General features: G+C 30.0%; 3 protein-coding genes across 3 annotated transcripts; 2 read left to right on the top strand and 1 right to left on the bottom strand.

Annotated features, from left to right (window-relative positions):
• Positions 1 to 8,439: 8,439 nt before the first annotated feature.
• On the top strand, positions 8,440 to 16,422 carry LOC119613795 (hormone receptor 4). The gene is given in 5 exon segments (XM_037969851.1): positions 8,440 to 11,174; positions 11,235 to 11,383; positions 11,550 to 12,962; positions 13,038 to 13,159; positions 14,360 to 16,422. Coding segments are annotated over 5 exon segments (6,258 nt in total). The 5' UTR covers positions 8,440 to 8,448; the 3' UTR covers positions 16,208 to 16,422.
• Positions 16,423 to 44,586: 28,164 nt separating this feature from the next.
• On the top strand, positions 44,587 to 51,186 carry LOC119613797. Its single transcript, XM_037969854.1, has 3 exons — positions 44,587 to 44,825; positions 50,702 to 50,825; positions 50,899 to 51,186. The coding sequence occupies exons 1-3, from the start codon at positions 44,738 to 44,740 to the stop codon at positions 51,008 to 51,010; spliced, it is 324 nt and encodes a 107-aa protein (XP_037825782.1). The 5' UTR covers positions 44,587 to 44,737; the 3' UTR covers positions 51,011 to 51,186.
• Positions 51,187 to 51,403: 217 nt separating this feature from the next.
• Positions 51,404 to 54,482, bottom strand: LOC119613796 (putative GPI-anchor transamidase). The gene is given in 7 exon segments (XM_037969853.1): positions 51,404 to 51,670; positions 51,735 to 51,895; positions 51,960 to 52,070; positions 53,562 to 53,642; positions 53,644 to 53,680; positions 53,739 to 54,250; positions 54,318 to 54,482. Coding segments are annotated over 7 exon segments (1,068 nt in total). The 5' UTR covers positions 54,381 to 54,482; the 3' UTR covers positions 51,404 to 51,567.
• Positions 54,483 to 59,793: the final 5,311 nt, after the last annotated feature.

The following is a 59,793-nucleotide window of genomic DNA, read 5'->3' as shown; positions in this document are numbered from 1 at the left end:
GATGGCCTAGGTGAGGAGCACGTAATGAGTACATGATTGATATGCTCATTTTAGTTAATTAGTTAGATATTTAGTTAGTTAGTTCGTTAGTTAGTTAGTTAGTTAGATAGTTAGTTAGTTAGTTAGTTAGTTAGTTAGTTAGTTAGTTAGTTAGTTAGTTAGTTAGTTAGTTAGTTAGTTAGTTAGTTAGTTAGTTAGTTAGTTAGTTAGTTAGTTAGTTAGTTAGTTAGTTAGTTAGTTAGTTAGTTAGTTAGTTAGTTAGTTAGTTAGTTAGTTAGTTAGTTAGTTAGTAGTTAGTTAGTTAGTTAGTTAGTTAGTTAGTTAGTTAGTTAGTTAGTTAGTTAGTTAGTTAGTTAGTTAGTTAGTTAGTTAGTTAGTTAGTTAGTTAGTTAGTTAGTTAGTTAGTTAGTTAGTTAGTTAGTTAGTTAGTTAGTTAGTAGTTAGTTAGTTAGTTAGTTAGTTAGTTAGTTAGTTAGTTAGTTAGTTAGTTAGTTAGTTAGTTAGTTAGTTAGTTAGTTAGTTAGTTAGTTAGTTAGTTAGTTAGTTAGTAGTTAGTTAGTTAGTTAGTTAGTTAGTTAGTTAGTTAGTTAGTTAGTTAGTTAGTTAGTTAGTTAGTTAGTTAGTTAGTTAGTTAGTTAGTTAGTTAGTTAGTTAGTTAGTTAGTTAGTTAGTTAGTTCTCTACAATCTGGCATCCTCTTATTTAGGCATTTTGCAATACTTATTTGTTTTTGTAAACATTGCCATTTCGTATTACTCTTCTCGTCTCGTTCTCGCCTATAGTGTGTCTGCTGCGCAAAAAAGTACAAATAATATTTGCAAAATAAATATAGAAACAACAAGCGAGCGACCTACACCAAGCCATTGCAAATTGCGTATGAATTTCAATGATTAATATAGAGAATGAAGTGCAATTTGTTGAAAAATTAATTGATAAAAAATATAAAAGAACAAAACCAAAAAGTTAATAAAAAAGAGAATTTTTGAAACAATTTTTTAATGTTTTTTCACTTATGGTTTTCATGTTGCAACAACATGTTGCTGTGAATATAATAAATTTTTTTTTGAAAATTTGTTTAAATTTTTATTACTTAATAAAAAAACATTTTTGGAAATTTTCTGAAAATTTGTTTCTTTTTGCTTTAGCAACATGTTGCTAAGACAATATATACAATAATTTCTTAAATATAGTTATGTTTGATTTAAAATTTTTGTTATAAATTAAACACACCTCCGAAAAAGTTCATTTCATCTTTTGTTTTTATTTTATTTTTTATTATTATTTTTTAAACAATATCAAATATATATATTTTACGGAAGTATTATTAAGCAATTTTTTTTTAATGGTATGGCACCAGTATTTCATTATTTGCTGTTAAACGAATACGAACCTGTTTAAGTTTTTGCCATAACTTCTTGGCAAAAATAATTAACAAATAATGCAAATTAATTATGACTAATAACCGTTAGTATTTGAAAGACAATATTGTTTAGGGTTTTTCTTGACGAAATATTTGTTTAATGAATAATAGGTAATATTTTTAAAAATTTTATTAAAATTAAATAAATTTTAATTGAGATTGAAAAGAATATTCAGCTGGATATTAATATCAATTCAATTTCAGCAGTTGGTTTTAAATATTCATATTGATGAATTAAACAGCCTAAAAGTAGGCTTTACGCAGAGTTAAAAAGACAACTAAGCATTTTAGTATAAAGTATAGTTTTATTTCTTTGGAAATTTGAAATTTTAAACAATTTTTATAAATCCCCAAATATCAATGAATCTTTGCTGTTATGTGCACTTTGTCATGTTTTATTTTTTTCTCCAAATATTAGTTTATTTTGCATAAATTAAATATCAACTATAACTTTTTCCTATTATGTTATATTGTTACTATATTTGTTGTATTTTCTTATTTAAATAATATTTTTTGTCTACTTTAATGTTTAGTTTTATCTAAAACTTAATTTATTATGCTAAAACTTAACAAAATAAATATATTTTTCTCATTGTCAAGGTTTTTGCAAACATCATTTTTAGCGTGATTTTTTTTATATTTTGTTAATATGTATTTTTTTTTGTTTTGTTTTTAAAACAAATTATTATTGTCTTTAAATGATTGACTTTTGTGGACATTAAAAATTGTTAAATGATTTATTTGTTAAGGTATTTGAAACATTTACTAAAAGTAAAGTCATAAATTTGTAAAGAAAAAAATATTTTTGAAATATAAATTTGCATAAAAAATATGCCAGGTGTGTTTTGTAATGGGTGAATAATAGCAAATGTTAGCTGAGTGTGGGTAGAATTATAACGGTATCAAGCTGTTTAGACAGATCTTGTATCTCTACAAATTTGTTTAAGAATCGTTTCTTCAAATAAATGTAAAAAGAAAGTTAAAACTAACTGAAACTAATTCTTCATAAGAAAGTGATTAGTATACAACTTCAATTACTGATTTCAGAGTCAGAAATTTTATCTTGGAAACGCTCTCAAGATTTTGAGTTTTACTAAGAATCTAAGTTTTTGACCAAAATTAACGCGCTAAAGCGACTATAGTTTATTTATTTTCACTTTAATCGTTCAATTTTCAAAGATTTTGATAAGCCTAGTTTACAAGCTTTCCAATGATGTATAGTTTTTCAGATTATCACTAATTACTAGAAGTACATTTGCAGTACAACAAAAAGACCTTTCATGAAAGGGTGCATATGCTAAAGCGTTCATATTTCATTTATATTGACATCGACTAATAATTTTTAAACGATTTTGACCAATAAGCTGAGCTGAGCTTTCTAATGATATATAATTCATTGCCTTAATGAAAGCGCCTAATTCATTATAAATGAAACTGTGTTGAAAAGGTTTTTAGACTTAAGCGCCTGTAGTTCAATTTTATCATTCAATTTTAAACGAATTTGAAAAGCAAAGGTTTAAAAGCTTTAAGATGATATATAGTTCTTGAGATCTTCACTAATAACTCGAAGTACATTTGTAATACAACTGGAAAATCTTTCTATGAAAGGGAGCATATGCAAAAGTGGCAATAGTTCATTTATTTTGGATTTGATTTTAACTTTTAAATATATGATATATAATTCATTGCACCTATTTCATTATAATGAAACCGTGTTGAAGAGATTTTTAGACTAAAGCGTCTGTAGTTTACTTTTATCATTAAATTTTAAACGATTTTGAAAAGCAAAGCTTTCCACTGATATATAGTTCTTCAGATCTTCAGTAATTAGTAGAAGTATATTTGCAACACAACTGAAAAAAATATTAAGTTCGACTATTAATTTATAAACAATTTAGGGAAAATAGAAAGTCTGAGTTTTTCTAATGATATATAATGCATTGCTATGGAGGAAGCTCCTTTTTCATTCTAAATGAAAATCTGTTTTTGAGCTTAAGCGGCTATGGTTAGTTAGTTAGTCAGTTAGTTAGTTAGTTACTTAGTTAGTTAGTTAGTTAGGTAGTTAGTTAGTTAGTTAGTTAGTTAGTTAGTTAGTTAGTTAGTTAGTTAGTTAGTTAGTAGTTAGTTAGTTAGTTAGTTAGTTAGTTAGTTAGTTAGTTAGTTAGTTAGTTAGTTAGTTAGTTAGTTAGTTAGTTAGTTAGTTAGTTAGTTAGTTAGTTAGTTAGTTAGTTAGTTAGTAGTTAGTTAGTTAGTTAGTTAGTTAGTTAGTTAGTTAGTTAGTTAGTTAGTTAGTTAGTTAGTTAGTTAGGTAGTTAGTTAGTTAGTTAGTTAGTTAGTTAGTTAGTTAGTTAGTTAGTTAGTTAGTAGTTAGTAGTTAGTTAGTTAGTAGTTAGTTAGTTAGTTAGTAGTTAGTTAGTTAGTTAGTAGTAGTAGTTAGTTAGTTAGTTAGTTAGTTAGTAGTAGTTAGTTAGTTAGTTAGTTAGTTAGTTAGTTAGTTAGTAGTTAGTTAGTTAGTTAGTTAGTTAGTTAGTTAGTTAGTTAGTTAGTAGTAGTTAGTTAGTTAGTTAGTTAGTAGTTAGTTAGTTAGTTAGTTAGTTAGTTAGTTAGTTAGTTAGTTAGTTAGTTAGTTAGTTAGTTAGTAGTTAGTTAGTTAGTTAGTTAGTTAGTTAGTTAGTTAGTTAGTTAGTAGTTAGTTAGTTAGTTAGTTAGTTAGTTAGTTAGTTAGTTAGTTAGTAGTTAGTTAGTTAGTTAGTTAGTTAGTTAGTTAGTTAGTTAGTTAGTTAGTTAGTTAGTAGTTAGTTAGTTAGTTAGTTAGTTAGTTAGTTAGTTAGTTAGTTAGTTAGTTAGTTAGTTAGTTAGTTAGTTAGTTAGTTAGTTAGTTAGTTAGTTAGTTAGTTAGTTAGTTAGTTAGTTAGTTAGTTAGTTAGTTAGTTAGTTAGTTAGTTAGTTAGTTAGTTAGTTGGTTAGTTAGTTAGTTAGTTAGTTAGTTAGTTAGTTAGTTAGTAGTTAGTTAGTTAGTTAGTTAGTTAGTTAGTTAGTTAGTTAGTTAGTTAGTAGTTAGTTAGTTAGTTAGTTAGTTAGTTAGTTAGTAGTTAGTTAGTTAGTTAGTTAGTTAGTTAGTTAGTTAGTTAGTTAGTTAGTTAGTTAGTTAGTTAGTTAGTTAGTTTGAAAGGAGAATGTAAATCCGAAAAAATACAGCTACCCACATATATGGGGTCTGTTGTGCGTTTCTTAAACAGTCAGGTGGGAATCGAAACCATCACCTCCGATCTACCAGACTACCAGTTACTTTATCCCAACAAATGTCCTGCATGTAATTAGGGTGCCCAAGACACCCACCACATATTCAACTGGCCAGCCAACCCTACTTCGCTCCTCCAATGGATTTATGGACGCATCCAGTTGAAGTAGCCCAATTTTTAGGCCTGGTAATTGATGTTAAACCCCCAACTAGATTATTGTATAGTTTTAGCTGTTACAACAACAACAACTGAAGGCCACAAGCGGCTACAGTTCCTTTATTTTATCTACGACTATTCATATTAAACTATTTTGGGGAAGGATATATTCATTTGAAAATTTTGTTATGTCATCTGTAAGTCTATTAAGACGACTTTAAAATAGAGTTTTAATCTCTTGTATATGTTCTTCCTTTTTTGTTTCACGAGATATTGTGTGTTAAAGTTTCAAAAAATCTGCAATTTTTGTTCATATTTGAGACGTTTTAGCTGCCTAAGGAAAACTTAATTTGTAAATTTTACTATGTCATCTGAAAGATCATTCAGTTGACTTTAAAATAAAGTAATAACATCCATTATAAGTTCTTCCTTATATGAGATATGTTAAACTAAAGCTTTAAGTTTCGACTTTTTTCAATTTTTTTTTTTTTAGAAACGATTTAAGTTTTATTTAGTATTAGAATTAACTTTTTTAGCAAGTTTTTTTTCAAGTTCATAATATTATTTTTTTTTTAATAAACTAAGACAAGTTTTTTATGCTAAAAGCGTGTCTTCAATTTATGCCTAATTTTAACCTTATTTTTTGCAAATTTTCTTAAATAATCAAAATAAACGACCTTTAAACAAACCGCCTTATACTAAAATTTACTTCTGACACCTGTTCTTGTTCTCTTAAAAATATCATTTTGAAAAATTCCAAATCAAATACTCAAATTTTGCTGAAGAAAAAAAAAATTCAATATTTAATTAAATATTTCCGCAAAAAATTCTCTAAGAATCTGTGTATTAGAAAATAGTCTGTTTTTATAGAAACAAACTACATTAGATTTGAAACAAAAAAAAAATATATATATAAAAATAATAATAAAAATTTGCATTTAATATTGTTTTCCTGTTGACCTCTAAACAAAAACTATATACTAAACACAATTAGCGAGACTAGCAGACAGACAGTTAGACAGATAGTCTAACAGACACATTTTAAAAGGTAACGTAAAAAATACTACAAATTTAAATAGTTTTAAGAGAACTAAAAACTATAAAACAAAACAAATTAAAACAAAATCAAGTAATAACTATTTCAACACCAGATAGTCAACAGATTTATGTAAAAATTATTTGGAAAAAATTTCTAGATTTTTTAACAATCCATCATACTTTCACTTCTTGATTTGAACCCAACATTTCAAAACATTTCTTTCTGTTAGATATTTCGCTTTATATTCCCATATAAATTATTCTTATAAAACAAATCTTCTATTTCCCCCTAGTTTGGCTACTCTTAGGGTTAAAACTTTCTTAGCTGTTAATTTCGAATTAATGTTATAATATTTTGGTAAAACAAAACATTTAGAAAAAGAAAAAAAAAAACACAAATAGAAAGAAAGACAAGTTCAATAAACTTTAAAAGACCCAAATTTTTAAACATTTTTTCTTCTTCAAATTATTATTAATTTTGTTTGAGTGTAGGTTTCAAGTATAAGAGTTCAAGAGAAAGCCCGTTAAAAGAGTTTGTTATAAAAAAGAGTAAAATTGTAAGAAAAAGAGAAAATACTTCGATCAGTTATAATAATTGTAATATGATCTTGTAAGTTGAGCTGATCAACACGAACTTATTTTGTTACGTTAACAGTTGTTAACGGCGCCAAGTTTTGCATAATTTATAAAAATTAAAAACTTTTTATGTAAAAAATTTTTACACTTACTATCTTGTTACTTTGCTAATTTCTTAGCCATTTAATTATGAAAGTTTTTCTTTATTAACGTTTACAGAAAATAAAACCCTAAAAGGGAAATATGCTGTTGAACATAATTGAAAATTTACATATTAAAAAACTATTATACTTAAGAAAAATCTTAAAAAATTACTTTATTTGTTATCAGCAAAACATTTCTGTTAAATTTTTAATAAAAATATTTCACCTATAACAGTTTTTATAGTTAGAATATAACAAAACTTATATAAATAAAACATTTTATTGTAGTTTTACACAAATTTTTTAATCTAAAATATGAAAAATATTTGATTTTCTGTTAGTATAACAGTTTTATAACTGTTATACTGAAACTTTTATACATATGTATAATGCTACTACTTAAATACTTTTACATTCATATATTACCTTAAAACAGTTAATTATTTGTAAATAATCGGAAAAATAAGTTTTTTCTTAGTATAACAGTTAGCAAAAACTGTTATACACTCGTTTTCTTCACCTCAAACATTTATATTTAACTTATAAACAATGTATTAATCAGAAATGTTAAATAATTTACGATTTTCTTTTAGTATAACAGTTTTATAACGGTGTCAATAACTGTTATACATACTTTTTTATTCCTCAGATATTTATATAGAACTTTATTTTTGTAAAAATAAGCTTTTTTCTCAGTATACCAGTTTTATAACAGTTAGCAAAAACTGTTATACTCGTGTTTTTGTAATTTTAAACATTTATACAGAACTTTAAAGCTATTTATTATTCAAAAATATATGGTTTTCTTTTACAGTTTTATAACAGTGAAAATAACTGTTATACATAGAATTATTTTTCTCAAACACTTCTATAAAACCTTAGAACAGTTTATAATACTAAAACATCGATAAAAATAAGTTTTGTTCTCAGTATAACAGTGCTATAACAATTAGCAATAACTGTTATACGCATACTTTTGTAATTTTTAACATATATCTAGAGTCTAGAAATTATGTATCAATCAAAAATATAGGGTTTTCTTTAAGTATAACAGTTTTATAACAGTTAAATTAACTGTTATACATGGAATCATTTTTCTCAAAAATGTATATAGAACTTTAGAACTGTTTATAAGACTAAAATTTTGAAAAATAAGTTTTTTTCTTAGTATAACAGTTTTATAGCAGTTAGCAAAAACTGTTATACACACATTTTGTTAATTTTAAACATTTATATAGTTTTATAACAGCGAAATTAACTGTTATACATAGAATTATTTTGTTCAAAAATTTTTATAAAACTTTAGAACAGTTTATAATACAAAAATATCGAAAAAATAAGTTTTGTTCTTAGTATAACAGTTTTATAACAGTTAGCAAAAGCTGTTATACAAAAATATTATCCTCCCAACATTTAAATAGTTCCATAAAACAATTTATTATTCTAAAGTATCGAAAATGTATAATTTTCTTTTACTATAACGGTTTTATAACACTTTTATAAAACTGTTATACAAAAAATTTAATTCTGCCCAATAATTAAATAGATATTAAGAACAATTTATTATTCTAAAATATCGAAAAATAGTTTTTTTCTTAGTATAACAGTGAATAAAAACTGTTATACACACAATATTCTTATTCCAGACTTTAAATCGATTTTTTAAAACAATTTATCATTCTTAAATATCAATAATATACAAAATTTATTTAGTATAACAGTTTTATAACACTTAAATACAACTGTCATACTACAAAAGTTCTATCTTAAGTAAGTCTATTCTAAAATTCCCCTCCTCTTTACACCTAAAATAAAAAATCTTAAACCCTTAACTAAAAGATCACCCTTTTTCTTTTTTTCTCTTTCCAGGAATTATGACACTGAGCCGTGGCCCTTACAGCGAGCTCGATAAAATGAGCCTTTTTCAGGATCTAAAACTGAAACGACGTAAAATCGATTCAAGATGCAGCAGTGATGGTGAATCAGTAGCCGATACCTCAACCTCTTCGCCAGACCTCTTAGCGCCCATGTCGCCAAAAATGTGTGATACCGGGGGAGGAGGCGGAGTAGGAGGTGGCGGTGGTGGCTCTAATGTGGCCAGTTCCCTACCCTTGGTAACACTAACCGCTACCACTTCTCTAACCACCACCACAACACCTGCCACCTGTTCAACTACTCAAGTGGCGGCTGAAGTTGTTGTGGCTACCGCTAAAGCAGTGGCAGCCGCAGTAGCGGTTAAAAATGAACAGTTGCAACAACAATTGCAGCAGCAGCAGCAACAACAACAACAAGAACAGACTGAAATTCATTCATCATCATCTTGTGGTGTGGTGGCTTCGACGGCTGCCACAACAATGATGACACCGCCTGCCCCCGTGCGAACTACACCGCCCATGAATACAGAAATGGCAGCGGCGGATAGTAATGAACGACGGACCCCCTTAAGTAATCGCGCCACACCTACACCGCCCCATAATAATGGTAATGCCAGTAGTAGTACGAGTAATGGTGGTGGCAGTAGTCGAGCATCACCCGATTCCATGGATGATAAACCCTCGACTACCACTTCCTCACCCATATTGTCAGCCAATGGTATGCTGGGAGCAAGTTTAGCGGGCGGTAGTGCGGGATCAGCAACAGGGTCCGTACAGGGTGGTAGTAATAATAACAATAATTCTGCCAGCAATATGAGTGTTATACGCTCGGTAAAGGAGGAAAGAATATTAGCTTCACCCACACGCATGATGGCCTATCACCATCATCAGCAGCAGCAACAACAACAGCAGCAGCAACATCAACAACTCATGCAGCAGCAACAGCAACAACAGGGTGGTAAAACACCCACCCAGTCTCAACAACATGTTACTGTCTTGGTAACACCATCTCGTATTAAGTCTGAACCACAACTACCGCCCCAACCCTCACACTCGCCATATTCCACAGCTGTTAGTGCTTCAACAACTACATCTACGCCATCTCCTCTACACAGCACCTCAACTACCAGCCATTATACCAGCTCTGCGCAACAACAGCAACTTCATCACCAACAACAACAACAACAGCAGCAACAACATCAACAACAGCAGCAGCAACAACAACATTCTAATCCTACGCCCGTACCACCAATAGTCACAACACATCACTTACATCAACAGCTTACCCAACCTCAGTTGCGCAAAAATAGTCCTCCTCATGATCTGCAATTGCCACCACAACATCACCACTTACTCACACAGTCAATGCAACATTTAACGCAGCAACAACAGCTGCAACTTCTACAGCAAGCGGCCGCCATGTCTAGACAAAATAATCCTGCAACGCGAGAAATGTCACCGAGCGCTTCAATGTCGCCCAGCTCCAGACATTCATCCTCGAAATCGCCACAACAACACATGATGCAACCGCAACAGAATATGGGCGGACAACATGTGCGCATTAAGAAGGAACCTCCTACAATGCAGAATCACAATCCCAATTTTGGCAACGGCGGCAATGGTCCCCAGAGGCATCATTCACCGCATCATTTTATGCAACAACAGCCGCCAAATCAACAGCAGTCTCCACAGGGACCTCAGCCGCCACAATTGCCACCGCAGGCTTTGGGTAACATGGCTCAAGCCTTAATGCATCCTGCATCGCTGCAGAATTTAAGGCATCCGAATCGGGATGCAGCCTTATTATTTCGTGTTAAAAACGAAGTACAGCAACAGGTGGCGGCGGCAGCAGCAGCGGCTGCTGGTCTGCCTCAACTAATGCAACCGGGTGCTGCTGCAGTAGCAGCTGCGGCTCAGCGCATGGTTTGGGTATCGAATGCCCGCATTAATGGTGTAAAACCTGAGGTAATAGGTGGTCCCATGGGCAGCATACGACCGGGTGGTCCCGGTCAATCACCCTCGCCTCACCACTCTTCATCATCAGCCTCCTCAACATCACAACTATCGCCGCAAACACCCTCACAAACACCACCCAGAGGTACTCCCACCGTCATCATGGGAGAAAGTTGTGGAGTGCGTACCATGGTTTGGGGCTATGAACCGGCGGCACCACCCACTTCAGCCGGCTCGGCCAGTCAGTCTCCAAATTCACATCACCACCAGCAGCAACAACATCATTTATCACATCAACAAATGGGCGGTGGAGCGCCGCCCTCGTCATTACAATCCCAGCCACATCACTCGTCACAGTCATCGTTGAATACATCCTCATCGTCACCTTCAGCTGGATCTCTAACGCCCACACATACCCCAGGACCTTCGCCACAAAATAACGAAGAAGCCGCTCAACTACTGCTGTCACTGGGTCAAACGAGAATACAAGACAACCGACCAAGACCGCCACATGCCTTTCGTACGCCCGGTGCTCTTAATATGGAAAGACTATGGGCCGGAGACTACTCACAATTGCCGCCTGGTCAACTTCACGCTCTTAATCTAAGTGCAGCGCAACAGCCCTGGGGAGGTGGTAGCTCAAATACCACCGGTCTAGGCCGAGGTCTCGATAATCCCCATGAACCAACCGATGAAGATGAACAGCCATTGGTGTGCATGATCTGCGAGGATAAGGCCACGGGTTTACATTATGGTATTATTACATGTGAAGGGTAAGTTTGAGAGAAATTTGGGAGCAATTTCCTAGATTATTCATTTGTCTTTTCTTGCAGATGTAAAGGTTTCTTTAAGCGTACCGTACAAAATCGACGGGTGTACACTTGCGTGGCAGATGGCACCTGTGAAATAACCAAAGCTCAACGGAATCGTTGTCAGTATTGTCGTTTCAAAAAATGTATTGAACAGGGCATGGTCTTGCAAGGTAATTGAGAAACAAGAAAACAGATTTCGGCATTCGAAATCGTTTGAAATTTTCATAAAATTTAAAGGAATATTAATTAGGATTTCGAACGCTTCCGAATGCCTTGGACCTTAATTATAAAATATAGATTATTTTATGATCCTTTTTTATATCTTATACTCTCTAGCTGTTCGTGAAGATCGCATGCCAGGCGGCCGTAATAGCGGCGCTGTTTACAATCTCTACAAGGTCAAGTACAAGAAACATAAGAAGAGCAAACAGCAGCAACAACAACAACAGCAGCAGCAACAACAACAGCAATCGCCTCAACAACATTCACCGCTGCATCAGCAGCATCATCATCAGACACAACTGTCACCGCATCATCATCAGGCACATCTCTTTATGCCACAGCAACAACAGCAGCAATTGCAACAGCAACAATTTGCCGCCGCTGTGGCAGCAGCCGCCCATCAGCAACAAACCAAATTATTAGGTGAAATGAAGCCCATGTTCATGAGTAAAGAGCAGCAACAATCGATGCATTCACCACATCACCAGCAAGCAACGCAATCGCAACCACCACTGGGGCCGCCACAACAACCTCCGCCGCATTTAGCCTCTCCCCATCATCCGTTGCATGCGTCAGCGGGTGGTCCGGGAGGTCCACTGCATAGTCCCGTTGCCAGCGGTCCGCAACAGCAAACATCACATCATCATGCCGCCTCAGTGGCGCCACCGCAACATGTGGCCCACCAGCCGTCAGCAGCTTCACAAAGACCTACGACGCCCCAAGAGACTGCTATGAAAATACCCTCGCATTTGGTAAATGGTACCATACTTAAGACTGCTCTCACGAATCCTAGCGAGATAGTGCACCTACGACACCGACTCGATTCGGCGGTTAGTTCGTCTAAAGATCGTCAGATCTCCTACGAGCATTCGCTATCCATGATACAAACTCTGATAGACTGTGATGCCATGGAGGACATAGCCACCTTGCCGCATTTCTCCGAATTTCTCGAAGATAAATCGGAAATCAGTGAAAAACTGTGCAACATTGGCGATTCGATTGTTCACAAACTGGTGTCGTGGACTAAGAAACTGCCCTTCTATTTGGAAATTCCCGTGGAAATCCATACCAAACTTCTTACGGATAAATGGCATGAAATTCTCATTCTAACCACAGCCGCCTATCAGGCACTGCATGGTAAACGGCATTCTTCATCCACCCATTCGGCCACTTCGACCAGCAGTTCAACTTCTTCGAATTCTTCGGCCTCCTCGTCATCCTCTTCGCCAACGCAGCACAACCACAGCAACAATCATGCTTCGTCAACATCACCCCCTCACATAACAACACATCCTGCCTTAGTACATAAAGAAGATCCCGAATTTGTGGCCGAAGTTAATGCTCATCTAACGACTCTGCAAACGTGTTTGACTACACTCATGGGCCAGCCGATTGCTATGGAACAATTGAAATTGGATGTGGGTCATATGGTGGATAAAATGACACAAATAACCATCATGTTTCGGCGTATTAAATTAAAAATGGAAGAATATGTTTGTCTAAAAGTCTACATACTCTTGAATAAAGGTAAGTTAATTGGAAGGGGACTAAAGTGTGGAATTATTAAAATTTTGCGAAATTTTTTCATTGTTTGTTTTTCAGCAGAAGTGGAACTGGAAAGTATACAGGAACGTTATATACAAGTGTTGCGTACATTCTTGCAACATTCATCGCCACAAAATCCACAAGCCCGCCTTAATGAACTACTCTCCCACATACCAGAGGTGAGTTGTTAACTATTTGAGATATATTTTAGGAACAAGAAGTGAAAGATTTCCATGAAAATGGTTTCAATGTTTTGAATTATAGAAATTATGTAAGTACTGAACTAGAACTAACTAAACTGAACTAGAACTGAAATAGAAACTGACTAGAACTGAACTGAACTAGAATGAACTAGAACTGAACAGAACTGAACTAGAACTTACTAGAACTGAACTAGAACTGAACTGAACTGAAAACTAGAACTGAACTAGAACTGAACTAGATCTGAACTGAACTGAACAAATGAACTAGAACTGACTAGAACTGAACTACTGAACTAAACTGAACTATGAACTAGAACTGAACAGAACTGAAAACGAATAGAACTGAGACTGAAACTAGAACTACTAGAACTGAACTAGAACTGAACTAGAACTGAACTAGAACTGAACTAGAACTGAACTAGAACTGAACTAGAACTGAACTAGAACTGAACTAGAACTGAACTAGAACTGAACTAGAACTAGAACTGAACTAGAACTGAACTAGAACTGAACTAGAACTGAACTAGAACTGAACTAGAACTGAACTAGAACTGAACTAGAACTGAACTAGAACTGAACTAGAACTGAACTAGAACTGAACTAGAACTGAACTAGAACTGAACTAGAACTGAACTAGAACTGAACTAGAACTGAACTAGAACTGAACTAGAACTGAACTAGAACTGAACTAGAACTGAACTAGAACTGAACTAGAACTGAACTAGAACTGAACTAGAACTGAACTAGAACTGAACTAGAACTGAACTAGAACTGAACTAGAACTGAACTAGAACTGAACTAGAACTGAACTAGAACTGAACTAGAACTGAACTAGAACTGAACTAGAACTGAACTAGAACTGAACTAGAACTGAACTAGAACTGAACTAGAACTGAACTAGAACTGAACTAGAACTGAAGTAGAACTGAACTAGAACTGAACTAGAACTGAACTAGAACTGAACTAGGACTGAACAAGAGCTGAACTAGAACTGAACTAGAACTGAACTAGAACTGAACTAGAACTGAACTAGAACTGAACTAGGACTGAACTAGAACTGAACAAGAACTGAAATAGAGCTGAACTAGAACTAAACTAGAACTGAAACCGATCTTGATTGAACTAAAAGGATTTGATCAATAATATTTTTCTCTTTTTTCACTCCTCCTCTTCCAGATCCAAGCTGCTGCTAGTCTTTTATTGGAAAGTAAAATGTTCTACGTTCCCTTCGTTCTCAACTCCGCCAGTATAAGGTAGCAAATGCTTCAACGTGGTCTATTAACAATTGCCGAACAACAACATCAGCAGCAACAACAACAACTACAACCGCCTTATGAGACATCAGCAAGAGCAACAGCAACACATGAAATTAATCTTTTAAAAGAACAAGAACACTTAAGCAACAAACGCAGCAGTAATCGAGAAGAAACAAATGAACAGTTTAGAGAAAGAATAAATTGTTTACCCATTATCGAAATGCCACAAATAAAAATTGAACGAGATGTGGAATACATGGAGGGTATAGAAGAAGAGGAACAGGAGCAGCAGCAGCTGCAAGAAGAGTTGCTAACTAGAGAGCAGCAAGAGAAAATAAGAGATGAAACACAACCCATGGAGGTGGAACAGGAAGAGTTGCATATTAAGCCTGTGCCACAGTTATTGGAACCTACATCAATCTTAAAGACTTCTTTACTAACGGGAGCAGCAAATACTTTAGCTACTTTAACAGCGGCTGCAGAACAAATCGCTAGAATGCCAAATGAAAGTTTAACAAAAAATTATCCTTATTTTAAGGAGGAAAATAAAAGAACTTATACAATAGAAGCAGAGGAGCCGGTAAGCAAAGTAGCCACGACCACAACTTATACTTCTATATTACAAACAGCATTGATGTCTAAACGTCCAGCAACATTAAATGTTGCAGCAGCAACTTCCACCTCCACCTCCTCCTCCGCTGGATCAGCGGCCTTAACAACTAGCAAAACTTTACATGTAAGAACACCAGATCAAGTTTTAAAGACTGCCGTTACTTTGGCTACCTTAAGTGAAATTGCAGCACAGCAAGAACAGCAGCAGTTGCAACAACAGCAACAGCCTCATATATTGGTAGTGCCTCAAGTGCAACCAACTTTACGTAAAATGTGTACACTGCCTTTTAAGAAATTAAATTTTGCCAATGTAACAACTTCATCAACAACAACATCATCAACAGCAACATGTTTAACAAACACTGCCTCTTCAAATACCACTACAACAACAGTAGCAGCAGCAGCAGCAGCAACTACCACTACCATTACAAATAATTATTTAGGTTCTAATATTAAAACAAATACTAATTTAACTAATAGTAGTAGTTGTATAATAAATACAAATAATCAGGCGGCTTCAAACAACAGAGAAAAACCAACAACCCCAACAACAACAACAACAACAGCAACATTTTTTGATACTAACAATCTTATAAACAATGTCACTATATGTAGCAACAGCAACAACAGTAATTTACTTACAAACTTTCATAATCAGACGCTTAAGATTCCCTCTATTAAACCCCAATTGGTGACCACACAAACACAAACCGAGGAAACAAACTCCTCTTTAGCAACCTCCTCTTCAAATAATTATAGTAATAGTGCATCTTCATTACAAACAGCCAGCTGTAGCGGACTGTTAAGGACTGCCGTGTCAACAAATATGAAAATGTTGACACAAAACTCATTAAACACTTCATTAACCAATAAATTTCCCTGTAAAACTAAAATTTCATCAAACGAACAAGTGGCCTCATTAGAAGCAACAAATGTTGCTGAAACAGTAGTGGGCAACATTGTTAAACATGTTTCCCCTAATAGTAGTAGTAGTAGTTCTACTTTAACTAAAATGAATGTTATTAAAACAAAAACTACTGCCCCCCCTGCCGCCACTAATACTTTAGAGTCATCAAACGAGCAGCCTAATGCTGTTAACAACACTGCCACCAATGTTACTGTTGTTGTTTTTGAAACATTGTTATCTGAGGACTGAAAACTTTGTTTATAAACATTTTATTATTTTTAATCTTTGCTTTCTTTTAACCCTTAAAACCTTTTCCCCTTTTTGTTACCCCACCTTTTTTTTGTTTTTAATTTTTAATTATTAAAAAAAATTGCTTTGTTTGCTTATATAATTTTTAAGTATTTTTTGTTTAATATTTTTTTTATAAATAAATAAATATTTGTATACAAATTGTATTTTTTTTGTCCTAGTTTTTATCCATAAACAAAAACTAAATTTAAACATTATATAATATATTGTTTAAATTTGTTTTATAAACTTTAAGTAAAATTAACTATTTTTATTAATGTTTTATTACTATGTGTGTATTTTTTTCGTGTATAATTATTAAATAATTTATTATTAAGTCAAATTTTTTTTTATATACATTTAAAAAAAAAAAAAACAAAATGTCTGCAACACTATACAAAATTATGGACTTTTTTTGTAGTTTAATCTTGTATTTGTTAAGCTTTTATTATTATTACTATTTTTAACTATAAATATAAATATATTTTTTAGTTTTTATTAATTTTTAGCAAACAAAAAATCCCAAATAATTTTTTTTTAATTAATAATATAATTTTTTTTAGCTTAAACAATTGTTTTCTTTTTTGTTTTTTTTATAAAAAAAAAAAAAAAAATTATGTGTATTTTTTTCTGTGTTTTTATTTTTTTGTAATTGTTAATTATTAATCTTCTATAAATATTATATATATACAACTATAAAGAAAAGAAAAAAAAAAATAATTATGAAATAAAACATTTTTTGCAAGGCTTCTTTTTAAAATATTAAAACAAAACATAAAAAAAAAAAACATACAAATCCTACAAAAACAAATCCTTTTAATAAAACAAAAATTTTCAAACAAAAAAAATCTAACACTGTTCTTTTTAAAATAATTTAATTATTTATAATTATTTAAAATTAATCGAAAACTTAAGCATGTTGCTGGATAATAAGCCACAAATATAAAGCAACATTTCATTAGAAACATTTTCAATAATTGATAAAAAATTCAAAATATTTAAATGCTTATAACATAATAAATGTTTCTGAAACAAAATGTTTAAAAACAACATGTTTTGAATACAAAATTATGTATAACAACATGTTGCTAACAAAAAATAATAATATTTTACTAGTAATGTATAAACGTTTTTTAATAACTAAGTTTATCCCATTCTTAACAACTGAATTTCTTAACAACATGTTGCTAAGGCAAATTTTCATACAACCTATTCTTATTTCTAAACAAATCTAAAGCAACATTTCATTAGAAACATTTCCACTAATTGTTAAAAATTTAAAATATTTAAATGTCCATAAAATAATTAATGTTTCTGATACAATATTCTAAACAACAATATGTTTTGAATACAACATTTTGTATAACATCATGTTGATAACAAAAAGAATTAAAAAATAATAACATTTTACTAGAAATGTTTAAACTTTTTTTTAATAATCAAGATTATCTCATTCTTAACGTTTGAATTTCTTATCAACATGTTGCTGAGGCAAATTTTCATACAACATAAACTTCTAATAATTGATATAAATTGTAAATATTTAAATGCCCATAGAATAATAAATATTTCTGATAAAAAATTCTGAACAACATGTTTAAAATGCAATATTTTGTATAACAACATATTGCAAACTAAGGAGTTATAATATAAAAAAAAATTTACTAGAAATGTATAAACCTTTTTTAATAAACAATATTAAACAATTTTTAACATTTAAATTTCTTAACAACATGTTGCTAAGACAAATTTTCATACGACCTAATCTTATTTCTAAACAAATCTATAGCAACATTTCATTAGAAGCATTTCCACTAATTGCTAAAAATTCAAAATATTTAAATGCTAATAAAATACTAAATATTTCTGATACAAAATTCTAAACAACAACATGTTTAGAATACAAAATTTTGTATAATAACATGTTGCTAACAAAAAATCAAAAAATAATAACATTTTACTAGAAATGTATAAAATTTTTTTTAATAAATAAGTTTATCCTATTCTTAACATTTAAATTTCTTATCAACATGTTGCTGAGAAAAATTTCCATTCAAAAGTTTAAAACTTAAGCAACATTTCATTAGAAACATTTCCACTAATTGTTAAAAATTAGAAATATTTAAAGGCTAATAAAATACTAAATGTTTCTGATACAAAATTCTAAACAACAACATGTTTTGAGTACAACATTTTTTATAACAACATGTTGCTAACAAAAAGAATTAAAAAATAATAACATTTTACTAGTAATGTATAAACTTTTTTCAATAACCAAGATTATCTCATTCATAACTTTTGAATTTCTTATCAACATGTTGCTGAGGCAAATTGTCATACAACAATTTCAATATAAACTTCCAATAATTAATATAAATTGTAAATATTTAAATGCTCATAACATAATAAATATTTCTGATACAAAATTCTAAGCAACAACATGTTTAGAATACAAAATTTTGTATAACAACATGTTGCAAACTAAGGAGTTATAATATAAAAAAATTTACTAGAAATGTATAAACCTTTTTTAATAAACAATATTTACCAATTTTTAACATTTAAATTTCTAAACAATATGTTGCTGAGGCAAATTTTCATACGACCTAATCTTATTTCTAAACAAATCTATAGCAACATTTCATTAGAAGCATTTCCACTAATTGCTAAAAATTCAAAATATTTAAATGCTAATAAAATACTAAATGTTTCTGATACAAAATTCTAAACAACAACATGTTTAAAATACAAAATTATGTATAATAACATGTTGCTAACAAAAAATCAAAAAATAATAACATTTTACTAGAAATGTATAAACTTTTTTTTAATAATTAAGTTTATCCCATTCTTAACATTTGAATTTTTTATCAACATGTTGCTGAGAAGAATTTTCATTCAAACGCTTAAAACTGAAGTAACATTTCATTATAAACTTCCATTAATTGTTAAAAATTTTAAATATTTAATGTCCCTAAAATAATTCATGTTTCTGAAACAAAATTTTAATCAACAACATGTTTTGAATACAACATTTTGTATAACAACATGTTGCTAACAAAAAGAATTAAAAAATAATAACATTTTACTAGTATGTATAAACTTTTTTGAATAACCAAGATTATCTCATTCTTAACGTTTGAATTTCTTATCAACATGTTGTTGAGACAAACTTTCATACAACAATTTCAATATAAACTTCCAATAATTAATATAAATTGTAAATATTAAAATGCTCATAACATAATAAATATTTCTGATACAAAATTCTAAACAACAGCATGTTTAGAATACAAAATTTTGTATAACAACATGTTGCAAACTAAGGAGTTATATTATAAAAAAAATTTACTAGAAATGTATAAACCTTTTTTAATAAACAATATTAACCAATTTTTAACATTTAAATTTCTTAACAACATGTTGCTGGGGCAAGTTTTCATACGATCTAATCTTATTTCTAAAGAAATCTAAAGCCACATTTCATTAGAAGCATTTAAATATTTCGAATTTTTAGCAATTAGTGAAATGTTGCTTTAGATTTGTTTAGAAATAATGTTTTTGAAACAAAATTTTCAGCAACAACATGTTTAGAAAACAAACTTTTATATAACAACATGTTGCTAATAAAGTAATTAAAAAAGTTAATAACATTTTAAACGAAATTTATAAACTTTTTTTACTTATAAGATCCATTTTCTATATTTGAATTTCTTATTAACATGTTGATGAGAGAAAATTTCCACGCAAAAGCTTCTAAAATGTTTCTAATACAAATCCAAACAAATCTACAGCAATATTTCAATATAAAGTGCCACTAATTGATAACAATTGTAAATCTTTAACTGTCAATAAAATATTAAATGTTACAGATACAAAATTCTAAACAACAACATGTTTCTGATACAAATATTCTAAATAATAACTTAATGCAAACATAATAGATAAAAATAATAAAAAATAATAACGTTTTACATCAAACATTTAGCGTATTACCATTTCTAATCAACATGTTGCAGATACAAAATTTTGCACAACAGCTTTAAAAAAATTGCTTTTTTTTCTGAAACGCTGCTAATAAAATCTATAGGAATTAAAAGCAATTCAAAATGTTTACTGTTTCCTTTACAAAATTTCGAATAACAACATGTTTCTGATACCTAATTTTGAATTCAACATGTTGCTAACAGAAAAACAAAAAAAAATAACATTTTAGTAGAAATTTAAAAAATGATTCCAATTATTAAGATTAACAATTCTTTTTCTATTTTTCTTGTCTTATCAACATGTTGCTGATATATATTTTCACACGACAACATTTAAAAATTAGCTCGATATAAAAAAAGTTATTACTAAAATGTATTAATATTAAATTCAACGATTACAATATAAAATATTGCATGTTTCTGATACAAAATTACGTGTAAGGAGATCTTTTTGAAATGAAATTTTTAATAACAACATGTTGCTGAACATTATATAAATATTATTATTGAAAAATAACGTAAAAATTTGCCAAAAAAAAATATAATTATTTCTTGAAAACATATTGCCAATACTAAATTTTTCAAGACGACTTTAAAAAAAATCATTGGATAATATTAAGCTTGTGCTTATTTCTTAACAACATGTTGCTAATAGAAAAATTTCTTCAGGCAACATTTAAAAAACATTAAATAAAAGTTGTGCATGTTTCTAAAACAACATTTTTTATAACAACATGTTGCTAATCACTTAACCTTCTAAAGATTTCTGTTTTTTAACATTTCTTTCTTAACAACATGTTGCTGAACTTTACATTGTAGGCCTTCGAAAAGACATATGTACTTAAACACTCAGCCCAATTCTGCATTTCAATTCGAATAAAAATTTCCTCCTTTCATGTTCGGCATTTCGATCTGACTCTAAAATAAAACTTAGCTATGGTCGTAATGTAGATTTCACACACCTTTTTCGATCGTTACACAACTTAAAATCCAGAATAGTATAAAAACGTAGCTAGGATCATAATGCCGAATACATAGAATCGAAATTGAATTGGTCTTCTTTTTCTTACGATTCCGCTTCTTTGCTGGAATACCTTTTTTTGATCGTTGCGTAACTGAAAACGGAAACGTTTTCGAAATACGGAATAGTAGTGAACAACTTATAAAATCATAGCTAAGATCGTAATGCAGAATAAATTAAAACGAAATGGAATAGTTTCTTCTTTTTCTTACGATTCCGTTTCTGAATAGGAAAACGTCATCGAAATACGGGGGTACACTTATAAAAATGTAGCTACGATCATAATTGCTACTTCATTTTTTTACGATTCCGTATTTTTGTGGGAATACGGTCTTTTAGATCGTTGCGTAACCGAATACGAATCTGTTATCGAAATGAGATCGAAATCGGTTCTAAATTACGTGAAAAATAAGAAATCGGTTCTAAACTACTTTAAAATTGATCCACTTATGATCAGAGACGCAAAGATCGCTAGTGCAGGATATCATAAAATCGAGTATGTGATTCTTTATAGGTCCAAATTTCCTGTCTTATCTCTATATTAATTAAGACCACTCCCTCTAAAACTAATCCAAATATATGAAATAAAACAAGTTCCATTTCACGTTACCATGTCCTAGATGAGGACCTCGTAATCCACACCTGCAGTACAACAAACTTAATCAAAAAATACTCTCTTGTTATAATTAAGAAAGTACATGATCCACAACATGGTCCTTCATAGTGCAGGACATATACCAAGTTTTCAAAAACAAAATGAACATGGTCCATAGCTGTTTTACATAGGACAACTAAACAGATCAGGTACTCCAATGATGTTTGTAATGATGTCATCAAAATGGGACTTCTTCATCGCAACTACAACATTGCTTCTATAGAATTATTATATATACATTATGCAGACATCACTGGCTTTGTGCAGTTACATATGTCTACAATTAGAGACCGATCTTCCGTTAGCAATAACTTAATCATTATCCAAGTACTGTAGTTTCTCCTTTAAGAGTAAAAGTAACCTAGAAACGCAATTTTTGATACACATTCACAACGGAATCTTCTTTGCCAGAGTCTCTGCTGGAAATCGAATCAACGATCTCCGTACTAACAGACAACGGTCCACTTCATTATAACATATCAAGTTCTTAAGTCAATGTTATTGAAATCGACACTCCTGTTATGTATTAATGAAGAGTTTTTGTTTTATGGGTATTGGTACCAATAATTGACAACAAAAAATTAAGCCTTTCAAAAAATTATTTATTAAAAATTTTTAAAATTATAAAAACAAATTAATTTATTGCATTTAATATATTATTTTAATCCCACCTATATAAAAGTTTTTTCCCCAACCCTGCTTTTATTTTTTTTAAATGTTTACTTTAACAACTAAAGCATACTTTAAGGCTGACTACTTTAAATTACTGTAAAATAACGTCCACAAAGGTAACAAATTTTTTCTATTATACAAATTGTTTATATAAATATTAAAAAAAAAAATCTTAAAAATAAAACTAAAATGATTTGAAGCCTCCTAAACAAAAAAACAATACTGCCGCCTATTCCCCACACAATAACTATAGTGTTCCTCTCTTGAACTTGTGTCATTTCTGTTTAAATGCATTTAACCAATAAAAGTGTTCATAAATGTCAGAACTTTTAAAAATTAATCTATTTATCATGCATATTTATAACAGAAAAAAAAAAAACAAATGTTTAATAAACAATTTCTTATAAAGCATTAAACTTTAAGTCATTCAGCAAGAAATAAACACACACACACACATACAAGCATACTCTCATGATAACAGAAAATCAAAATAAGTTGATTTGTTTTAGAAAATATTATTAAAATGCTCCACTGTGGGGAAGGAAAGATTTGCTAATTTTTGCTTGCCTCGGCTATAGTACTGAAAAAGGCCTTGACTGTAGTTCTAACTATATGTCCAGAATAAAGTTTTTACTGTAAACGTAACGTAACGTAAGTCTTGTCTATAGTCTAGACTACAGCCTTGTCTATAGTCTAGACTATAGCCTTGTCTATAGTCTAGACTATAGTATTGTCTGTAGTATTGGCTATAGTCTTATCCATAGTCTTGACTATAGTCTTATACATAGTCTTGACTATAGTCAGGACTATAGTCTTATTTATCTATAGTCTTGACTATAGTCTTATCTATAATCTTTACTATAGCCTTGTCTATAGTCTTGTCTATAGTCTTGACTATAGTCTTGTCTATAGTCTTGATTATAGTCTTGAGTATAATATTGTTTATAGTCTTGTCAATAATCTTGTCAATAGTCTTGTCTAAAGTATTAACTATAGTCTTGTCTATAGTCTTGACTCTAATCTTGTCTACAGCCTTGATTATAGTCTTGTCTATAGTCTTGTCTATAGTCTTGACTATAGTCTTGTCGATAGCCTTGTCTATAGTATTGACTATAGCCGCAACTATAGTCGACTCCATAATCTTGACTATAGTCTTTTCTATAGTCTTGATTGTAGTCTTGTCTATAGTCTCGACTATAGTTTTGTCAATAGTTTTGACTATAGTCTTGTCTATAGTTTTGACTATATTCATGTCTATTTACTTGTCTATAGTATTGTCTATAGTCCCGACTATAGTCGACTCTATAATATTTTCTATAGTCTTGTCTAAAGTCTTGTCTATAGTCTTGACTCTAGTCTTGTCTGTAGTCTTGACTACAGTCTTGTCTACAGTCTTGTCTATAGTTTTGACTACAGTCTTGTCTAAAGTCTTGACTATAGTCCTGTATATAGTCTTGAATATAGTATTGGCTATAGTCTTGTCCAAAGTCTGGACTGTAGTCTTGTCTATAGTGTTGACTATAATCTTGTCTATAGTCGTGACTATAGTCTGGACTAGTGTTGTCTTTAGTCTTGACTATAAATAGTCCTGCCTATAGTCATGACTATAAATAGTCCTGCCTACAGTCAAGACTATTAATAGTCTTGCCTATAGTTCGCAATATATTATTTTAATTTTTATTAACTTTAAAGATCTTTTCTCAAACGGAGTCATTTAAATTTTTTTTAAACTAATCACATACATAGACAACATCATAACGAATTACACTGAAAAAAATTCAAATTATTTAAACAACATTAAAAAAATAAAAGCAAGAGTCTGATATAAAAAATGCCTTTAAAGTGTTTTTACGGTATGAAAAAAATATAAAAATAGTAGCAAGTAACATTTAAACAAATAATTAACAAAATACAATTAAACATAACCTTAAAAAATTAATTAAAAAAGTTAAAACCAATAATAACACAAACAAAGAGAAAAAATAGTAAATAAGATTTACAATAAATTAAAAAGAAAAATAATTAACGAAATAAAAGAAATATAAACAACAGCACATTTGCATTTAATAGTTTAGAAGGAAAAAATAAATAAAATAACAACAAAATACTTTAGAAAAAAAAGAAAATAATATTAAAAAATAAATAAATATTTTTGCACATAAAACCATGCATAACAGTTAAGTATAAAATTAATTATTAAAATAATTAAAAAATAATAATAATAATACAAGGACTTTAAAACTTGTTTCAACCACTCCAACTGCCATTACCATAAACAAATTAACTAACTATTTAAAAATCCTAAACATTAGGTGTTGTAAAGTTTACTTTGAACAAAAGGATATTAACACTATTAAAACCTTAAGGCATTAATATTACTTTAAAACTCAAATTCGAGAATAGATTGCTTCAAAACGTAAAAAGTCTGTATTCTTTAGAATTTTTACTATTTGATTGTTCAGTTTTTTATGATAAAACTATTGGACTTGAGGATAAAATTATGGCAACGTAAGAACACTTTTTTAATCCACTTCAGAATTGTCTTAGGTTTTCTTATAAGATGGGGGTTTTTAAGTATCTAATTCGTTACCTCTTTCTGTCTTGTTAAAGAGTTTCCCGCATTCTTTGTACGAATAGTGATATTACAAAGATAATTTGTCGTTCAATCTAATCTATTACTAAGAAGTAAATGATCATATCGAAACTGCTTCTGACCAGTGTTGCCAACATTGGTCAAGCAAAACGCGCGCAAAAAAATTAAAAAGGGGTAAAAAAGCGTAATTTTCTAACTGAAAATGGGTAAAAAAGCACTAACGTTTTTTTTAGTCAAATATTGTTTATTTTAATAAAAATTGCACATTATTTCGCTCATTTCCTACAAGACTCCAAAATTCGTTTTTTAGAACATTGGGCAAAACAAAACAAAACATGTGTCATACTAAAGTCTTTCATCTGTGTGAGTTAGATTTTTAGTAACGTAAGAACTAAAACTAATGTTTGACGAATATTAGATAAATAAGATGAGAATTTTAAAAGTTATTTTAAAAATAGTAAAATGTCATTAAACATTCAAACTGACAGGCACACTCCCAACTGGCCAACCGATGTACCCACACCCAAATTGTAAAATTGTACAAAACTTATGAAATATATTTTTTTTGCAAAATCTATATATATTATTTTTAAGTTTTTTGAGTTCTGGAAAAATTGTTAATTTCACTGATAGTGAATAACATAACTTATTGTAAAGTATTTTGAATATTTTGTTTTTTGTTTTTGAAGAATATTTGCTTTTAAAACTTAACACAAATAAAAAAAAACTTTGGAGCACCCGTGTAAAAAAATTTAAAACAGTTTTTAAGAAAAATTTAGTCCTTAGTGTAAACTGATCGTATTCTAATAAACAACAAAAAGTGGTACAAATAGAAAGATCAAAGAATGATCCCTCAGTTTTCTTAACATTATAGAGAAAATGTTTAATATTAATTAAATCAATTACCTCCTGAAATTCACAAATATTTTAAAATATTTTAACAAGAGTGTTATATTCGGCTGTGCCGAATCTTATATACCCACCATCAAATCTTATGCCGTAAAAGGAATGCTCCTCTGTAAACATCAGGGAGATAAGGCTTAATTCAATTATGTACGTGATCTTCAAATTAACAAAATATTAATTTTTAAAAACAAAATATTTTTGTCCAATTTTTTAACCATGAACATATATCAGAGGTAGTGTCAATTATGAACTGTTTGTCGTAAAATTTGGTAGAAAGATTTCGTATAACACTTATTCGTTTCGAATTTCATTGCTGTTCTCGAATTTTTAATTCAGTCATAAGCGTAAAAGTTATTATCTAAAGGGGAACTTATATGGGGTTGGGACAATTATATATCGATACCCATAAAATTTTGTACATAGATTTTGTTTTGTTGGTCAGTTATAGACCAATCGTCATAAAATTCGGCATAAAGAATTATAATAAAAATCTTTTTATTGCGAGTACAACGATGAAGTAATCATGGAGGCTTTATATATGAGGGATAGGTTCAATTGTGTAAAAAAATTATATAAAACTTATTTTTTGTCAATTTTCATCGCTGTACTCATATTTTTAAGGGGACCTTAATAGGGGGTGGGGTACGCTACCGACAAATCCGAATTAAATTCGAATTTCTCCGCTATACTCGTATTTTTAAGTCAGTAATGAGCGTTAAAATCAATTTTTGAAGGTGACCATATGTGGGGGTAGGGTCAATTATGGACCGATTGCCGTAAAATTTGCTAGAGAGATTTTGGCTTATATAAAACATATTTATGTCGAATATTTTTAAGTCGATAATGAGTATTAATGTCATTTGGTAGAGAAATTTTGATGCATAAAAAAGTTACTTATGTTGAATTTCAACGCTGCACTCATAGGGGGACCTTATTTGGGGGTAGGGTCAGTTATGGACCGATTCCCATAAAATTTGGTAGAGACATTTTGACTTATATAAAACTTATTTATGCCGAATTTCATCGCTATAACGTATTTTTAAGTCAGCAATGACCGTTTAAATCATTTTCTGAAGGAGACCTTATATGGGGGGTAGGGTCAATTATAGACCAATTTCTATAAAATTTAGTAGAGATTTTGGCATATATAAAACTTACTTATGTTGAATTTCATCGCTATACTCGTATGGGGGGTAGGGTCAATTTTGGACCGAATCCCATAAAATTTGGTACAGAGATTTTGGCGCATATAAAACTTATTTATGCCAAATTTTATCGCTATACTCGTATGTTTAAAACAGTTGTGACTGTTAAAGCTGTTTTTCGGGGGGGCCACTTGTATGGGGGATATGCGAAATTGTGGACCCATATTGTCCATTTGCAATACCAAACAAACCTTACCTATAAGAAATATTTGTGGAAAAATTGAACTCCCTTGCTCTTTCCGTTCTAACCCTATCGTGCTTTCAACAGACGGACGGACAGATGAACAGACGGATGGACATGGTTAGATCGCCTTAGAATTTAATACTTTTGTGGGTCTACGACCAATGTGTTACAAACGGAGTGACAAAATCAATATACCCCACTCATCTTTTTTGATGGTGGGTATAAAAAGCACTAAATGCACTGTCATAAAATTAGAAAGCACCACTGTAGTGCCTTTTTGAAAAAAGGCACCATGAGCAAAATTTTCCGCGTTTGGCACACCAAAAAGCACCGCAAATAGTGCTAAAAGCACTAAGTTGGCAACACTGCTTCTGACTTCTTTAATATCATATATTTTGGGCGGTCTTAAGATCTATCAGTAAAGCATTGCTTGATCGAAGTTTATCACACCATTTCAAATTGTTTGCTTTGAATTTAGAAGAATGTTAATGATGTCTGATATTACTGGCACCGTGAGCAGACAAATCTGGAGATAAACCTGGTCATACCTGTCCTTTATTAAAAATATTAAGAAACTCTGCAAAATCTTAATATAACTTTCAGAATCAGATGCATCTTGAACTTGTTTTTCCCTGCTATCGATGTGATCTTCTACATTGACGGTTCATAAACTAATTGATATTGTAGCACATTTCCGCTCTCTGGATTCCTTTTGAATTAAATTTTCTATCTATCGTAATATCTATCAATAGAATAGTTCAAAGACTAGTTTATAGACTATTTAAAATCGTAATCCTTAGACTAGTTTATGGGCTAATCCAAAAGTCCCAAACATAAGTACTTTTTTTTGACAAAATTTTAGCATGTAAAGCCTGGAGTCTCACAAATCGTTTACTATAACGTTTAAGATCGGACGTACCATCAAGAAATTTGTGAACTACATACTCTCTAGTAACGTTGCGATCTTCTTCACTGACGGTTCATAAATTTAATCATATAGTAGCTAGTTTCTCTGAAAATTTGAACCTCTAGTCCCAATCTAATTTCTAATCAAATTTATATTTCTTAAAAAAGGTTTTAGAACACAATCTGAAGGGATACATATATGTATATCAGTGGACAAGTCCATAAACAAGTCAATAGATTAGTCCAAAGACTTGTCCATAGACAAGTCAATCGACGAGTAAATAGACTAGTCCACAAGTCAATAGACTTGTCCATAATGGTTAAAAGTCCATAGACAAGTCTATAGAGTAGTACATACATAGACAAGTGTTCATAGACATGTCAATAGACTCGTCAATAGACTAGTCCATAGATCAATCAATAGACGAGTAAATAGATTAGTTCATAGACAAGTCAATAGACTAGACCATCGGCAAGGCAATATACTAGTCCATCGACTAGTCAATAGGCGAGTAAATAGACTAGTCCATAGACAAGTCAATAGACTAGTCCATAGAAAAGTTAATAGACTAGTCCATAGACAAGTCAATAGACTAGTCAATGGACTATTACATAGACTACTTAATGAACTAGTCCATAGACAAGTGGACAAGAGTCAATAAACGAGCACATATACTAGTCCATAGAAAAGTCAATAGACTAGTCCATGGACTAGACAAGTCAATAGACTAGACCATCGGCAAGGCAAAATACTAGTCCATCGACTAGTCAATAGGCGAGTAAATAGACTAGTCCATAGACAAGTCAATAGACTAGTCCATAGAAAAATTAATAGACTAGTCCATAGACAAGTCAATAGACTAGTCAATGGACTATTACATAGACTACTTAATGAACTAGTCCATAGACAAGTGGACAAGAGTCAATAAACGAGCACATATACTAGTCCATAGAAAAGTCAATAGACTAGTCCATGGACTAGTTAATAGACTTGTCCATAGAAAAGTTAATAGACTAGTCAATGGACTAGTCAAAAGACGAGTAAATAGCCTAGTCCATAGACAAGTCAATAGACTAGTAAATAGGCAAGTCAATAGACTAGTCCATAGAAAAGTTAATAGACTAGTCCATAGACAAGCCAATAGACTAGTCAATGGACTATTCCATAGACTACTTAATAAACTAGCCCATAGAAAAGTTAATAGACTAGTCAATAGACGACTATATATACTAGTCCATACATGAGTCAATAGACTAGTCCATCGACAAGGCAATATACTAGTCCATTGAAAAATAAATAGACAATATAGACAAGTCAATAGACTTGTCTATCGACAAGGCATAGGCTAATTAATGGACTAGTTCATAGACTAGTCCTTAGACTAGTCATTGGACTTGTATATAGACTTCATAGTCCATAGACAAGTCAATAGACTAGTCTATAGGCAATATATTAATCCATCGCTTAGTCCACAGGTAAGTCCTTATGACTTGTTTATGGAATGGTCAATGGATTCGACCATAGACTAGCCAACAGACTCTACCATAGATTGGTACGTAGACCACTAGCTAAGTAGCCCATCGACTAGTTGATAAACTATAATATAGACTAATCCATAGACTAATTAATAGAATAGATTAGTCCATAGACTAATAAAAATTAATGTATAGAACCATGAGACAGACAATTATCTATAAACGTTTCGATTTATCGTCATAGAGAATCGAATATTTTTCTTCTAGAATTCATTTTTGTGGCTTTGTCATATACATATAATGGTCTTACAGTAGTTCTTTGCTAGTTTTGGCTAAAAGTTCATCAACTCTTTCTCAAAACTTTTTCTAATCTTGAAAATTTAGTTACTCCGACCAATTGACGATTTTGAACAATCGCTAAAGTGTCTGTTGAGTGAGTTTTATATAACTTTAAGATTTCAATAGTGTTAATAGCAAACTTCTAATTTCATTTGTAAAATTGTATATATACATAACACAAACCCCTCTATATATTTAATTTATCCTATATGAAATATTTGTAAAAACAATTAATATTTAATTTAAACAATAACACTCATAATCAATTCTGTTTATAATTCAAATAAAAACTATCACCATAAAGTGCGTCAACATTCGGAAAATATATATTTAATAAATTTTTTCTGTAAAAGAAAAAGTTATTAAATTTTTTTCTAAATATAACTTACAAACATAAAAACATATAAATAACAATTAGTTTTAATCATCACTCATGAAGAGAAAAAATTTGTAAATATTCATACTTCATCAGAAAAAAAACACATAAATTGTGTTCATTCAAAAAAAAAAAAAAAAAAATACATTCATATTAGAGATCATTATATAACTCTTAAAAATTCTGACATGAAAATTTAACGGAAAAGTTATGAGAAAGCATAGCAAAAGAATAAAAAACCAACAAACACAAAACAAATATTTAACGAATTTAATTCATAAAATTTAGTTAGCAAAATTTTATTTCAAATAATTTTAAAACAGATTTAAAACAAAGAAATAAAACAAAAACATTTAAAAAAAATTAGCATTTAAAGAAAAAAAACAAACATTTATATATATAAAAAAAATCATTAAAAAATATATTAAAAATAAAGTTAAAATGCACTCATATTTAAATATAAAAAAATAACAATTAAACAATAACAACAACACAGCATAAATCATAAATTTATATTTAATATAATGTTTATTAATTTATACATTTTAAAACTAAAACTTAATTTCATATTATAATTTAAAAACTTGAAAAAAATTGGTGCTTTTTTAACAAAGAAACAAATAAAGTCCTAAAATCCCTTAAAATTAATTAAAAAAAAAACTTAAACTTGTTAAACAAAAAACGAAAATCATTGTCAACTTGACATGCTTACAACATGTGAACAAAGTCGTAAAAAATGCTGCAACAGTACATGTCAAACTGTCAAGTTGACGACAACAACCTGTCAATGTTATTGTGTATTTTAATGTTGTGTAAAAAAAATGTCATTTATATTGTTTAATTTAGAATTTTAAAGAAACAAATATATTAATTTTTAAAATTTTCTTTCTTTAGATTGACAAATTTGGAAAAAAACATTTTTGGGTTACACAGTTTTATTTTAAAAATATCTAAAGAAATTTAAATTATATTTTTGAAAAATTTTAGGAATTTTTTAATATTTAAAGGAAAATATTAGGGAAACTTACTTTGACTTAAATATAGAAAAGTTCAGCAGTAGAACTCATTCGAATATTCGACTTATTATTGAAAAAAAAGTCGAAGTCGATTATTTTGTCCTAAAAAAGTCGAAAACCCGACTATTTTGTAAGAGAAATGCCTAATAATCGATTTTGTAAATAAAAGTCAAAATAAGTCGGAAAAGGTCTAAGAATATACACAATTGAATTTTAGATTTTTTGTTCGATATCGTAAATTGTAAAAAAGACGAAACATCGGATTTTCATACATTGCAAAAATCAGAAACCCCAAAAGTCGATTTTCCTTAAATTGCTAAAGTCATCTTTTTGTTTCAACTATAGAAGCCTAATAACTAAGTTTATAATAGTTTTGGAAGATCCTGGTCGTTTTTGACGAACAACAAATCTAATGTCAAGGGACCCCGGTGTTGCTTCATATATGTATTTGTTTCAATATTCCACTCTGGGACATTTCGGTTTTCTCTGCATAATAGGAAATTTATTTCGTAAATTACGTCATTGAATGCGTCTCCTCGATCAACAAATCTAAAGTCTAGGGCCATACTTTTAGACGATCTATATGTTCTATATCACTCTCTCCAGAGATTATCTGCATTGTGGCTAGACCTGTAGTTCTACTTCGGCCTCTGTGTACCCTCAGATCTTGCTATATACGTATGCGATATTCGTCTTTCGAGCATTCTGCAAGAGTGACCATATAATTTTTTTCGATTTTCTCTGTCTCATAGGAAATCTGTATTTCGTTAAATTACGGCTTCGAATGCGTTTTCTCCATCAAAAAATCTAATGTATTGGCTCATAGTTTTGGATGATCTATCTTCACTGTCACTTGCCCTGTAGTTCTACTATGTCTCTGCATGCTTCCCGATTTTGCAACAGATATTAGTTTCAATATTCGACTTTCGAACATTCTGCAATCGTAACTATATCATTTCATTTCGGTTTTCTCCCTCTAACAATTTTTCTCGATCAACAAATCCTGAATGTATCTTTTGGTTTGGCCCACGATCTTGCTATATACATATTTTTGTTTCTATATTCGACTCTCGGACATTCTTCAAATGTGTTCATACCGTTTTATTATATTTCGGTTTTCTTTGTATAATAAAATATTTGTATTTCGTAAATTAGGGAGTCGAATGCGTCTTCTCGATCAACAAATCTAATGTATAGGGCCATAGTTTTAGATGATCCATGTTCTATATCACTTTCTCTAGAAATTATCTTCATTGTGTCTTGTCATATTGTTCTACTTCGTCCTCGGTATGCCGACGATCTTGCTATATACATATATATTTTTGTTTCAATATTCGACTTACAGGCATTCTATAAACGTTATCATAACATTTCTGTGTTTATATTCCGGAAATCTTCCAAATTCTTTCCATGATCTACTATTCTTAGCAACTCTGTATAGTGGAAACAGTCATCGAATCTTATGGTGAATGAGTTCCATTAGTACCCGGTGTGATCAACTTCGATGGCCTATCCACTTGCCCCCATTCCTCCTTCAATCACCTACAATTGTTAATCAACTTGAAAACACCTCAGTTCCAACCGTGAGAAATTTCATTACGATATCTCCGATGTAGTTCCAGAGATACCAAAAAGATGTTTCGAAACCACTGTGCAACATGCGAGATATGATTTATGCGGTTTAGTAGTTGTAATTTCGGCAGAGAAAACAAAGATCGCCCAGGCAAGCCAAAAACAATTAATGATCCAGAATTGAAGGCATAGGAGATATTCAAGATTCATCCAAAAGCAGGGAAGTAGGGATCATACGAACTGAAGACGAGACACCTTGAAATATTGTTTTGTATATCCGACATGGAGCTTGAACGCTATAAAAGAAAATACTTTTTGCAGCGAATAATTACTTGCGATGAAAAATGGATCCATTACGATAACCCTAATCATTAGAACCCACACTAAAGCCAAATATTCATGCCGCTAAGGTAATGCTTTATTTTTGGTGGTTTTATATATTATATGCTACTGAAAGCTGACTTCATCAATACATGGAACCTGTTCCGAATACAACTAAATCATATGAAAACTCCCAGTATATACTGCTAGACATGAGATCGTTGCAATACTATTTAGAAAGAAGATATTGGAACGTTTTGCCTCATCTGCCTTATAGTTCTGGTCTGCACTATTTGTTTAGATCTTTGGGATATGTTTCTCTTCAGAACAGGGTATTCTTAATTGACTTTATTGGCTTCAAAAGAAAATCATTTGGAGCGAAAACTTTTTCTTGATGACTCAAGGACAAAATTTAGCGTTTTAACTGAAAATATCTTAAAAGTTAACAACACTATGCATAATCATATGATATATGATCGTATAAAAAAGCTCAATGGTATGAAAACCTTTGCGTTAGGCTTTTGTAGGGTTCTATAAATCGACTTTCGAATAATCGAACAATCGACTTTTTGTCGAAAAAAGTCGAAAAGTCGAAGTCGACTATTTTGTTCCAAAAAAGTCGATAACTCGACTATCGTCTATGAAAAAAGTCGAAAAGTCGACTTTGTAAATAAAAGTCGAAAAAGGTCGAAAAGTCGAAAAGTCGGAAAGTCGAAAAAAGTCGAAAAGTCGAAAAAAGTCGAAAAGTCGAAAAAAGTCGATAAGTCGAAAAAAGTCGAAAAAAAGTCGAAAAGTCGAAAAAAGTCGAAAAGTCGGAAAAAGTCGAAAAGTCGGAAAAAGTCGAAAAGTCGAAAAAATCGAAAAGTCGAAAATAGTCGAAAATTTAAAAAAAGTGGAAAAGAGGTCAAAAACTCTAAAATAGTCGGAAAAACTCGAAAAAAGTAAAAAAAATAGTCGAAAAAAGTCGAAAAAAAAGTCGAAATAAGTCGAAAATTTTCAAAAAGTCGTAAAAAATCGAAAAGTCGAAAAGTCGGAAAAAGTCGAAAAGTCGAAAAAAGTCGGAAAAAGTCGAAAAAAGTCGAAAAGTCGAAAAAAGTCGAAAAGTCGAAAAAAGTCGGAAAAAGTCGAAAAGTCGAAAAAAGTCGGAAAAAGTCGAAAAGTCGAAAAAAGTCGGAAAAAGTCGAAAAGTCGGAAAAAGTCGAAAGGTCGAAAAGTCGACCATTTATAAAATACTAAAAGTCGAAAAGTCTAAAAGTCGACTTTTAAATAAATGAAAAAGGTCGAAAAGTCGAAAAATCGACTTTTCATAAAATGGAAAAAGTCGAAAGGTCGAAAAGTCGACTTTTAACTAAATGCAAAAAGTCGAAAAGTCGAAAAGTCGACTTTTCGTTTCAACTATAGAACCCTAGGCTTTTGTCAAATAATTATTACGGTTACAGTTATCACAAGTAACATTTTTGTGGCATATTTTAAGGCTTGAAATAAATTTTATGAAAATTTTGAAAGAATTCTTTAAATTATAATGAATAAATAATTAATTAATTTAGATAAAACTCTTTTAAACCTAAAAATGTTTTTTAAACAAATTTTAAACAAATTTAAAACAATTTTTTAAAATATTCAATATATTTTATTTCAAAATCCAACCAAATTGTATAGTAATAAAAAAATCGACAAAAAACAAACCTTTAGAAAAAGTCCTATATAATTAAAAATTATGTTTAAGAAATTTATTAAAAGAAAACCTAGAAAATAATAATAAAAAAAAAACAAAACTTTTGCAATTAATTGTTGTTTCTTTTTTTAATTTTATAATAAACAAAAAAAAATATGATTGTTAAGAAAAAATATTATAAAAAAAAAAGAAAAAAATATATATACAAAAAAATTAAACAATTTTTTTGACTTAAAGTAGTGAAAAAAATAAGAAAATAATTTATAAGTTTTATTTATTTATTATTATAAAAAAATGACTATATTTAATTGTTATTGAGTTTTTAAAACAAAAAAGATTTAAAAAAAACAAACATTTTACTTAACTATTAATTAACAAAAAGAAATTTAATTATTAAACACTTTTTGTTTAAAGAAAAATATAAAATTTGAAAAATTAAAAAAAAAAAAAAAATATTTACATAAAAATTTTTCTTTGAAGATTTTTTTTAAACAAATAAAAAAAAATATTACAACTTATAAAAAAATATATTATAAAAACGCTATATACACCTTGTATTAACTATAATATTTAAAACGAAAAAGAAAGAAATTAAAAAAAAATTATATATAAATAATATTAAAACAAAAACACACTGTAAACCATTTATTTACCAAAATAAAAAAACAATTATTTGAATAATAATAATAATTATTACAATGGAAAATGAAAACAAACAAAAAAAATCAAGAAATAATAATGATAAAAATAATTAAAAAGAAACTGTAATAAATATTTAATAAAAAAATAAAATAAATATTGTTTGATTAAGTTGAAAAGGCAACATTTAGGATAAAAAAATGATTTAAATGTGAATATTACAGATAAATTTATTCAACATTTTAAGTCCCTCCGATTATTCATATTTTTATAACCATGAATAGACGGCTATTTTTGTTAAAGTTTTAATGTCAATCTTTATCAGCAGCTACTGTTCTCTGGACCCTATCCGCAGATCTTCTCAAAGAACAATTAAAAGTTTTACATGCTAAGGAACAGGTTAAGCTGAGAGATATACGATATAACAATTTGGAAAAGTGTATTTCGTGGTATACCACATCACTCTAGGTTAGGGTCCTTTTTTGGACCCTAACCTAGAAAGATCTATCTGCTATGTAGACAATGTCGTAATACTTCTAAAGGGAAAGATACTTATAGGACTGGATGGAAGTAGACTAAGCATTTCCACAGGGATCCTAACGGAGCATTGCTACATTAGGGCCTTTATCAGTAAGTGGGACAGTAATATACCGATTTATTGCAGTACATGCGAAGATGAAGAAGAACTACTTAGTAACGATTGCCTAGAATACAAAATCTCAGGTTGAAATGGCTCGGAAATAGGTTACATTAATCAGGAGAATAGGTCGATTCTCTCACAATTCTTTCTTTAGGGAATCGATTGGATAAAACTTTCAGGTTGTAAACCCTTGGTAATCCACTTATTTTCATTTCTCTCTCCTCTTTCCTTATATTCTTGGCCAACACTTGATGTGAGGGCTACCAAGATACTTATAAGACTAGCTGCTCACAGGAATCTTAAAGAGTCAGTAATTGGGACAGCAATATACCGGACTATTGCAGTATATGCGAAGATAAAGATGAACTAGGGATGATGTAGCACAGATTCTCAGATTAAAAAGGCTAGGAAATGGTTTTCATGGCGAACTGGGAGAAATTGGTTGACCCGACTCTCGCAGTCTACTAGGTTTTATTAACGGAGTCAGTCATTTCTTCGCTGCATTTTATAGGGACTCACAATTCTTTCCTTAGAGAATCGATTGGAAAAAACTTCCCCTCTTGGTAATTGACATGTTTTCATTCCTCTCTTTCCTCATTTCTCATATTCTTTATGCGTTTTCTAGCACTTTGCTGCTTTATCTTTGGAACTTCACACTCTACGAAGGGAACATTATGACCTTATGATCTCCACATGAAAATGCATTTTTATGGTGAATAACCCTAAACTAGACTATTGAGTAGGCTATAGACTATAGGCACAACATATAGACTACACTATCGATTAGACTATAGACTAGACTATAAACCAGATTATAGACTAGACTAAACACTATAGTCTAGTTTAGACTACAGACTAGATTACACTATAGACTAGATTATACTGTAGACTACTCTAAAGACTAGAGTATAGACTAGACTATAGACTAGAGTATATACTAGACTATAGACTAGACTATAGACTAGACTATAGACCAGACTATAGACTAGACTATAGACTAGACTATAGACTAGACTATAAACTAGACTATAGACTAGACTGGACTATAGACTATACTATAGACTAGACTGGACTATAGACTAGACTATAGACTAGACTATAGACTAGACTATAGACTAGACTAGACTGGACTATAGACTAGACTGGACTATTGACTAGACTATAGACTAGACTATGGACTAGACTATAGACTATACTATAGACTAGACTATAGACTAGACTATAGACTAGACTATAGACTAGACTATAGACTAGACTATAGAATAGACGATAAACTAGACTATAGAATAGACTATAGACTAGACTATAGACTAGACTATAGACTAGACTATAGACTAGACTATAGACTAGACTATAGACTAGAGTATAGACTAGACTATAGACTAGACTATAGACTAGACTATAGACTAGACTATAGACTAGACTATAGACTAGACTATAGACTAGACTATAGACTAGACTATAGACTAGACTATAGACTAGACTATAGACTAGACTATAGACTAGACTATAGACTAGACTATAGACTAGACTATAGACTAGACTATAGACTAGACTATAGACTAGACTATAGACTAGACTATAGACTAGACTATAGACTAGACTATAGACTAGACTATAGACTAGACTATAGACTAGACTATAGACTAGACTATAGACTAGACTATAGACTAGACTGGACTATAGACTAGACTGGACTATAGACTAGACTATAGACTGGACTATAGACTAGACGATAAACTAGACTATAGAATAGACTATAGACTAGACTATAGACTAGACTATAGACTAGACTATAGACTAGACTATAGACTAGACTATAGACTAGACTATAGACTAGACTATAGACTAGAGTATAGACTAGACTATAGACTAGACTATAGAATAGATTATAGACTAGATTATAGACTAGACTATAGACTAGACTATAAACTAGACCATAGACTAGACTATAGACTAGACTATAGACTAGACTATAGACTGGACTATAGACTGGACTATAGACTAGACTATAGACTAGACTATAGACTATAGACTGGACTATAGACTAGACTATAGACTAGACTATAGACTGGACTATAGACTAGACTATAGACTAGACTATAGACTAGACTATAGACTAGACTATAGACTAGACTATATACTAGACTATAGACTAGACTATAGACTAGACTATAGACTAGACTATAGACTAGACTATAGACTAGACTATAGACTAGACTATAGACTAGACTATAGACTAGACTATAGACTAGACTATAGACTAGACTATAGACTAGACTATAGACTAGACTATAGACTAGACTATAGACTAGACTATAGACTAGACTATAGACTAGACTATAGACTAGACTATAGACTAGACTATAGACTAGACTATAGACTAGACTATAGACTAGACTATAGACTAGACTATAGACTAGACTATAGACTAGACTATAGACTAGACTATAGACTAGACTATAGACTAGACTATAGACTAGACTATAGACTAGACTATAGACTAGACTATAGACTAGACTATAGACTAGACTATAGACTAGACTATAGACTAGACTATAGACTAGACTATAGACTAGACTATAGACTAGACTATAGACTAGACTATAGACTAGACTATAGACTAGACTATAGACTAGACTATAGACTAGACTATAGACTAGACTATAGACTAGACTATAGACTAGACTATAGACTAGACTATAGACTAGACTATAGACTAGACTATAGACTAGACTATAGACTAGACTATAGACTAGACTATAGACTAGACTATAGACTAGACTATAACTAGACTATAGACTAGACTATAGACTAGACTATAGACTAGACTATAGACTAGACTAGCTAGACTATAGACTAGGACTATAGACTAGACTATAGATAGATATAGATAGACTAAGACTACTATAGACTAGACTATAGACTAGACTATAGACTAGACTATAGACTAGACTATAGACTAGACTATAGACTAGACTATAGACTAGACTATAGATAGACTATAGACTAGACTATAGACTAGACTATCGACTAGACTATAGACTAGACTATAGACTAGACTATAGACTAGACTATAGACTAGACTATAGACTAGACTATAGACTAGACTATAGACTAGACTATAGACTAGACTATAGACTTAGACTATAGACTAGACTCTAGACTAGACTATAGACTAGACTATAGACTAGACTATAGACTAGACTATAGACTAGACTATAGAGTAGACTATAGACTAGACTATAGACTAGATACTAGACTATAGACTAGACTATATCCATTTGTAATTTCAACAATATAATTTTCCGTCCCTATAAAGTATGTATATTAGTTAAGTCATGTCCGTCCGTCTGTCTGTTGAAATCAAGTTTCTGAAGACACCAGATAACTTTGGGATCCAAATCTTCATCAATTCCGTGAGACATGCTTTCGAGAAGTTTCCTATTTAAAATCAGCAAAATCTGTCCATAAATAATGGTAATTTTAGCAAAAATCCGAGACAATCTCTGAAAATTTTATAAAAAAAATGTCTAAGTCAAAAAGTATTAAAGTACTTAATTTTCCATGCCTGATGTAATCCAAAAAATTTCATTAATTTGGTGGATCTTATCTCTTATTTAATTTTTATGAAAAATCACTTCAAATGGGAGTTAAATATTGATATATTTTACGATTCCATCTAAGAAGAGTCTAAAGTACAACGACAATGGTATTTATGATTCAAATATAAACGCATTTATGACTAATTTACACTTATAGAGGAATCATAAAAAACTTCAATCAATTTAAAAAAATACTATCTGGAAAGATCCATTTAAAAAAACAGTAAGTAGTATTTAAGCATATTTTGTTAGTTAGTATCTGATAAATCTAAACTTCCTTCATTCTTTTTAGTTTTATTAACAAAAATATCTTAATATTTAAACATATTTATGTGTTTTAAAACATGTTTTTGTATGCAAAACTAGAAGTCATTGGACTTCCTTTGAAGCACGTGATATTTGCTAAATGATCGTATAAAATGTTTAAAGCCTCATTAAAAATATACTTTGTTTAAATAAATCACAACTGTTCACAGTTTCAAATGTTTAATATTTTATGATTACTTTATTTAAAATAAAACATGATTTTTATTTGTTTTAAGACAAGTTTTTTGTTTAATTTATTATGGCAAATATTTAATAAAAATTTGTTAATGTGAACATTAACTAAAGAACAAATAACACAATTTGGATTAAAATTAATCATAATTAACTCTGAACAAGCGATTTCTTTCCAAACAGTTGGCAACATTTTCCAAACTCCTGTTTATATTATAAACTTTAAAAGTTTGCGAATTATATAGCAATTTTTTATTACTTTATTTTTTTTAAACAAAGTAATAAATAATTTTAAAATTTTGTTTATTAAAAAAATTCCTGTCATATAAAATACTTCCCGTTAAATTTTTGTAATTAAACAAAAAAAAATCTCCAAAAAAAAGTATTAAATAAATAATTGCTTTAAAAATTCCTAAATCACTACTAGACAGATTTAAATTAATTGAAATAAATAAATTTAAAACAAAAAAAAAAAAAAAAACAAAAATACCAAAACAAAATAACAAATAAAAATATATATTTAATGTTCAAATAAAAGTTAATGACTTTGTTCACACTTTCAATATTATTTTATGTAAATGATTCAATTGGCGCGTCATCAATGGTTCAGAAAATCACAAATATTTAAACCAGTTTATTTGTGTGGTTTTGACGCCTTGATTTTAATAAAAATAATAACGATATTAAATAGGCGCCATTTCAATATTAATTATTAAATATAGGGATCAATAAACAAATAATAATAATAATAGCATTCCGTTAAATATCAATTGTTTTTCTAAGAACAAATTCTTTAAAATGGATCTAGTCTTAATATTAAAACGCATTTGTCATAAAAAGTTTATCTAGTTCATTTTGTATTTATAATAAACCGTTTTAATAGCCTAAATATATGGACTTTTTCGTCTAGTTTACATGCGTCAATCTTCTAAAATGTAAACAAATATAATTGCAAAATGGCGGCTATTGGAATATACATAAATTGTTATTATTTCTAGAAATTTTTTAACTTTAATATGATATTTGATATTGTCTATTAAATTAATAGATCTTCCTTTACCGTAACCCTAACATTCCAATTTGGGATATTTTATATTAATGTTCTAATTTTGTGACAAATACGCTGCAGACGTTTTTCTAAATTCGTCCTTGACCAAATGTACATCTCAGTCTAAGGGGGGTAATGGTTACATATTATAATTACTTTTAATTGTTATTGTTTTGCAATTACAAATACTTGTAATTACTTGTAATTGAGAATTTTGTTCCTTATAATTACATGTAATTTGTAATTGGTGATACCTAAATTATAATTACAAGTAATAGTAATTTATAAACTTCAATTACAAGTAATTGTTCAATTACAAATAATTGTTCAATTATAAGTAATTTTGATTGGCAAAACTTTATTTACAATTACAAGTAATTGTAATTGGTTGTTGGTCAATTAAACATTACTAGTATTTCTAATTGGAAAAACTTTAATTACAAGTATTGTAATTGGTTTATTTCTCAACTACATATTACAAAAAAACTGTAACTGCCGTTACAGTATTCTTTGTAATCATTAGGCCATCCCTAACTAAACGACTAATAACTAACTAACTAACTAAAGACTACTCCTAACGAACGAACGAACGAACGAACGAACGAACGAACGAACGAACGAACGAACGAACGAACGAACGAACGAACGAACGAACGAACGAACGAACGAAGAACGAACGAACGAACGAACGAACGAACGAACGAACGAACGAACGAACGAAACGAAACGAACGAACGAACGAACGAACGAACGAACGAACGAAAAGAACGAAGAACGAACGAACGAACGAACGAACGAACGAACGAACGAACGAAACGAACGACGAACGAAGAACGAACGAAACGAACGAAACGAACTAACGAACGAACGAACGAACGAACGAACGAACGAACGAACAAAGAAACGAACGAACGAACGAAAACGAACGAACGAACGAACGAACGAACGAACGAAACGAACGAACGAACGAACGAAGAACGAACGAACGAACGAACAACGAACGAACGACAACGAACGAAAACGAACGAAAGAACGAACGAACGAACGAACGAACGAACGAACGAACGAACGAACGAACGAACGAACGAACGAACGAACGAACAACGAACGAAGACGAAATCGAACAACGAACTAACGAACTAACGAAGAACAAAACGATACTAACTAACTAACAACGAAAACTAACAACGAACTACCAACTAACAACTAACTAACTAACTAAACTAACAACTAACGAATAACAACAACAACTAACTAACTAAACTAACTAACTAAAACAATAACTAACTAACAACTAACTAACTAACTAACAACTAACTACTACTAACTAACTAATAACTAACTAAAACATAACTAACTACTACTAACTAACTAACTAACTAAACTAACTAACTAACTAACTAACTACTAACTAACTAACTAACTAACTACTAACTAAACTACTAACGAACTAACTAACTAACTAACTACAATAACTAACTAAAACTAACTACTAACTAACTAACTAACTAACTAACTAACTACTAACTAACTAACTAACTAACTAACTACTAACTACTAACTAACTAACTAACTAACTAACTAACTAACTAACTAACTAACTAACTAACTAACTAACTAACTAACTAACTAACTAACTAACTAACTAACTAACTAACTAACTAACTAACTAACTAACTAACTAACTACTAACTAACTAACTAACTTCGGGATCGTGTACCCTGACTTTTTTGGAACTTTGACTGATGACTTAATATTTTTAGCAGCCTTTCAAAGAACAATATATGCGTAGTATTGGCCTTCATAGGGCCTCTTGGAATAATGAAACGGTGGGTACAAAGATCCTGTGGGTTGACGTAAACGAAAGAATTACCAGAAGCCTCCTCAAAATGTGCGCATCTCAGATTAGTGTGGTGATACACGTGACTACGGGCACAACTATACAAAATTGGACGTGCGGATTCAGACGAATGTAGAGCACATGGTCACTCTGGAGAGATTTCTTTGCTAGATTCCAATTCTTGGGAGGGATATATAATAATTCCATCACTATATAAGTTTTTCGTTTTTACCAACAAAATTTTTCCCTGACAAGGAGCGCACTGCACTAGATCCGAAGGACTAGTTTTATTCTGATCAACTATGAACTTAATCCCTAAATTTGTAAAACCTTGGGTTAAAAATATTACCATACAATTTTTTTTAATAAAAAGGGGGGAAGAGATTTACAAAATAATTCCCTCAAACAATTTCGTTGTCACTTTAAGAGTTTTTTATTTCAAACTCTCTTAAATTATTATACAAAATTGTGTTTAAAATTAATTAAATTAAATATTTAATATAGGCAAAAGTTCAAAGGTCTATTAAAGATTCAGTTTAAAAAAAAAATTTCAAAAATTATTTTCACTGATAACAAAATTTAGTTTAAACATTTGTACTCAATTTTTGGAAAATGATAAGACAAAATTTTAACGAAATTAGTTGTTGTTTACTAAAAACAATTGTTTATTAATAACATCCCTTCGATGACTAAAAAATGGTATTTTTCAGACAAAAAAAAAAACCCAAATTCTTTTTAAAATTAAAAAATTTTAAAACGTGTAAATTCCTGAATAATTACAGAAAAACGATCAAACGACCGCTTACTGTTATATGATCATTACATACCGGTTCTGTGAAAGAACATGAGTGACTAAAATAAGTGCAACGCACCCTTCATTTAATATTAAAATTTACATAAAAACAACAAAAACAATCTGGGAAATGTCTAGAGTCAGTTTTAAAAATATTTTGTAACGAGAAACTTCTTTTAATTAATTTCAATATTTTTCATCTTGAGCTACACCTTTTCTGTTTTATTGTGATCTTGCTGATGGATATTTTGAACTTGAACTTGCGCTGTGTGATGAAATGAAATGAAATTGAAAACGAAGAAGTTTTGTTTGATTTTAATATAATTGTTGTTGTTACTTGTTAAGCGGGAATCTTCATATTCTCATTCAGTGCAGTGTGATTATATTTATTTTGAAACATTTTTTATATAAAATAAGCTGAAATTGTGTTTCAATTAAACAGTTGTTTCAGAAACATTGCGGTGTTTAAACGTTAATATTTAAATAAAGAAATTTGGTGATTTAAGAAAATAAATTCTAAACAAAATGAAATTCGCCATTGTAATCTGTGCTTTGTGCTCCTTGATTGCTGTCAATGAGGCAGCCATTGCCATGGCCAGATTTAATAATCCAAGTGAGTGTTGTTAAAGGATTAAGTTTTAAAAACAAAGGATTAAAGTGTGATTTAGTGATTTTTGGTAAAACAAAAAATTGTTCAAAACTTTAACGCGTTTTGAGGTTAAGTTTTAGCTTCTGAATATTATGCAGTTTTCACAATGCGATCTATAGTCTATAGTCTAGTCTGTAGTCTAGTCAATAATCTAGTCTATAGTCTAATCTATAGTCTAATCTATAGTCTAGTTTATAGTCTAGTTTATAGTCTAGTTTATAGTCTAGTTTATAGTCTAGTCTATAGTGTAGTCTATAGTCTAGTCTATAGTCTTCTTTATAGTCTAGTCTATAGTCTAGTATACTCTATAGTCTAGTCTATAGTCTAGTTTATAGTCTAGTCTATAGTCTAGTCTATAGTCTAGTCTATAGTCTAGTCTATAGTCCAGTATATTGTCGAGTCTATAATCTAGTCTATAGTCTAATATTTAGTATATTGTATGGTGTAGTCTATAGTCTAGTGTATATTCTAGTCTGTAGTCTAGTCTATAGTCTACTCTATAGTCTAGACTATAGTCAGGTCTATAGTCTAGTCTATAGTCTACTCTATAGTCTAGACTATAGTCAGGTCTATAGTCTAGTCTATAGTCTAGTCTATAGTCTGGTCTATAGTCTAGTCTATAGTCTAGTCTATAGCCTAGTCTAGTTTATAGCCAAGTCTATAGTCTAGTCTATAGCCTGGTCTATAGTCTAGTCTATAGTCTAGTCTATAGTCTAGTCTATAGTCTAGTCTATAGTCTAGTCTATAGTCTAGTCTATAGTCTAGTCTATAGTCTAGTCTATAGTCTAGTCTATAGTCTAGTCTATAGTCTAGTCTATAGTCTAGTCTATAGTCTAGTCTATAGTCTAGTCTATAGTCTAGTCTATAGTCTAGTCTATAGTCTAGTCTATAGTCTAGTCTATAGTCTAGTCTATAGTCTAGTCTATAGTCTAGTCTATAGTCTAGTCTATAGTCTAGTCTATAGTCTAGTCTATAGTCTAGACTATAGTCTAGTCTATAGTCTAGTCTATAGTCTAGTCTATAGTCTAGTCTATAGTCTAGTCTATAGTCTATCTATAGTCTAGTCTATAGTCTAGTCTATAGTCTAGTCTATAGTCTAGTCTATAGTCTAGTCTATAGTCTAGTCTATAGTCTAGTCTATAGTCTAGTCTATAGTCTAGTCTATAGTCTAGTCTATAGTCTAGTCTATAGTCTAGTCTATAGTCTAGTCTATAGTCTAGTCTATAGTCTAGTCTATAGTCTAGTCTATAGTCTAGTCTATAGTCTAGTCTATAGTCTAGTCTAGTATAGTCTATAGTCTAGTCTATAGTCTAGTCTATAGTCTAGTCTATAGTCTAGTCTATAGTCTAGTCTATAGTCTAGTCTATAGTCTAGTCTATAGTCTAGTCTATAGTCTAGTCTATAGTCTAGTCTATAGTCTAGTCTATAGTCTAGTCTATAGTCTAGTCTATAGTCTAGTCTATAGTCTAGTCTATAGTCTAGTCTATAGTCTAGTCTATAGTCTAGTCTATAGTCTAGTCTATAGTCTAGTCTATAGTCTAGTCTATAGTCTAGTCTATAGTCTAGTCTATAGTCTATAGTCTAGTCTATAGTCTAGTCTATAGTCTAGTCTATAGTCTAGTCTATAGTCTAGTCTATAGTCTAGTCTATAGTCTAGTCTATAGTCTAGTCTATAGTCTAGTCTATAGTCTAGTCTATAGTCTAGTCTATAGTCTAGTCTATAGTCTAGTCTATAGTCTAGTCTATAGTCTAGTCTATAGTCTAGTCTAGTCTAGTCTATAGTCAGTCTATAGTCTAGTCTATAGTTAGTCTAGTCTATAGTCTAGTCTATAGTCTAGTCTATAGTCTCGTCTATAGTCTAGTCTATAGTCTATCTATAGTCTAGTCTATAGTCTAGTCCTATAGTCTAGTCTATAGTCTAGTTCTATAGTCCTGTCTATAGTCTAGTCTAGTCTATAGTCTAGTCTATAGTCTAGTCTATAGTCTAGTCTATAGTCTAGTCTATAGTTAGTCTATAGTCTAGTCTATAGTCTAGTCTATAGTCTAGTCTATAGTCTACTCTATAGTCTAGCTCTATAGTCTAGTAGTCATAGTCTAGTCCTATAGTCTAGTCTATAGTCTAGTCTATAGTCTAGTCTATAGTCTAGTCTATAGTCTAGTCTATAGTCTAAGTCTATAGTCTAGTCTATAGTCTAGTCTATAGTCTAGTCTATAGTCTAGTCTATAGTCTAAGTCTATAGTCTAGTCTATAGTCTAGTCTATAGTCTAGTCTATAGTCTAGTCTATAGTCTAGTCTATAGTCTAGTCTATAGTCTAGTCTATAGTCTAGTCTATAGTCTAGTCTATAGTCTAGTCTATAGTCTAGTCTATAGTCTAGTCTATAGGTCTAGTCTATAGTCTAGTCTATAGTCTAGTCTATAGTCTATTCTACAGTATAGTCTATAGTTTAGTCTATAGTCCAGTCCATAGTTTAGTCTATAGTCTAGTCTATAGTCTAGTCTATAGTCTCGTCTATAGTCTAGTCTATAGTCTAGTCTATAGTCTAGGCTATAGTCTAGTCTATAGTCTAGTCTATAGTCTAGTCTATAGCCTGGTCTATAGTCTAGTCTAGTCTATAGTCTAGTCTATAGCCTGGTCTATAGTCTAGTCTATAGTCTAGTCTATAGTCTAGTCTATAGTCTAGTCTATAGTCTAGTCTATAGTCTAGTCTATAGTCTACTCTATAGTCTAGTCTATAGTCTAGTCTATAGTCTAGTCTATAGTCTAGTCTATAGTCTAGTCTATAGTCTAGTCTATAGTCTAGTCTATAGTCTAGTCTATAGTCTAGTCTATAGTCTAGTCTATAGTCTAGTCTATAGTCTAGTCTATAGTCTAGTCTATAGTCTACTCTATAGTCTATTCTACAGTATAGTCTATAGTTCAGTCTATAGTCCAGTCCATAGTTTAGTCTATAGTCTAGTCTATAGTCTAGTCTATAATCTAGTCTATAGTCTAGTCTATAGTCTAGTCTATAGTCTAGTCTATAGTCTAGTCTATAGTCTAGTCTTTAGTCTAGTCTATAGTCTAGTCTATAGTCTAGTCTATAGTCTAGTCTATAGTCTAGTCTATAGTCTAGTCTATAGTCTAGTCTATAGTCTAGTCTATAGTCTAGTCTATAGTCTAGTCTATAGTCTAGTCTATAGTCTAGTCTATAGTCTAGTCTATAGTCTAGTCTATAGTCTAGTCTATAGTCTAGTCTATAGTCTAGTCTATAGTCTAGTCTATAGTTTAGTCTATAGTTAAGTCTATAGTCTAGTCTATAGTTTAGTCTATAGTTAAGTCTATAGTTCAATCTACAGTCTAGTCTATAGTCTAGTCTATATTCGAGGCTATAGCCCAGTCTATTGTCCAGTCTATAGTCTAGTCTATAGTGTAGTCAATAGTCTAGTCTATAGTCCAGTCTATAGTATAGTCTATTGTCCAGTCTATAGTCTAGTCTATAGTATAGTCTATAGTAGTCTATAATGTAGTCATGTATATAATGTAGTCTGTAATCTAGTATATAGTAGGGTGATCGATTATTCGACATTTTCCAAAAACCGATTTTCGAATAGTTCGAATAGTTGACATTTAAAAAAAACCGGTTGATATTTTTAAAATTCAGAAAAAACCGGTTAACCGGTTTTTCATTATAAATAAAAAAAATATATTTTAATTCGAAAAACTTAATTCTTATGTTTAAATTTGATTAATAAAACATGGCCCGAAATGATTTTTAACAGTTTAAAATATAACTTTAGATCTAGTCGTCTGATTTACATTATTTCTTTAATATAAAAAATTAGGAAAAAAGTGGGACACACTAAACATAAGGTACTATGTAATCCTAGCTTATTTTAAAAGCCCTGTTTAGGAAATTTGCATAGGCATTTCAACACTTCCATAAAATTTCAGCCGTAAATTAATTATTGTTATTGGAATATAATCTTAAGATTGATAAAATTTTATCAAACAGTTATCAATCAAAAAAGTTTAACCAAAGGAGCTGTAGAAAAATATACGCTGGTTCCTCGACTCGAATATTTTCAAAATTTAGACGGGCTGTATTATTATTTACTTAAAAATTTCATTTAAATAATCTTTGAATACAAAGCAAATAAAAGTATTCGAGACCGGTTTTTAAAAAGTGAAAAAACCGGGTTATTCGATATTCGAAAAATCAACATTCAGAAAAAATCGACACTGGTAAAGCAGAAAAAACCGGTTTTAAAACCGGTTGAAAAATTGAGTCGATCACCCTAGTATATAGTCTAGTCTATAGTCTACTCTATAGTCTAGTCTATAGTCTAGTTTATAATCCAGGCCATTGTCTAGACTATAGTCTACACTATAGACTAGTCTATAGTCATTTCTTAGTATAGTCTAAAGCCTTCTAAAGCCTAGTCAATAGTCTATAATTTAGTCTAGGTGTATAATATAGTTCCATCAGTCATTAGGGGCTTTTAAATTGTTCTCTTATATGTTACAAAGTTTTAAGCTTTTGAATTGATGTTGTATGAGATTTTTACTACCGATAATATTGAAAGTCTATCTGCCAAGTCTGTGTAATGTATAGATCCGTCAGTTATCAAGGACTTTGAAACATTTATCTTTTGTAATAGGAAATGTTTAAACCCTAACTAAACCGTTATTGGTAATATTTTTATGAGATTTTCAATAATGATAATGTAGAAAGTATATCTGTCAAGTCTGTTTATATATAGGTCCATTAATGAATGTCCATTAAGGGACTTGCAATAGTTATATGTTATATTACGAAATGTTTAAACCACAACTAAGCAGTTTTTGGGTTAATTTTTACTCAATACTAATAATCCAGAAATCTGTCAAGTCTGAGTTACATATAGGTCCATCAGTGATCAGGGGCTTTGAAATCTTTATACATATTTTATATTACGAAACGTTTCAACCATAACTGAACAGTTATTAGACTGATTTTTTATACGATTTTCAGTACTGAAAATCCAGAAAGTTTAGCTGACAAGTCTGTGTAATATATAGGTCCATCAGTGATCAGGGACTTTGAAGAAGTTAACTTTTATATTACGAAATGTTTAAATATTAACTGAGCAGTTTTTGGACTGATTTTTAAAATTAGATTTTCAATACTGATCACCCAGAAAGTAAAACTGTCTAGCCTGAGTAATATGTAAATCCATCTGTTATTAGAGGCTTTGAAATCGTTATCTTTTATATTACGAAATGTTTATATCATAACTGAACAGTTTTTGAGCAGATGTTCAATACTGATAATCTAGAAAATATATATATATTTCAAATATACATAGGCAGTTTATATGTCCGTAAGTTATCGGGGTCTCTGAACAATTTGTTTTTATTGATCAAGCAAAACAAACTAACAGAAAATGTTTCTTAAGCCAAAATTCAAACCTGAAAGTTGTTATTAAAATATTGATCCCTCAGTTAACGGAAACTTTTAAAGAAATGTTTGAAAATATAGCAAAGGTATTTTTGAACCATTTTTAGATGGAATTCTGTTCTCGTCATCAATATTCATGATAAAGGAAGTATATTTTCCAAATCTGTTGGTTTGAAATCAAATCTAAAGTGTTTTTAAAACACAACAGAACTATTTTTGGATTTGAAACGGTTAAGATTGATGATTTTCAATATAAAACGTATAACTGATACATCCGTGTATAGAACGCTCCAACAAACTTTTAAAGAAATGGTTAAAAACAAACCGGAGATGTTATTTAACCCAAAACCGTACTAGTTTTAGAAATTAATAAGAAAAATTCCATTTCTCAATAATATTTTATTGTATTTTTCTTTTCCAGCTTATCCCGGTAAATGTACCATTGATGAAAACCTTATCTTGTCGCCTGGCCAGAAGGGCAAAGCACCCAATAATCCCTGTGCTGGTATAACCTGTATGGAGAATGGTTATGCCGAATTTAGAACGTAAGTTTAACAAAACTATTAACTTTGAAAAAAAAAAAAACTAAATAACTAATTAACAAATTTACAATTACAGCTGTCCCGCTGTGGCACCACCAAAGGGCTGTAAACTACGTGACTTTGTTAATACCAATCGTCATTATCCCGAGTGCTGTGAGCGTAAATATGATTGTACTAAATTGATTTAAAAACAAACTGCTGCTGAAGCCCACAACATAAACATCATAAAAAGCAGCTGTTAAAAGCCTGACATCATGACGTATCATTTCATCTCATTTTATTTTAAACAACAAAAATAACTTAAAACATAAAGCTGAAACAAAACTCTAAAAGGAAGGTGTGTCTATGGCTTGTGCCTTGGTCATACAACTCAACATTTATCATTTAAAAGAAAGATTGTAAAAAAACGAAAAAAATAACTCACATATCATTTTTAATAAGTAGGAAGCTGTTTAAAGTTTTTTTTGTTTAATATTTAAATTGTTTTATAAGTTTAAGTTTAATGAATTTTTATTATTTATATTTATTAAAAGTAAACAAAGAAAATATCTTTAATAAAATTAAAAAAAAATCACAAAAAATACAAAATCATAACTTGTTTTTTTATTTAAAGCATCTTCTTTTTAGACACGTACAAAACAAATTTTATTAAAACAAAACAGATAATAAAAATACTTATTTGGTTATTCACTTGTTATTTTGGACAACATGTTGCTTTAATTAATTTAATTACAAAAAAATTTAATTACTTAAAAATTTCTTTAGGAAATTGTGATTCGAATTGTATATAAAAGGAATCTTTTTTGGCATTTGTTACTTCAGCTTCCAAAGCGGCGGCAATAAAGTCCCTATAAAATTTAAAATTATAAAAATTTCAATAAACTTTTCTTTTATTTATACTCTTCTACTCACTCTTCCTCTGCCAGTGTAATATTAACTCTACCCTTGGTTATTTCTGTGGGTCTTATAGAGCCAAAGAAATCTGTAATGGGCACTTTATAGGGATCTCTTTTATATAAATCTTTACGTACTCCCACCGTGGAAATGCATAAACGTTTAGGACACACCGTTAACTATAAAATTATTAAAAAAGTTTTAAAGAATCCTTTTTACTTTTTATTTATATTTAAAACTTACAAATTCTCCCATGGTTTTATCACTGTTGGGTTGCACTTTTTCCAAAAACTCTAAAGCATAATAGGTATAACGATCTATCATATAGACACCAATAGAGGAATCAACATGATGCTGTAAATGATTAATATTAATAAATTTATATAAGAAATATCCATTCTTAGTAAAATTATAAAATTAAAATTTAGTCTAAAGTCTGGGGTTTAGTCTAATCAACAATATGGACTATAGCCAGACTATAATATGGTTTGTAGACTATAGTCTAGTCTATAGTCTGCTCTATAGCCGCGACTATAGTCTGTATCTGTTTCATCAGCTTTATTCCTTAATCCTCAATCCAATGCAAAAGCCTGTAAACTAAAAAAGTACAAGTATCTGGCCAAAAGTCAAATATCTCCTTTCTATTTGATAGCGATAATAATACAGTAAGTGCAACAACCATGACTGCGATACCTAATATTCGGTGAATGGACATTCTTCAATATATTAAGAAATTGGCTAAGAGCAAAAGGAAACTGCAGAAGAAGCTTTGTGCGACAGAAAACGTTTCATAGTTATTAGTTAGTAAGTTAGTTAGTTAGTTAGTTAGTTGTAGTTAGTTAGTTAGTTAGTTAGTTAGTTAGTAGTTAGTTAGTTAGTTAGTTAGTTAGTTAGTTAGTTAGTTAGTTAGTTAGTTAGTTAGTTAGTTAGTTAGTTAGTAGTTAGTTAGTTAGTTAGTTAGTTAGTGTTAGTTAGTAGTTAGTTAGTTAGTTAGTTAGTTAGTTAGTTAGTTAGTTAGTTAGTTAGTTAGTTAGTTAGTTAGTTAGTTAGTAGTTAGTTAGTTAGTTAGTTAGTTAGTTAGTTAGTTAGTTAGTTAGTTAGTTAGTTAGTTAGTTAGTTAGTTAGTTAGTTAGTTAGTTAGTTAGTTAGTTAGTTAGTTAGTTAGTTAGTTAGTTAGTTAGTTAGTTAGTTAGTTAGTTAGTTAGTTAGTTAGTTAGTTAGTTAGTTAGTTAGTTAGTTAGTTAGTTAGTTAGTTAGTAGTTAGTTAGTAGTTAGTTAGTTAGTTAGTTAGTTAGTTAGTTAGTTAGTTAGTTAGTTAGTTAGTTAGTTAGTTAGTTAGTTAGTTAGTTAGTTAGTTAGTTAGTTAGTTAGTTAGTTAGTTAGTTAGTTAGTTAGTTAGTTAGTTAGTTAGTTAGTTAGTTAGTTAGTTAGTTAGTTAGTTAGTTAGTTAGTTAGTTAGTTAGTTAGTTAGTTAGTTAGTTAGTTAGTTAGTTAGTTAGTTAGTTAGTTAGTTAGTTAGTTAGTTAGTTAGTTAGTTAGTTAGTTAGTTAGTTAGTTAGTTAGTTAGTTAGTTAGTTAGTTAGTTAGTTAGTTAGTTAGTTAGTTAGTTAGTTAGTTAGTAGTTAGTTAGTTAGTAGTTAGTTAGTTAGTTAGTTAGTTAGTTAGTTAGTTAGTAGTTAGTTAGTTAGTTAGTTAGTTAGTCAAGGAAGAATTTGTCGTTTAGAAATTCTAGTATAAAAATTAGATTAAGATAGACCCAAAGAAGAAGTATCTGACCTTTAAAATTTTGTTACAACTATTTCCTTGTGTGTTGACAATTTTGATTAAAACTGATCAAAAACTTACCGACAAGGAGTCCTCTCCTACCAAACTACTAGCCACCGCTAAAATATTTGGAGAAGTAAACTTTTCATACAAGGAAGCCGCCTTGGCAAGTATCAACCATTAAAAATAATTCGTTGTAACTAAAAATAATAATAACAATTAGTACATAATTTAGCTTAATTAAAGACAATTACTCACCGTTTCTTTTCCCACATCTGTTCCACAGCATCGGCCAACTCTTGACTAGTAATCTCTTCAGAATCTTGGAATTTCAAGAAACCATCACCACCATGACCAGTTAAATAAATCAAAACATTACTGCCAGCATCTGTCAAGAGTTTCTTAGAACGGGCAGTACCATTTTGGGTACGTCCCGTCAAGAGACGTACAAAATTTTCCACCGTAACCTCATAGCCACGATAATCCACCTCAACATCATCACCATAAACATTAATATGTTGATTGGCATTATTGTATACTTGACCCGGGCGGGGATTACGAGGATTACAGGCCATATCGTCGGCTATCATGAGGATAATCTGGGAGTCGGGTATGCCTAAGCGTTTAACAGATCTGTATATAGATAAAACATTGGCTACATGACGATAGTTGAACCAGAAACGTGATGCATCCACTAGAACAGCCCAATTGTTGGTGTGTGTAGAGCGTTGCACTGATTCTACATATTCAGCGGGGAGTTGTTGAGAGTTCTAGAGGTTAAATTGCGAAAAGATAAAAAACATTTGGCAAAATAAATGGTTTTTCCTTAAAACTTACATCTTGTGCTAAACTTATGGTACAGCTTAATAATAATAAGCTAATTATTAATAAATTTCGCATATTTTCAAGGAATGTGTAAATTTTATTAGAGAAAGAATTATTTTTCCTTATCCGGTGTTTTTTTGTTTATTATCTATCAGCTGTGATTAGAGTCCTGCGCCGACAAACACTAATGTCAACGGCGTCTTAACATCTAAATAGAACTTCTATGTTTTCTGTTGTGTTTTAAAATTTTCAACGTTATTAAAGAGTGGAATTTTGAAGCAAATATTTAAAAAACTGGACTATATATAGACTATATTACAGACTAGACAATAGACTAAATAATAAATTGTAGATTGGAACATACTATGTACTAGAATACACCACTCGTGTAGAGCAGTACTGCTCTATTAACTACTATAGTGTAAATAGTTACCAAAAGTTTATAAGTTAGAAAATGCGATATGAAAAAGTACTAAGGTACTGAATTTTCTATGCTATGGTCAGTAACGATAAAATTTTATTTATATTAGCGGCAAAATTTTTGTCGGCGACAACTTTGAAATTTTTATCTGTATGCTAAGCCGAACCGAAGCAATTCTCTGGCATTAAGTAGAAAGTGATTAAAACTTGGTAACACTTTTTATACGTGAAGTAACAGGGTGTTTAATAAAACTGCATAATATCAAATATAAGGTGTTACCAATCTAAATTGTGGTTTAAAAGGGAGTTACCAGACTAATAATGTATTCATCAGTTATATTTTTTAAATTTAAATGATTATTATAAAAAAATAAGGGATTTTATTCAAAAAAAGTATTAATAATGTTAATTTACTTATTATTTTGAGTACGTAATTTAATATTTAAGGAATTTTGGGGAAAATAATTATATTTTAAAATAAATATTATATTCTTATTATAAATATACGTATTTTAATGTATTGTAATGTATGTATGATAAAACTTATGAAAATTAAGTCCTATTTATATTAAATAAAATTTTTTTAAACATATGTCATTATTAATTTTATTTTAAACTGTCTTTTCATAAAAATTTCTGTACATTTTTTTTTTTTTGTAAATATTTTGTTTTACAAAAAATTTCTTAAAAGGGTAGAAATTAGTTATGTGCACTAAATATGGCCTTGTTGTATTTTTTATAAAATTTAACTTCCTTTGCACCTGTTTGCTTTAGTTTTAATAAAATGTTCAATTTTATGATAACGGATGTACAAATGTCATTCGTGATTACAGCAGATGTACAGGATGTATGTTTCAGGTAAAATGTAATAGAAAATTAAAATTTTTAAAATCTTTTTCGGATTTTTTAATTAAAAACTTTATAATTTAAATTCATATAATAGTTTTAAGAAGTAAAAAGAAGCTAAATTTTGGCTATTTTTATGGGCAGAAAAATTCATGATCATTTTGAAATTATAACGATCACAAGCGAATAAAATTGAGGAAAATGGAGTTTGCTGATTTGGCTTTTATACCATTCAAAAGCCTGAAATATAAGGAAATTCGATTTAAAATATTTACATTTTATTTTCAACAATATGTGTGTTTACCCAACTATTCCCCTGAAGGGTCAAAAGACACAGGTTTTTAATATTTTCACAAATATTAAGAAACTTGGAAAATCTTGTTATTCTAATATGTATTTTATTTTGTAAACAAATCAAACTCATTCAAATGGAAGGTTAAAGGGTCACATACATATGAACTCATTCAATCCATATTAGTAAGTCATGCAAAAATATCTACAAAGTCAAGTGTAAATTTCATTAAATTTTATTTAAGATCTTAAACAAATAGTAAACGTTAACAGTTTATTACAGAATAGAAAACGTTAACAGTTTACTATAGAATAGAAAACGTTCGCAGTTTTCTATAAAATAAAGAAACATTAAAGTTTTCTATAGAATAGAAAACGTTAATAATTTTTTAACGTTAACAGTTTTCTATAGAATAGAAAACGTTAACAGTTTTCTATAGAATAGAAAACGTTAGTAGTTTTCTATAGAATAGAAAACGTTAAAAGTTTTCTATAGAATAGAAAACGTTAATAGTTTTCTAGAAAATAGAAAACGTCAACAGTTTTCTATAGAATAGAAAACGGTAACAGTTTTCTATAGAATAGAAAACGTTAACAGTTTTCTATAGAATAGAAAACGGTAACAGTTTTCTATAGAATAGAAAACGGTAACAGTTTTCTTTAGAATAGAAAACGGTAACAGTTTTCTTTAGAATAGAAAACGGTAACAGTTTTCTATAGAATAGAAAACGGTAACAGTTTTCTATAGAATAGAAAACGTTAACAGTTTTCTATAGAATAGAAAACGTTAACAGTTTTCTATAGAATAGAAAACGTTAACAGTTTTCTATAGAATAGAAAACGTTAACAGTTTTCTATAGAATAGAAAACGTTAACAGTTTTCTATAAAATAAAAAACGTTAAAGTTTTCTATAAAATAGAAAAAGTTAACAGTTTTCTATGGAATAGAAAACGTTAATAATTTTTTAACGTTAACAGTTTTCTATATAATAGAAAACGTTAACAATTTTCTATGTAATAGAAAACGTTAACAGTTTTCTATAGAATAGAAAACGTTGACAGTTTTGTATAGAATAGAAAACGTTGACAGTTTTGTATAGAATAGAAAGCGTTAATAGTTTTCTATAGAATAGAAAACGTTAAGAGTATTCTATAGAATAGAAAACTTTAACAGTTTTCTATAGAATAGAAAACGTTAATAGTTTTCTGTAGAATAGAAAACGTTAACAGTTTTCTATAGAATAGAAAACGTTAATAGTTTTCTGTAGAATAGAAAACGTTAACAGTTTTCTATAGAATAGAAAACGTTAACAGTTTTCTATAGAATAGAAAACGTTAACAGTTTTCTATAGAATAGAAAACGTTAACAGTTTTCTATAGAATAGAAAACGTTAACAGTTTTCTATAGAATAGAAAACGTTAACAGTTTTCTATAGAATAGAAAACGTTAACAGTTTTCTATAGAACAGAAAATGTTAACAGTTTTCTGTGGAATAGAAAACGTCAACAGTTTTCTATAGAATAGAAAACGTTAACAGTTTTCTGTGGAATAGAAAACTTCAACAGTTTTCTATAGAACAGAAAATGTTAACAGTTTTCTGTGGAATAGAAAACGTCAACAGTTTTCTATAGAATAGAAAACGTTGACAGTTTTCTATAGAATAGAAAACGTTGACAGTTTACTATAGAATAGAAAACGTTGACAGTTTTCTATAGAATAGAAAACGTTGACAGTTTTCTATAGAATAGAAAACGTTGACAGTTTTCTATAGAATAGAAAACGTTGACAGTTTTCTATAGAATAGAAAACGTTGACAGTTTTCTATAGAATAGAAAACGTTAACCGCTTTCTATAGAATAGAAAACGATTATGATCTGTGACTTTCAGCTTAACCTGTACAAGACCGGGTATTAATATCTAGTTATTATCTTTTACCTCATAAAGCGTCTTACAATAGTAATAAATGTTACTCGCATTAATGTCAAACGGAATACATCAAAATATGTGACTGTCAACATAATTAAAGCTGTCCTTTGACTGCTAAAGCAAATGCTATCATGACAGAGAACTCATTTGGGAATTTTCTCAACAAGGACAATGATGACATTAATCAACAAGGTTATAATTCAAAATGATGTTGATGGTATAATGTACAATTTATTTATATGATTGATTGATTGATTTGTCTTTTGTAACGATAAAGAAACAAATTTATAATAAAAAGAATTTAAATTATTTCCAAAATTCTTTTAACTTAAAAAAAAAAAAATTCCTTAATTCTTTTCTTAAATAACCACCACACATGTTTATTTTGTAAATTTTTGTTTGTCATTTGTTTTTGCTTAAATAATGTTAATTTAACGCTTAGATTATTCAGCATGAATTCTTTAACTTAATGAACCGCAAAATCAAAGTTAAGACAACTTTGAAATTTTTTGTTCTAAAACAAACATAGTATTCATTTGCGTTAATTAAATAAACTCAAAATATTTACAAAACCCGCAGCTTAGCATTTGTTTTAATCCAAGAGGAATATATTGTGAATTTAATTGTCTTAATTGGATGTTTTATTTACTAAAACGATTAACTTTCATTTTCTACAATGTATTTGACATACTGGTTTTTAAATTCATTTCATACAGTTTCACCCTTGTCATGTTATTGACAAAGTACTATTGTATTGTATAAAGTACCAAAATACAGTTTCTACCCGTTTACTTCATAAAAGGACTGATTTTAAGTAGCAACTTGCTTTTTTGTAAAGATTAAAATTACAGAGAACTTTTCATTCATAACCTTTTGCAAGTAGGCAATAAAAATCAAATAATGTAAATGTATGTATGTATAAAAAAAACCGGTAACAAACACACAAGCAAAGAGGAATCAAATAATTGTTGAACAAACTCAGGGGCATAGATGCTGCTGGCATGAGTTTACAACATTTTTATGAAATTTTAGAAGTAAAATGTCTTTAGCTGATGTTGCAAACTAAGGAACAGTAACAAAGTTCAAAGGGAATGAAATATGTATAAACGAAGAGTCATGATCTCTTGTGATTGAACGCTTGGTTTACAAATGGTTCGCAATTTCTGCAATTTATTGTTATTGTTGTGGATTTTCTGTTTCTTCTTGTAATTGTAATTTGTTTTCTGCAAAACCGAAGAAACAATCGAAAACAAATTGTAACTCAAAGCATCAATTACAGCGGAAAATATTTTGCCCATATCTTTTGAAAAAGTCACCATTAAACAAGTGGTTGTAAAACAAAATGGAAAGTTAATAGATAGCATTGGAAAACTAAGACTTGATTTTAGAACCTAATAGCAAAAACAGACAGAACAAATTCCTCTTAAAATTAGTTGTTAACGAATGTCTAGTTTGATTTCATGGTAACTAACTAACTAACTACTAACTAACTACTAACTACTAAACTAACTAACTACTAACTAACTAACTAACTAACTAACTAACTAACTAACTAACTAACTAACTAACTAACTACTAACTAACTAACTAACTAACTAACTAACTAACTAACTAACTACTAACTAACTAACTACTAACTAACTACTACTAACTAACTAACTAACTATAACTAACTACTACTAACTACTAACTAACTAACTAACTAACTAACTAACTAACTAACTAACTAACTACTAACTAAACTAACTAACTAACTAACTAACTCTAACTAACTAACTACTAACTAACTAACTACTAACTAACTAACACTAACTAACTAACTAACTAACTAACTAACTAACTAACTACTAACTAACTAACTAACTAACTACTACTAACTAACTAACTAACTACTAACTACTAACTAACTAACTAACTACTAACTAACACTAACTACTAACTAACTAACTAACTAACTAACTAACTAACTACTACTACTAACTAACTAACTAACTACTAACTAAC

Source organism: Lucilia sericata, unplaced genomic scaffold, assembly GCF_015586225.1.
Source record: "Lucilia sericata isolate MDLA Ls3-8-SP2 unplaced genomic scaffold, ASM1558622v1 Contig002311F_arrow, whole genome shotgun sequence".
Classification (NCBI taxonomy): Eukaryota; Metazoa; Arthropoda; class Insecta; order Diptera; family Calliphoridae; genus Lucilia; species Lucilia sericata.
The sequence above is the reverse complement of the archived record's forward strand: the minus strand, read 5'-3'. Positions and strand labels throughout refer to the sequence as shown.

Excerpts from the sequence above, each read along its gene's own strand:
- LOC119613797 (XM_037969854.1), top strand. The coding sequence starts at position 44,738 with ATGAAATTCGCCATTGTAATCTGTGCTTTGTGCTCCTTGATTGCTGTC. Across the intron at positions 44,826-50,701 it reads GGCCAGATTTAATAATCCAA|CTTATCCCGGTAAATGTACC; the intron begins GTGAGTGTTGTT and ends TTTCTTTTCCAG. Across the intron at positions 50,826-50,898 it reads GGTTATGCCGAATTTAGAAC|CTGTCCCGCTGTGGCACCAC; the intron begins GTAAGTTTAACA and ends TTACAATTACAG.